General features: G+C 41.7%; 1 protein-coding gene and 1 long non-coding RNA gene across 4 annotated transcripts; both read left to right on the plus strand.

The window, feature by feature from the left end:
* The first annotated feature begins 16,229 nt into the window (after positions 1-16,229).
* On the plus strand, positions 16,230-55,671 carry LOC148035132 (uncharacterized). Of its 3 annotated transcripts, none has more exons than XM_087680100.1 (12): positions 16,230-16,708; positions 16,981-17,103; positions 49,427-49,532; positions 49,957-50,070; positions 50,269-50,331; positions 50,451-50,531; positions 50,705-50,881; positions 52,308-52,484; positions 52,630-52,794; positions 53,611-53,811; positions 54,032-54,196; positions 54,496-55,671. In XM_087680100.1, the coding sequence occupies exons 3-12, from the start codon at positions 49,428-49,430 to the stop codon at positions 54,625-54,627; spliced, it is 1,380 nt and encodes a 459-aa protein (XP_087536226.1). In that variant the 5' UTR covers positions 16,230-16,708; positions 16,981-17,103; position 49,427; the 3' UTR covers positions 54,628-55,671. The 3 variants fall into 3 exon arrangements, with proteins under 3 accessions (XP_087536226.1, XP_087536225.1, XP_087536227.1); XM_087680099.1 differs by having other exon boundaries at positions 16,956-17,103; positions 54,496-55,670; XM_087680101.1 differs by having other exon boundaries at positions 16,956-17,103; positions 53,611-53,757; positions 54,496-55,138.
* On the plus strand, positions 18,339-19,798 carry LOC148035133 (uncharacterized). The gene is made up of 3 exons (XR_015691226.1): positions 18,339-18,836; positions 19,114-19,292; positions 19,424-19,798. It is a non-coding gene; the product is annotated as an uncharacterized LOC148035133 (long non-coding RNA).
* Positions 55,672-60,948: the final 5,277 nt, after the last annotated feature.

The raw sequence follows: 60,948 nt of genomic DNA on the forward strand, positions 1-60,948 counted from the left end.
TACACTGGTTCTACTGGTTCCTCATCCTCATCATCCATCTCAATGATAGTGGCTACTCGTATGTGGACCGGAGGTGCGAGCATTGGGAGCTCATGCAATGGGTGTGTGTGGAAGGGAAGTACTTCTTTATGCGGCTACCATTGAAAAAGCCTATGCCCTCACCTTCCAAGGTTTCGAGTTCTACGTTGCCAGTTCAGTTGATGGTTCAAACCCTAAAGGGGCCTAGCCCTCGAAACTTCAGTTTCTGCTTATGTCCTTTGACTAAGTATAGCAGCACTAAGTCTCCCTGTTCAAAGTTGCATTGCTTGACATGCTTGTCAAACTAGCATTTGTGTCTTTCCTTTTCGTATATTAGCACATGGGTGGCTAGAAGCCGAGTTTCAATAAGCATTCGAGTTCAATCAAGCATTTTGTCCATGCTTTCTTCGCATCCCATCTCTCTTGAAAGGCTATCCTGAGGCTTGGTATGAAAAATTCCAAGGGAAGGATCGCCTCTATACCATATGACAATCTAAAGGGGGTCTAGTCTTGTAAGTTGTGCGGTAGGCCCACAAGGTTGCCATCAACTTGTTATCCCAATCACTGCATGAAGCAGAGATGACTTTGGTCAGGACTTTTATTAAGATATTATTCGTGGGTTCGGCTTAACTATTTGCTTGAGGGTAATAAGGTGAGGATTTTCGATGGATGATTAGAAAGGAGGACAGGAGGTGAGCTATCACTTCGTTGATGAACTGTGTGCCTTAGTCACTAACTAGTTCGATGGAGCAGCCGAACCGTGAGATCACTTGCTCCTAGAGGAACTTAGCGGTGGTCCTAGCGTCATTTTTTCTCGTAGCTTATGCTTCTGCCCATATCGTTAGATAATCGGTGGCCACAATGATGTGCGTTTGGCAATTCATCCACAATGCCTTGTCTAGCCGCTTCTCCCATGGGGATGCGAGACAGATGGTCAGCCATGTAATGCTACTTCCCTTTACGCACCACCATGGAGAAGTCAAACTCCAAATATAGAAGAAGCCATCTAGAGATGTGTCCTATAGCGCATGGTTTGTTAACAAGATACAATAAGGCTTGATGGTCAACAAATAAAGTAAAAGGCATAGCTAAAAGATAATGTCAAAATTTCTTTACTGCAAACACCATGGCCAAGCCCTCTCTCTCCATTGTCGAGTAATTCATTTTGGTCTCAGTGATTTGTTTGCTAGCAAAGATCACTGGGTAATCCAGGTTGTGTTCACCAGGTTGGCACAACACAGCTTCTACGGTGAATTTCAAAACATCGATGTGCACATGAAAGGTGAGTGTCTAATCTGGGGCTTGTAGAATTGGTGCTATTGTCAGAGCCTTTTTCAGTTCCTCATACACACGTTTGCATTCCTTTGTCCATTTGAATATGATCAATATTGTATAGAGGTCTAGCAATCAATGCATAATTCAACACGAATCGTTGATAATACCCTTTGTGTCCTAAGAAGTAGTGAACACCCTTAAAGTTAGTTGGGGGGGAAGATTGACAATGACCTTGATCTTTGAGAAATCTATGGCAATGCCATTCTTTGATACCACGTATCCTAGGATACATCCATACTTGACCCAAAATTGGCACTTCAAGGGGTTCAAGGAGAGATAGTATAGTCGACATCGTTCAAAGACCGCTCGGAGTCTATCTAAGTGTTCTCGTAGAGTGAACATACAAGTCGTCTACGAAGGACTCTAACTCCTTCCTCCAACATTTATTTGAATATTGTACACATTAGTCGTTGGAAGGTGGCTAGCAAAGATGCCCCATTCCGTGGCGAACGCGGTTTTATGCCTATCGTTTGGATGTACTTGCACCTAGTTGTATATCCAGAGAAGCCGTCCAGGAAATTGTTGGCCTCTTTGCCAACCACTCTCTCAAGCATGTGCTCGGTGTATGGCAGTGGGTAGTTATCTCTCTTTATAGCTGTGTTTACCTTCTTGTAATTGACACACACTCTAATCTTTCCATTCTTCTTTAACACGATGACTATGGGGGAAGCCCAGTCCGTGTGTTCAATTTTGTAAATGAATCCTGCTCTCATCAGCTTGTCGATTTCTTCCTTGACAGCATGGGCATGCTTTTGATTCATGGGGTATGGTCACTGCTTGATCGGTGTTGCGTCAGGTGTCATGGGTATGTTGTGAGTCACCACACTCGAGTCTACCCCTTTGAGCTTTTCTAGGGACCAAGACAGGTGTAGTCTTCCATGTGTCCATCTCCACTCTTACGGCCTCCATTCGATTGCCCAAGAAGATAAGACCATTGCCCTAGTCCTCTACGACTCTCGCATTACGCATCCAGGGTTGACCTAGCAAGATGTTGTAATCCACTCCCTTCATGACTATAAAGTCAATAGAGAATTGGATTCTCACGATCTTCACTGGCCAATTTTTCAACACTCCAAATGATTTCACCTTCATTCCATTAGCCATTGTGACGTTGAACCTAGCAGTCTCGACCGATGGATTACCCCAAGTTTGGAGTACTGCATGGCTTAGCACACTCACTCCTATCTCCATGTCCACAATCCCCTTTCTGGTGACGTCCCCCAGTGCCAAGACTGGCAAGACTGCACGCATTTTTGTGCCTTCCCAAAAGGCATTAACATGCAAGGATCTAGGTATGGAGTGCAACGTCGGACTTGGTATTTGAGTTTTTGCATTGTGCTCAGGCAAGTCTGTGGTAATTGGCTCATTTGGTTCTTCAACCCACCATTTCAGCTCTAGCCATAGTGTTGGATGCTACCTAAGCAGGTCACCTAAGCTTAGAGTTACAAGGGTGGTCACCAGTCTATTGAGGAGGTTGCTAGTGACTTGCCTTTCTCCTAAGTTTACGGTTCTTGACCAATGGCCTTGATTGGTTTGCTGGCCCGGAGCATTTAGACTTTGTCTAGGCGGCCCAGCTTGTGGTGCCATTGCCTCCCTTGATCTTGGTCGTGGGAGAGAGATTGGCATGCTTATGCTTGAGGGATCATCGATCTCTTCTTCTAGTATGGGCTCAGCATCCTTTAGGTGCTCCTAGGCCTCCTTCACCCACTCTTTCACCTTCTTGATGGCTTCAAGTTGGCACTTTGATTTGGGGTACTCCTCAACCTTAGCACTTTCCTTTTCAACCATCCATGTGGGGCCGACATTTCTTCCTCTGTGTTAATGACTTTCCTTCCAATTGACAGTGTTGTGGCACTTTTAGTTTTGAGAGTGACCTTGGTGTCTGGTCTTTTCTTCATTCGTCTCTTCGACTCTTCTTTCCAACTAAGGTTGCGTCAAGGTTGCTAGGCCCTAGCAATGATATGCTGGCATGCTTCGTCTACGCGCAGGTCATGACATGCAATGAGATAGGCGTGGCCTTCCCATCGAGTGTCTCAACACCAAACAACCTCAATGGAATCGATGCCTCGTTTTCCAAACTAGAGGATGGTCTCCGCTTAGGGCAATCGGCAAAGAGATGAGTGATTCCACACTCAGCGCATCTTAAGTCAGTCTTATCTCTATTTGCTTGCTCCCTCTCAGGGCAGCAAGAAGAAATGTGTCCTGGGTGACCGCAAGTCCAAGCTCTTGGGTTTGTACTCCTAGGCCTCTGCCTCTCCCCCTACATAATGCCATCATAGGTACTAGTATATAGTCCATAAGGACTGTGTTGCCTTCCTCATCATACAACACATATGGGTTTACATAAAGCTCATCGCCGCTAGGCTCGTCCACATAGTGGACTGGAGTATCACTCAGTGGGTGGGTCAGGTAGGGTCCAGGTGGTCTAGGGATACCTGTAGGATTTATTTTCATCCTAGGGATGGGTGGCTTAGCATCATTAGGTGTCGAGAGAGCCAATGGGGCTCCCCTTTCAAGAAAGTTTGATGGCATGTTCGCAAGGTAGGGTTGATCGTAAGGCTGCGAGTATGGGAGTCTCTGAGATAGTCTACAATGCATAGCATCATGACTGAACCTACCACAATTAGTGCAAGGTCGTGGCCTAGGGTCTTGGCCCTCCATTGGCAAGTTGTTTCCGCCACAATGCACACATTGGACATGTGGGCGCATTGGTCATCTCATCATCTCCTGCAGTTTGGTTATGTCCATCCTAATCTCTGCTAGCTCTTGTCTCGAATCAGTGCCCTTCCCTTTGTCCTGCCCACTTGGTCCTAATCTCTCACTCGACATTGAGGCCCTCTTGGAACTCCTGGTACTGGACTCTTCTTGATTCAAGCCTCTAGAGCTTCTTTCCTTGACCTGGTCATCCACTCTAATAGCTTCCTCAAAGACTCTTGCCAGTGCATCTCACTGCAAGCTCGAGTTGCCAACCAAGGCTTTGTAGAGCTCTTCACTTTGTATTCCGCTGATGAATATTGTGGATACCGCTCTTTTGGTTGGTCTCTCGCCCATTAGGATTCTCTTGAAGGGATCCTCACATGGGTCACATAATCTTGAATATCCTCTTTATCTCTCTGCTTGGCATTCATGAGTCGCATTAGTAGGTTATCAGAGTACCCAGGTTTGGAAAATCTCTTCATGAAGAGATTTTTCAAGCTATTGAAATTGGCATGCTTTGCAACATCCAAACTAATGTACCAAGTTCACGGACCTTGTCACCTAAGCATAGTCTGAAAGCTTGGGAGCATTGAGTAGGATGGGTAAGGCCGTTGGCCTCACAGACCTGCTCAAATTGTTCCACAAATTTTTACAGGTCGTCATTTGCTTGGTATTTGTCCAGCTGCTTCGCCACCACATGAATTTTCAATTGGCTCTTAGAGCCTTGGTTAACCCCTAACCTTGCTAGCAGTTATGTTGCTAATGCTGCAGCGCTTTGCTCTACTGCCATATTATCTAGTAGTCACTTCATCAAAACTCAGTGTGAGGTCTCCCTCTAGCGCTCTCTCACTCTCCGTTCGATTTTTGCCTACTAGGGCTAGCACTCTCTAGATTTCTCGCATTTCCATGCTCTGACACAAGCTCCTAATTTCTTGATCCTGGTTGTACGTAGCTAGGCCTTGGCGAGTCTTGCATGCCAGCTTCCTCTCCTCCTCAAGATCTACTGCGATGTCCTCTACAGGTCTATCTCGGTGTTCTAGCCGAGTTTGAGTATCGTATTTGTTCACTAACTATTGGATGGCCTCAAGAAAATCGCCTGGGTCCAATTCTTATTGCTTCTATGGCCTGAGCTACCCTCTTCCATGCCCCAAGCCTCTTGTTCTACCAACTTGTCAATCAAGTTGATAAGGCCGGGTAGATCCACTTTCACAATAGCGTCCTCATTGCGTCTGGCTTTTTAGCTGTGTTCTTCGCTTGGCCCTACCTTTGGGGATTCGATCACCCTTCTATGTCCTTGGGTCTTCGATCACCCTTCTATGTCCTTGGGTCTTCTCTTACTTGTGGGTTCTTTCAAATTCTTAAGTCGGGGTGAATTTCTTGTTAATTACAACCAGTCCCCTCAACTTACCCTCACTCTATGCATGTATAGATGTGTGTGTTCTTTTCTATGCACTGTGTGAAATCAAGCTTTTAGCTCTTCCCGAGTGTGTTTCGAGGGTTGGAAATCAGAGTAAGTGAGAAAACAAGTGTCTAGACGACTCTAGCACTCTCGTTGTAGGTTTAGCTTGATAAGCTTATACACTCAGTTTTCGGCCTCATCCTCGCTAGTTTATAGGATTATTTGCTATTCCCTCCACACAACCGTGATTCATTAGCACTCTATGACTCCGCTTAATGTTGCTACCAGGCTAGATCGCTAGATGGTCGACTAGTGTCGCCTCTATGCCTGTGTCTCGTTGATTCCTTTGTTCCTTGTGCCACAGAAAGGTGTCTCAAGTGTCTGTATGGTCCTCGAATGTTCGTATGGCCAGTGTCTAGGTAGTCTAGTCTAAGTTTCAAACATTCTGAGGAAAATCACACTCGGCTCAATAAGTCCGAATTGCAGGGACCGAGTAACTGATTTGGATGGACCGAGCAGCTGAAGGCCGTGTTTCTAACGTCCAAATGTGTCTGGGCCAAATTCGGATGGTCCGCGAGCGCAAGTTGGTCCAAGTGGATAATTCAGACGGGCCAAGTCCGAGTCAAGTGGGCCGAGGGCTGAATTTCCACAGGTCCGAGTCAAGTAGCCGAATGGCCAAATACAAGAAGGCCGAGGGCCGATTCTGGGACTCACAGAGTTGGCATAACTCGGACAGGTTGAACGCAGTGCATTTTTCTCGAAGCGGTGAATAATTTTTTGCGCCGAGTGATTGTGTGCTTCCCACTAGCTAAGCACCTCCAGATCCTACCTATGCATGAAGGAGAATGTGTGGGTATACCTGGAGTGGGCAACAAACTCATCAGCAATGCGATTGAAGCATATCCACGCAATGGAGCTCACACACACACACACACACACTCTCTCTCTCTCTCTCTCTCTCTCTCTCTCTCTCTCTCTCTCAACTAGGGTTTCAAATGATCTCCCCCTTGGTCTCCCGGATATTAAACCCCTCCTTTGCAAGGTTCTTGCTACTCCTGCCCCCTTGCTTGTTGACCTCAACCCCCTTCGACACTCCTTCTTCCCATTTTTCCCATATCTGAGCCCTGCTTGGGCTGTTTTACAATAGCAAACCGTGTGCTTTTCCAATCGATCTCTTAACATTAACCTACTCTAAATGCAACAAGAATCGAAAGCAAAGCACTAAACTAATTTCTCCTACCCAACCAACCATCAAAAACCAAAAATACTTACTTGTAGCATGGATTAAAGACCCAAAACCTCCTATCTATCTCAAGCTCCGATTCGGGGATAAAGTACTTCGATGCTCGATTTGAAGCGCACAAGCGCTCAAGATTGAATCCGTTGGTCCCGACAACATAACCAAAATGTAGAGGTGAGCTCACACTCAACGCCAAGACCCACTGACTGCTTATTATTCAAGCGTTTCAAGCGAGCACTAATGGCTACCTCTCACATAGCCAACGCGCTATCCCCCTCTACGAGTATATTGAGCTTACCTTAATGCCCAATTGAGTTGCTTCCTCTCTCAAGCACTCCAATAGCTCTACGATTCGTGATGCACGCTCAAGCATCCTCAAGCCTCTTCCTTCAAGCTCCATCCTCCATAGCCACGTACAAGACGAGAGAAGAGAAGAGAAGAAGAGATGGTGGAGGGCTTCACCTCCAATATCTCTCACCCTCACACACACTCTCACTCCCTCCCTCAAGCACTCACAAGCAAGCAAGAGAAGAGAAGAGAAGAAGAGAAGAAGAAGAGTCCACTTTGCCACACACTAAAGAATGCGCTCTCGTTCACTTTTTGAACTTTATATACAAAACCCACTTTTCTACTCTCTTGTAGGGCATCTTTTCCTTTTTTTCACCTTGTGCTTTTCCTCTTAATGCCTTGTTTTCCACTTTCTTCACTTTGCAGTAAATAGTTGGCATTCCTCAGTCCATTTGAATATGATTAATAGCTTGTATAGAGGTCTAGTAATCAATGCATAGTCCATTATGAACCTCGATAATACCCTATATGGCCTAAGAAGCATTGAATGCCCTTATAATCAGTTGGGGGTATATCCCCAGCATTTGTGTCAATAGCATCCATAACTGCACTAAAGGCAATTCATTATTCCTCATTCAATATTTTCTCCATGGATTCAAAAACCCTACGTTGTTCTGATATGTTGTATGCATATTCATCTTGCAAAAGGGGGTTAGCATACAGTTGAGAGTTTGGTTGATGAGGTTCAGGCAACCCATCAAAATCAGACAGTCTTTTCTCTATATGGTGTTAAAGGTCTTGCGAATATAACAAAGCCATGTTAGATGCCTCGTGTTATAGAACACTGAGAGAGATGTGCATGTGCTATAGTTGCAATCTATACATTATATCCTCCACCATCCATTGGTACCAAAAATTGTTCCTATGGATAGCCAAGCCGAGTTGGTTCACAAAAAACCAAAATTGCAACAAACAAAGTATGAAGTTGAGCATGGGTTTGCACAGAGGCAGCTTCTTCCAAGCACACAACATACTCATCATCACTCTCCAATACACCCCTTGCAATGCAAGCATCCCTAAAAGTATCATAAATCACATTATCAACAGTAGACATATCTTCAAAAGAAGTATATCCCCGACGCTCTGTTAAAATCATTCACAAATAGTAGAGCTCACTGTAGGTAGGTGCCACAAAATACATATGACCACATGTATTCCCAAGCTTCCTCTTAGTCCACATCTTATATTGTACATTTCACACCCAATACATTGAAAAGTCTTGATAACGAATAGTCCTGACCTATGGATGAATGAGATTGCACACAAACCATTCACTAAGAGTAGTTTTCTAGAGGTCTTCATTCTACACAACATCTAGCATATTATCTATATCTCAAAATACCACATAATTCTCATCATGTGAGTGCACATGCAAACGTTGTATATCAGGCTTCTCATCATGCAATGGGTAATAATAGATCCACCAATATACCTCGGAGGTAGAAATATATCATGCATCCAAATAACTTTGAATCTCATCCATTTTATGAACATTGCCACCATTCCGTGCTGAATCAACCCCAGCAAAAAATTTGATGGTTGCATGGTCATGCCCCTTATACACATAGTTATACAAATACTTAATAGACTACTATCGAGTACACCTCCACATTTATGTGTACATTGTATTTCTTAGTCAAGTAAGGTTTATATGGAACAACCCATTGATTATCAATAACATTATCATTTATGATCTCAGAGTTCTCATCATCTCGTCTTCAATAGATAGGATAGCCAGAACTATCAATTGTTGTCATGCCCACTAATTTTTGTAGGTAGTCTTTACTACATCTACCCTTTTCCATACAAGGACTATTGGGGTTCAATCCTCCACAAGGGCCATGAATGTTGCATTTTGAAATTGTCTCAAATAAGACTGAAAACTTAACTTTATTCAGCAACTCAACACAAACCAATCTATCGTAGTGGCATACTTCAGAGGGTTTAAAAGACCACTCTAAAATTAGCAAAGTATGAGAATGTGGTAGCCCCCTCTTTTGGAATTCGATCACAATAACATAGCCCACAACCTTTCCAAAGAGGTCATTCCGTAACAACATGTATAGTAAATCAGCATGTTTTTTATAAAATACGTAAGTAGTCCTGACGGTCATAAGCACTCTGTCCATGTAACAAAGCATTAGTTATATCCACCCACTTTGGATTGCGCAAGTTAACTTGGTTTCACCCATAGAGAATCAACAATAAATTATTGCAGTAGTCGACCCATCGCGCAATATGCACACCTCAGTATCTTCGTGCACTTGAAGACAGAATGCATAAAATTGCATTTGGGTAACACAAATTTTATTGGACAATTTATATATGTTAACAGGAACATTGACATTACTGTAGGGAACCTTTACATGCCAACTATCATCTCCTATAAGAAAAAGGAGAACATATAGCATTGGCATATATGCTCTATGCAAGTTTGAAATAGTAACGCATTGACCACCTCAAGTGTAAACATGAATATCCCAATGATCAAGAGTATTCTCATCACAGTACCCTAGTATGATAGTTGCAACCTCGGTTGCTGTAGGAGCAGAGTATTATTTGCTAGTTCTTTAAACACAAAAAATACTCATTCTTAATTCTTACATGAGATTATTTTTCATACCCATAGACCTAAAAGCCTATGCATATATGTTGTGTCGATGCATTGTATACCGAAGCTCCCCAAGCAAATTTGGTAATAAATCATGCATAACCCCCGACCGATTAAACAACTCATGCTTAGTATCATAAACATAGAGTTGTGCAAATCTTGGCCTTTCTTAAAGTTGCACTTTCCTGCTTTACCTTCGCATGTTTTGCTCGAGGATGAAAATTTTGCTAATGATTTCTAAAAAAGAGGAAGCTTTGTTTCTATTAGGCATCTTGGAGACATTGTCTTTTTTTGTTGGCATCAGCCCTTTACCTGTGGTACTTGGAAACACTCGAGTGTCTTACACTTGGCCTTTGTGGCTTGCCAATGGAAAGTAGGATATCTTATACCTTCCCATCATGGCATGATCGGTGGAAAGAAACCAAATATATTGGTGTCTCGCTCTACTTTACATGTGAATGTCTGGCTTGGACATAAGAACGATTTTTCAAAAAAGGAGAGAGCTTTGTTGTGACTAAGTCTCTTAGAGAAAGTCTTTTTGTGGTGCTTGGTCTTTGTTTCAATTATGATCCATTTCAGTATAACATTGTTGTTTCTAAATATTGTGAGAAGCAAGCACGTGATTCCTTACATTTGTGTAAAGAGGAAAGTCTGTAATGATGCATAGAAGGTATTGTTTCTACGTCTTGCATTTTGTATTACAAATTTTATAAACTACTTTTAGTTTTAAGTTGAGAGAGAGAGAGAGAGAGAGAGAGAGAGAGAGAGAGAGAGAGAGAGAGAGAGAGAGAGAGAGAGAGAGAGAGAGAGAGAGAGAGAGAGAGAGAGAGAGAGAGAGAAGGAAGGATGTAAAAAACCATTCTAAATATTTCACGATGAAGCAAGCACAGATCTTCTTACGATCGTGTATAGGTGAGATTGTATGTATATTTAGGATTCTCTATTTGAGAGAGAGAGAGAGAGAGAGAGAGAGAGAGAGAGAGAGAGAGAGAGAGAGAGAGAGAGAGAGAGAGAGAACAAAACAAAACAAAAGGCAAAGATGGAAAGAGAGAGAAAGAAGATTTATAGAGAGAATTGGGGGGAAAGAGAGAAAAAAAGAGTGAGAGAAATAATACATCTTAGAAATGGAGAGGGGAAAAAAGAGAAATGAATTATTGTGTGAAAGTGCCGTGCTATAATTTTACTTGTATATATATATATGTGTGTGTGTGTGTGTGACATTTGAACGTTTCGCTAGACACTAATCTTTGGCATTTTTTTATAATGCGCTTTCCATTTCTCTAAGGTAATAGGTATTTGCAGCACCATTTCAAAAAGGAGGGTGCAGCTGGCTACAGCCAAGAAACAAAGAGCTCAAGCCATAGTTCCTAATTTCTTACAGCACAATTTGAACACCCAATGAGTGGATTTCAAAGTTCCGAGCACCAGAGAAACCTTTGCCTTTAGCTGATCTTCAGTCAGGAGCCGATGGGCCTTTTGAAAAACAGTGTTGTTCCTTTCTTGCCAAATGATTTTCAAGATCACAGTAGACAAAAGTATAACCAATCGCCAGGTAACGGCATCCAATGATCCATGGTCTCCAAAAAAAACAGTAGCAAAGCCGAAGTCAAATCTGAGATTGAATCCTTTCAGCCATTTCCTCATTCTATGCCACAGTGGTTGAATTGCAGGGCATTCCCAAAAAAGATGCTTCTCATCTTCTTCGTGTCTCTTGCAGAGGGGACATAGAGGGGAAATAGAGAATCTTTTGGACAGCCTTGATCTAAGCGGGAATTTCCTGAGTAATAATCTCCATCTGAAGCAGTTTAGACGATACGATGGTGTGATATGCCAAACCTTGCGGATCCTCCTTTGCCAGGTGCAAAGTGATACATGTGGACAATGTTTCCGCCATTTCTCACTCAGAGTTAGAGCAATTGCTGGGGATGGTGGAGCATGATCCTTTCTGTCACGGCATTTTATCAATTGTTTGTCAGCGGAGCTTGTTAATGCTAGCAGTGGGGGGCAAGAGCAGACAAATAAAGATGTGGGCCAATCCTGTCTCAGACAGGTAAATATTCTGCTCAGCCATAAAACCTCATTCTCCAAGAGCCCAAATTTGATCTTGATGTCCTCCAATGTAAGCCATCTGTTCTGATCAGGCAGCCATAGTTGAGTCCAGAATTTGAGCCCTTTAATTGACATTGACTTGGCGAGCGTGCGATTGGCTAAAATGGGGGCAGCTGGGGGGTCAAATGCGAAGGGGTTATACCAGATTGATGAGGCTAGGGAATAGTCGCCTTTCCGACTAAATTTAGTAGACCAAGAAGCTTGCGACACTATTAATTGCCAACTCTTGACAAGTGCTTGGGCTGTAGGGGACTGAGGAAGCTTGATAGGGTCCTGATAGCAGCACACAATATCTTGCTAGGCTGCCCCCGCCCATCTCTGTCCTGAGCCTTCTATCCATGTGGCAAGGATGGTAGACCACGGTTGCCCTTGATTCATCCTGAGAATCAGTTTGAAGGTGAGTCTATTGGCTTTATCCATCAAAGGCTCAATCCCTGCACCACCTTCATCTCTCCTGGCGGTAACATAATCCCAACCAATCTGGGATATGCTGGTACCATTAGGCTTTCTCCACGGAAACTGTCTTAACAGCTTCTCGATTAGGCCCCAAGATGCTTTGCTGAAAGAAAACAAGGATGCCATGCAAACTGTCAGAGAAGAAAGAACATTCTTGATGACCGTGAGCTTCCCAGCCAATGTGAGGGGGGCACTAAACCACTTAGAGACCTTCTCCTGAATTTTACCCCCATACCATTGAAATCTTTGCCGTGTTGTCAAACCAACACCAATCGGTGCTCCTAAATATCTTACCACTTCGCCAGGACTGATCACCTTGAAGCCATAACCAAGCATCCACTCCTGGGGTCCCTCCAAGTTAAGGGGGAGAAGCTCAGTCTTACTCCTGTTTATGATGGATGATGACAGTAGAGCAAACTCATTGAAGGTGTCCATAAGGGCATCAACTGACTCTTTCTCCGCGGCCACAAGGGATGAGCTATCATCTGCAAAAAACTGTGAAGGTGAGCAAGTGCCACCTGGCAATGGCATGCCTTTAATAACCCCTTCTTGGACTTTCTTATCAATTGCACGGAGCAATGGATCTGTGATTAATGCAAATAGAAGTGGAGCGACCGGACAGCCTTGCCTAATAGATCTCTTAAGAGGAAAGGGCGTGGTTAAGTTACCATTGATGCTGATGGCTGCTGTAGCATTCGTGAAGAGTGATGTAATCAACCTGATAAAGGTTGGCCCGAATTTGAAGGCCTCAAGGACCTTCCTGATGAACACCCAATTGACTCTGTCATAGGCTTTGTCTAAGTCGATGTTGACTAAGACAAAATCTGAACTATGAGCAAGGGCCATGTCAATTGAAAGTACTAAATTTAATACAGCATCTTGTATTTTTCTGCCACTAACAAATCCATATTGTCTGACATGGACAATTCTTCCCAATAGGCTCTTGATCCTAAGAGCCACCCATCACCTTATAGGTGAAATTCAGCATAGATAATGGTCGCCAGTTGGAGGGTTTAGTGCGAGAAGGAGACTTGGGAACCAGTTTGATTAACCCCTGGTTGGCCTCTCTGAGCATACAGCCAGTCTTCCTGATGTAATTCATCATATTCACCATATCTTGCCCACAGATTTCCCAGATTTTATGAAAAATTTCAGTTGGGAGACCATCAGGTCCCGGAGCCTTCCCAGTTTTCATGCAAGACACTGCAAAGTGAACTTCCTCCTGCGTAAAGGGACGGTCCGGCAGTAATGCTTCTTCAGTAGAGATAGGAGAAATTAATCCTTCTAGAAAGCTACTTACCTTTGCATTATAGTCACTCGGCAAATCAGGCTCTGTGCCGACAATGGAGGCGAGATGCTTTTCAAGGATTCTTGCTATTGTGTGCTCATCTGTATGCATGTTCCCTTCTTCATCTTCCATAGCAGCGATCACCTCCTTCCTTTGCTTGGCTTTGAGAGACCTGAGGAAAAAGGAGTTGGGGGCGTCTCCGTATACCTCCCATTGACCCCTCAGGAGTACCTTCGCAGTCTGCACTGCATACTGTTCTTAAGCCTTCAAGTATATCTCTACTTCTTTCAGCAGAGTTTGAGCAAAGGAGTCATTAGGGCAATTGGTTATTACACTGAGAAGCTGTTCCCGTACCTTAACAGCCCTTTCACCTTCTCGCCTCCTCCTAGATGCCAGTCTCCTCCCGTGATCCTTTGCCACCTTAGTCACAGCTGACAGACATCTTTGCCATCTGAAATCTGGAGGGAGATCCGGATCTCTTGCCCTGTTCCAAGCCTGCTCCACTTTCTGTAGGAAATATTTATCCTCCAAGAAGGATACATTGAGGCGAAATGGGGGAGGGCCCCCTTGCATCCTCCCTGTGATGACAACACGACATGCAATTAGAATAGGCAAATGATCTGATGAAGTAATTTCCATAATTGTGCAGTAGGTAATTCTCCCACACAACCACCAGGCGCCCTGAGAAGCATAGAACCGGTCAAGCCGACTCGCTCGCCAGGTTTCTCCCATGTGTCGGTTATGCCATGTATACGGGATGCAGGTAGTGCCTAGAGCCAGGCAGGCAACATCCTTTAATTCACAGCTGAGCTCGAGCATTTGCCATGCATCAATCTCTTCTTGAAGCATGCACCTTGAACCATGTGAGCGGTCTGTAGGAAGACAGGTCATGTTCCAGTCTCTTGCAACCAATGCAGGGTGTTTATTCAGAAGATCTTTGAGCATACACTAGAGTTTGGCCCTTTGCACCGAGATATTGGCTGCGTATACAGAAATAAGCAGGATATCTTCACCCCAACAATCCACCTGGGCCGCTACAGCTGAACCATCTCCTATCTTCCATGCAAAGCGTGGTTTAAGCATGTCATGAACCAGGAGGATCGTGCCCCCTTTGCCTCTTCCCCTGAGATCCCAAAATACTGAGTACCCTTCAATAACAAAGCCTGTTATTGCCTCTTCATCCATTTTAACCTCTTGCAGGGCTAAAGCATGTGGCTTATATCTCTTGACTATTCCAAAGCATATCTGTTTACGGAGATTAGACCCAAGGCCCCTGACATTCCAGGACATCATTTTAATCCTGGGGGACCATCTCGAGTGCTCAGGCCACGACATCAGGGGCGTCCATGAGCTCATGATCCCCAATTGGAGCATAGTAATTTCTGTCAACCATTGGCTGTCGAGCAAGACGTTTGATTGACACCTTACCATGGTTCTTGACTGCATTGCTCTTTTTCCCCTGAGTTTTGGGAGGTATGTTCTCCTTGTCGCTTGACGGGCAGCCCTAGTTGCTCTTCTGGGCTTGTGCACTAGGTGCATTTGTCTTCTCCTTCGAGCTCCCTTTGTTCGTCTGCAGGGTCTGTGCAGATTCAGATTCCTTCTGTTTGCCTTTTTCTTCAGCCACCCTATTGTTTCCTTCAGCAGAACCTGATGCGGGTTGTTGCGAGCTTTCAGCAGGATTATTGTGAGTTTCTTTTTTCCCCTCAGCACCTTTCCCACCTTCCATTCGCTGCGGACATGCCTTTGCAAAGTGTCCACTGGCATGACACAAATAGCAAGAGTCAGGAAATGGGGAGAATTTGAGGCGGAGAGCAATCTCCATACCTGAAGTATCCTGTAGCTGCAAGTATTCTGGGGGGTCAACACGGCGATCCCATAACACGCAAAAACGATGATCCTTGCGTAGCAACCCCATGTATTGGTGACGGTTGGGGTATAGAGCACTTTGCCAAGGGTCAATGCGATCGTTGCAAGTTCACCATCCAGCGGCGGTAAATCCAGCACAGATACCCAAACTGGGCACTCGTGGAGCAAGACTCCTTCAGGAGAGAAAGTTGAGGACCAAGGAATAGTATAAACCAAGTTACCGCGATAGCCCACTGAGGAGGCCAGGAGCCAATCGCGTTCAATCTTTGAGGCAAGAATAACAAGATAAAAACCTTTTCCAACAAAACGGAACTGCAGCAATGTTGCTTTATTCTGATATGTACCTTCAAACCAGCGTGCAAATTCTTCTTCCACTGGTGGGCGACCCAGAAAATACAGGTAGGCAGCTGTAGTAAGCAGGTCAGCGTACCTCTGCCGTACCTTGTCAAGCGGGAGGGTGATGGCCGCTTTGTGAACTCTAGCGCCTTCCTGCATCTGGGCTTTGCATTCAGCACTGCGCCATGATTGATCCAGGCGGAGAGTCCTCTCCACTTCAGCCATGTCCAAGGCATTCGATTTCAGAGCCTGTCGATAGTCAGGCTTCAGTTGTGTGTGCTCAACCTGCATGTCTTCTGTTCTCTTCCTCTTGGCTGTATTCTCTAGCATGCATGTCGAGGGCGCACGTGTCTCATCAATGGGCCATGATGAGACCGCCGTCTCGTCAGGAGTATTATAACGCAAGGCCAGTTCTAGAGCGTTCTCTGGTCCGTCTCTCCGAGTCCCTACACCCTTACCTAGTTATCCTTCTTGAGTCCGTAAGAAGAGACAAAGCCCAATGCATCACATCATGACACCTCTAATCTTTGGCATTGCTCGCCACTAAAAGGTGGTGTTCAGGTACTGAGAATCGGAGATGCGAACGAGATGCTTTACTTGTCCCTCATTCAAGAAAGCGATTCATAACGTTGAAGAGCAATCAACATTAAGGCTATCCATAACGTTAAGGAGCAATCGACATTAAAAATAAAGGCCTTATCATCAAGCAACTGTACGACACACGAATGTGGCAGGCCGGGACGTAACGTAGGCGGCCTGTCACCGTGCCTGTGGATTCTTGTGGCGGCGAAGATAGCGGTCATGCCAACCTGGGCACGCCACGCCAGGTAACGATCGTGCAGGAGGGAAGAAGAATCCGGCGCAGCAGAAGAAGAAAAGGAGATGGAGAAGAGGGAGTGGACGAGAGCATAGGAGAGGCTCAGGCTGGCCTCAGTTTTGTTCCGAACAGAGATGAGTTGGTTGGCGCAACTCCCGGTGACAAATTGGCAATAGACGGTGAAGCGGGTAAACTTTTCATCGTCTCTCTCTCTCTCTCTCACACACTCTCTCTGTGAGTCCGTCTGTGGAGTTCTGCATGTAATCACTACATATAATCATATAGATGCCGCCGTTTCGACCATTGATGCGCCTTTGCATGGACAAGTTTTCTTCTTCTTCATCGTCTCTCTCTCCCTCTCTCTCAGTCTGTCTGTGGAGACATGAATGGAGATTCACATCTAATCTTTATATACGATCATCTTGATACTGCCAGTTCGGTCATTGATGCGGCTTTTCAGCGACAGAGGCAACTAGCAGGGCAGCAGGGACCAAGTTCCCGTTTTCTCGTTCCGCACGAAAATCTGGTAAAGGACAAGTTCGTGTACGGGACGTCTGTTGAGGAGATCACTTATTTCGTTCAGGTACAGGCCTCTATCCATAAAGCCCATATTGCTTAATTTATAAATGAACAGTTGTTTTCTGTGTTGTTGCCACATGAAAGCGCTAAAATCTGTTTTCAAAAGTATCTTAGTGTCTCTCCATAGGACCTTTGGAATTTTATGTGCGCTTTTGTTGGATAATCTCTATCTGTCATTGAGAATGGACTGTATTGAGAATGTTTGATACTTTATTTAATCCTCTTATTACCAATGACCACTAGCATTGATCTCAATCTTTCGCAATTACGAATGGACTGTGTTTTGAATGCTAATAGCACTGAAACTTTGTTTCCAAAGGTACTCTTACTGTCTCTAACTAGGAATTTCGGAATTATATGTGCACTTTGTTGTGTGATCCCTCTCTACAAAAGGGAATCGACTATATTTTGAATGTTTCATGCTTTATTTAGTAGTACCAATGGCAAGGTAGAAAAGCAAGTGAAAAAGATGCTATGAGGGTGGCCACAAGATGTTTCAAACTGCTGTGAAACTGCCATCGAACAATTTAATACACAGTTCTGCCGTCAAATGAGCCTCTGGATTTGTTGTTTAGACTGCTGCTTTTGATAGACAATATGATAGCAACTTTGAAGGTATATCTTGAGGATATGTCACCCCTCTCTGTAGCAGGAAAATCATTGTCATTGATATTGCAGCAGGGAGGAGCCACTTAGGAGAGATGGAGAGAAGACAAAGTAAGGGGAATGAGAGAATTAGGCACTTTGGATGAACAGCCCAGTACCAGGGGTTCAAGTAAAATCAAGATAGTTCAGACAAGAGAGAGAGAAACAGGTGGCTGATCAGCAAAAATGCGGGTTGAAACAATGAAAATGCAGGTACAACAGCAAAACATGGTGCAATATTGCAGAAACAGGCCACCTGATGCTGGGAACTGCCATCCAAGCTGAGGAAACTGTCACCTAGGCCTGCCTGGATCAGGACAGCAGCAAACTGGAGCAGTTTACATGTGACCTGACTTGGAAACAGCAGTCAAACACAGCAATCAGCACCAAAATCAAGAGACTTGGGATCTGATACTGTGTCAGAAAAGTGTGGAGCAATGGAAGCAAAGAGACATTGCTGATAGATCTGTTGTAAACACAAACAACACAAAAGGACAGCAAGAGCATAATGAACTTAGAGAGAATAGGATCGGGAAATGGAATCCATATTCCAAGGCTCAAGAGTGTGTAGCTATGGCAGTGACTGTGGGCAACCAGAAGAATACTGCAGTCTTTCTCTCTCCAATGGAAGCAGTGTGCTGAGTATATTGATGACCATGGAGGAGAGACTGTCTATAAATAAGCAAAAGAATACAAAAAGAAAAAAGGTTGCATTTAAATGTGGCCCAAAATTTCATTGACCAACATTAAATTCACCTAGCATGTAAAAAATGCATTGAACTTGTCTTTACCTATTCCAGCTGCTGCCTGCCTGTGCAGGTGCTATTGACTGCCTGTCCAGACCTGTAGCTGCTGTGTTTACTGCTGCCAGCTGCTGTTCAGCCATCAGATGACTACCAAGCGCTGTCTCCATCACTGCCCGTTGTGCATTTTGCAAGTAGACCTAGCCTGATTTGGATAGGTCTCAACACTTATTTGCGTTTTTAACTGTCGATCACTGTTAAGTGTGCATTTTCAACTGCTGGGGATATTAGTGACTGTGGAGGAGAGACTGCGTATAAATAGGCAAAAGAATACAACAAAAATAACCAGGTTGGTGTTGCGCTAAAACATGCTTCACAGTTGATTAGCATCTTTAAATAGCCCCAAAACAAGCTTAATTAATGAAAAACACAAATTTGATGGTGGGCGGTTCAAGAGAGTTTCGATGGACCCCCAAAACCTTAATTTTGGGGCATCCTCCAACCTCTATAAATAGACAGGCTGCCTACCATTCAACCTCATATTTTTGTGCAGGTTTCTCACTCTATTGTGCAAATTTCAGCTATTAGCCACCTAGCATCTGATGTTTGGCCATCATCGGTTGCAGCCCAGTACTATCCAAGAGCCTGTTTTCAGCCATCATTGTGCTATTTGGAGATCTCCATTTGCTGCATCATCAAAGCATTGGATCAGCTTGTGTTTTCAGCATCTGTTGCCAGGAGATAGGCTGCTACCATCCTCCCACGTGGCTACTATTGCAATACTTGCGTTTTTGCTATCTTGCAGGTAAAACCTAGCATATCTTCACATGGTATCAAAGCCAGTGCTCTTCTAAAGACTATTCTATAGTGTGATTGTGGAGGCCAGCCTTGATGCGAGACTCACACGTGACTCGATTGTGACTTGTAATATCTCAGGTACCTTGTTCTTTGGATTCTATGATGCCCTATTAGACTTCTCCATCATTGGAGGCTTTGAGCAGGCATTATGGTCTTAAGGAGGAGCAGACACACCTTCACCTTTACCATCTTCTTCTTCACACTTTGATCATCTTATAGATGAGGAGTTTGAGGAGTATCTGTGCATCGCGTATAGTCAGGCTTACACCGCTCCAATGAGTGCTACTATTCCATTTGGATCGATTGGTGAGACTGGCAATCTCTCGGATCTTGGAGGGACCATGACATTCGGTGTGTTCAGTGATCAATCTCCTTCATCACAGCCAGGCCTTGTGTTAGGTTTGTAAAATCCTTTTGGAGTTCTATGAATCAAAGTCCTCTTCTGTTTCTCCTTTGGTGTGCAGGATCTGGATGGTTTTCAGTATGTTAACTTTAATAGCGGAGGCTTTCGAAGTAGATACCCTTCATTAGGTATATATATGCTATTTGTTTGATTTGGGCAAGTAAATCACACTTCTTAAATCCCTCCTATCCCATCGCTGTTTTCTTCACATTTTGATCTACTCACATCTTCATTTTAAAATCTTGGATTATACTCCATTCTGCTCAAACTACACTAGGGGTTGGATCTTCCATCTCCGCTCCTAGCACTTTCTCTTTCTCCATCCCCCAATCTATCAACCCTCCTTTCACTACACTTCTTGGTGCATCGTTAGGGGGAATGCCACCCTTTAATATTGTACCTTCCACATACTCTCACTTTCCCACATCTTGGCTGTGATGGGCATCTCCCTCACTATCTCCAAACACTCATAGCCCCTCCACACGATCTTTCAGATGTAGGGATATCTATCCTTTGCTTATGGGTTGTCGTCACACATCCCTTCGGTCTCTTCTATGTAGGGATTTCCATCCTTTGCTCCACGTGTTCCTATCCCTCCACCATGGGCTCCTCATACAGCTACCATGTCCATACTTGAGGACACTCATGTCTACATTTGGATCTGTTATATACACTTATTGTATACATGGTGGGTACTCTGGGATTACCTCCCAAGTATATATTACTCCTCCATCCTATCCCTTCTATCCATCCTACCCCCATTACACACCTCTCTTTTCTAGTACTACTACTCCAGTTACAATGGCCAAGAATGCTTTCACGGATAAGACTTGTTTGAACAGGTTGAATTTCACCACTTGGTTGAACTTCATGTAACAAGTGCTTGAATCTTAGGGTCTTTGGGACCTTGTTGTTGGTACCAACCTTGTCCTTTTGTGCAAGTTTCTCACTCTACCGCGTAGATTTTTAGCCTTTAACCACCTACCATTTGCTGTCCAACCATCACTTAGACTACAACTCATCACTATTTAGCCCTAGGCAGCCTATTTTCAGCCATCACCTTGTTGTTTGGAGGTCTTTATCTGTTGCGTCATCATAGCATCTGATCAGCTTGTGTTTTTAGCATCTAGTGCTAGGTGACAGGATGTTGCCATCTCTCCCATCAAGCAACCGTTGCTGCAGTACCTACGTTTTTGTTGTCTAGTAGGCCCCCTACATGAGCACACACCTCTCCTGTTGTTGCTTGACAATTCTCTACCTTGGGTGACCAGTTTTCAGCCTTCTCTGGTGGTACACTATTGTGTTTACCAGATTTCAGTCTTTGATTGCTCTGTCTTGGTAACCAGCCAGCTGTCCATTATTCAACACTCTTTCATCTCTGACTAGTGGGTACAATACTTGGGATCTGTGTCCGGTGGATGTCACTCTCCAACACTCCATTGCTCTGCCCTTGGGCATTTTGTACTCTCTTACATTCATTCACTTTCGAGTTTTTTCTTTCTGTGTTTGAGTTTTGAGTTTTGTGTTATGCATTTAGGGTTTGAGTTTTGCTTGTCTCTATCCGAGTCTTTGTGTTTTAGTCTTGGTCGTACATGGTGTGTTTCCTCAACACAAACCCTAACATATCTTCATAATCGGCTATATTAAATGTGGTCCAAATTATGTCGACCAACATGAAATTCATCTAGCATTTAAGTAAAGTGCACTGTGAACTTGTCTTTACCTATTCCAGCTATCGCTTGCCTGCCTAGGTGCTGTCGATTGCCCGTCTAGACATATATTGCTGTGTTTATTGCTGCCATGTACTATTTAGCCATCAAATGACCACCAGGAGCTGTCTCAATCAGTGCCTATCTTGCATTTTGCAACGTGACCTAGCATGTTTTGGATAGTTCTCAATAGTGATCTACATTTTCAATTGATGATCACCATGAGAGACTGCTTCTTGCATCACGGGATCTATGTGAGATGCGATGTTCTCTCAGGTGTCTATGGCTCCTCTTCTAGCTCACCTTATTCCCAATCCACCTAAGACAGTGATTTGTGGCCCATTGTATCATACTTGCATAGTTTGATTCATTAATTCATTCACTCTTCATTTTGAGTTCTCTTTTGCTTGAGTTCTAGTATATTCATTTTATTCTTGTAGTACACCTTGAGTTCTCATTCTTTGTTCAATCATTTCTTTCTAGCTTGGAAAACCATCATATACAATGACTATAGAATATCATAGAGAATAAAGACAGAGAACGATGATTGAATAAGTAAATGATTGCTTCATTGACAATTAGTAATCATCATGTAGATGAATAGAAACCTATCCATTTGAGAGTATGTTGATGATGCTCCCATATTCTCCCATATTTGCAACATAAAACATGTATAGTAATGTAGCACACAAGCTTGATCTCAAACAAGATATCGCATAGCCAAAGAACTATGCAAGATAATCCAAGAGAACGTGCAAAAGAAAACAATTTAGTATTGTATCTACTTTTGCATCGTAATCTTGGACAATTTCAATTTGTAGCTTGTTTCAGTCCTCCTTGATGCTATTGATATTTAGGTTGCTATATTCTGGGTGGTTGTTTCTATACTTGAATTCCCACTAGTGTATCTTTTGACACATTGCAAATGTGAATTGTTGTGCTATCTTGCAAATGTGAAATTTCCAGCAATGTGAAAATTTTGAAGTGAGAAACTAACATACTTGTTGCAACCCAGATTACATAGATATCCATTTTCAATACTCGCATGATTCCATTTGCTCTAACTTCATTCAGAAGCTGATTAGGTTCCTCTAGAACTTAAAAAAATAGCATTCTTAGCAACAACAAAATTGCAAAGCTGAATTCCTAGTGGTGGTTCATGTACTTGAATTCCTGCTACCATATCTTTTGACACATTGCAAAGCTGAAATGTCATACTATCTTGCAAACACAAAATTAATAGCAACATAAAATTTTTGAAGCAAGAAACCGAGTATAATCACATATACTTGTTGTGACCTGGATTACATAGATATCCACTAGCAATACTTGCATGATTGCATTTGTTCCAACTTCATTTAGAAATTGATTAAGTTCCTCTAAAACTTAAAAAAAGAGCATTCTTAGCAACAAAAACATTGCAAAGCTGAATCTTGTAATAAAGAGCTACTCAATTTATAACGCATTTTTTAGCATTGAGTACGAATGGTTGCAGCACCATGCACTCCTTGTGTCGCCCATTGTTTGCTCTCCTTGTGTCGCCCATTGTTCTTCTTGGAACCATGGTTGATTGACATTCAATTGCTTCAGGGTTGATTGCCAAAGGAAGCTTGATATGAGAAGTTTACAATCAATTGTCATTTTGTAGGAATTCATAGACGTCTTGCAATAAATTAGGGGTTTCACACTGCTAAAAGGTATATTGGTGACAACCCTAGCTAAAAGTGTGTAATATTATGGATATCCAAGGCTAGGATCTAGGTCCTTAAACCCCCCCCATATGCATTTGAGGTCACCTTTTTCTTATGCCCAAGGCACAACCAAAATTGTTGCTCCTTGAAAACTGAATACCAACAATAATCCCCCATATTTGTGGAGATTGAGACATGGTTGCTAAGCGTGGAGTGAGTCGTAAAATTATCGAGTTAGCATTGCAAAGCACATATTCACTGTCACGGAGATGTGAAATTTTATTTCTTTGCTTAGCATTTGATAAAAAAGTTAATTAAATATACTAATGTGTGGAAATGTGACTTGCACATGTGTGGTGCACGCCAATTATTTCACCATGTGGGATCCAAGACCTTGAGATATTAATTGGTGCTAAAAGCAAAAGTTGTAATAAGTTATGCTTGATAGGTACTAGGTGATACTGGGTGTCAGAATTTGGCTTAGGACATTTAATTAGCCATTAGTGTCAGTGGTGACACCAGGGAATTGACATTAATTTATTAATTAATGCTAGTTAAAGGCTAATGAGTACTCAAAGGTTACTTGGGTGACAAATTAGCCTAGCCAATTTAATTGTTGATTGGTTAGATTGTTAAATTAATTTTCAAAATTTATATTTAAAAATTAATTTAATGGGATGGATAATGTTGGAAATTTAGTTTAGAAGGCTGCCACTTGGCTAAACTTGCTTATGCAAGTTTGGGAAAGCCGAATTGGGGTTGAAGGGAAAATGAATCTTGTTTATGCAGTTTGGAGCTATTGGAAAGAGAGGTTGGGGGTTGCTATTGCTTGCTTTTGGGGCCATTTCTCAGCCATTGGAGGCCATTTTGGTGAAGACAGTTAGTTGCATATTCTTAACTAGGGGAAGTTGGTGATTATGGTTGATACACTTTCTTGAAGATTACAGCCTCTGATACTCCCTCTGTTGTTGGTGAATCCATTTGGGGCTGGAAAATTGGTCAATAACTCAATTTTACCAAATTCACATCTGATAAATCTCTAAATTTTCTTTCTCGAGCAATTTCCTAGCTTTGCTCTAAGTTTTACAACAATCTAGCCATTGGAGGTGGAGATTTTGGTGAATCTTTGTTGTAAACCCTAATTTACAATAGAAATTAGAGTTTGACAGCTACCTTGAGAAGTGTGCCTAGATTTAAAGGCTTTAGACTTGAATTTTCAAAGCCGAAATCAATGTATTCCAGGAGGATTCAAGAGGCCAGCTAGCTAGCATTGAATTTGGGGCTAATTTATCTCCCAAGGAGCACAAGTGAAGGTCAATCCCCTAGCAAATCAAGGGGCAATTTGATTTGAAGACTTGTTGGTCATTTATGATAGCAAGAGGTATTTGGTTTAGTGGAGAAGGTTAAAGAATTGCAATACAAATTAAAGAAATACTGCAAGGGGCGCCAAATTTTGGGGCCAACAGGCTGTCCAATGCCCAAGATTAAGTGGTAACGTTTGCATTTTTAGTGTAGGTGAATTTTATACTTTTTGTAATTAGTGTTAAATGAGGTTAATTCTGGTTTCATTCACCAATGGGTTTTTGTAGAAAAGATCACCATTACTTGGACTAATGCATAACATAGACTTGGTTTTTGACCAATGGTTGCTTAGTGTGGAGCGTCTTTTAGTTGTTAAGAGAACATTGCAAAGCACTTGTACACAACTTTTATAGCAAAGATTGCTATTTCTTCAATATTTTGAACGAGGGAGGTGGATGTTGAGGCTCACATTGTCATGATGACATGTATTTTTGAAACCTCACTTAACATGTGGATTAATTTTTAATCACATGATTAAGTAAATGTTGCACATGTGAGGTGCAACTGGGGTTAGGGTAAATTTACGAGCCCAGGATCCGAGAAAATCACGAGATGTCAAAGGTAAAAGTTGCTATAAGTTATGTTGCACAAGTACTTGGTGGTATCTGGTGTCAATTGTTGGCCTTGGTTATTCATTTGGCCATAAGTGTCAGTTGGTGACACTAGAGATGTTGTGTTTAATGGTACCTAACGCAGATCTAATGGTCAAAGATGACACAGAGACACTCAGGAGTGGAAGATGCCTAGCCAATTTAATTATTTGATTATTGGATAGACAGATTATTTTTTTGGGCACTAAAATAATTATTAGATTAATTTTCAATAATTAATGGCTGGAAATTAATATTTAAGGATGGATAATGTTGGAAAAACCATTTGGGAAGGTTGCCACTTGGCAAACTTGCCCATTTGCCCATTCAGGCTAGTAAAAGGCTAAAGAAGAGGAAAAACGAGATCATTCTTGCTGTGGCAAATGTGGGAGAGCTGTGAGCAGCCATGGCCAGCCTATTTTCAGCCATTGCAACCAGCCACGAGTGAGTTTTGAGGAGGCGATTGCAGATTCAAACCGTCCATAGCTGGGCGATCGTATCTTGGTATAAGGTGACAACTAATTTAGATGTCTCAATTGTAGGCGACAGCATTTAATGCTGTTGTGGCAGGGCAACAGCTGCATTTGATTGATTTTTAGTCATTTACTCATGACAAAACTCTGAATTTTCTCTCTACAGCTTTCTCTCTCATCTCCTAGCCATTTCATAGCCTTGCTCGGAAGATCTCAGCATTTGGATCCTTGGAGGTCGAGAAATTGCAAATTTCTTTGTTGTAAACCCTAATTTACTATAGAAATTAGGGTTTAGCAGCAGCCTTGGGAAGTGTGCCAGAAATTGGGAGCTGTAAGACTTGGATTTTTTTGGGCTGAAGGTGAATTTGGGCTGAAGGTGAATTTCAACTAAATTCAGGTGGAGGATTAGCTAGCCATTGAATTTGGGGTATTTCCATCATCTATGAAGTGGGTGAAGGCCAAATAAGTGCCTAAATCAAGGGGCAAATCAGATTGAAGACTTGCTGGTCACTTTGGACAGCAAGGGGAGTTTGGATTGCGAAGGGGATTGGGAGAATCCCATTGTAAATTAACTTCTTCTTTAATAAAGCTAAAGAAATATCGAAAGGGGTGCCAATTTTGGGGCCAATCGGGTGTGCATTGTCCAAGATTAGTAGGTAAATTTGTATTTTCATATTTGCATTTATTGTTTGCTGATGTAATTAAGTTGTAATGAGGGATTTACCACCCATCCACGGAAGGAAGGCTGGTTTCATACTTCATAATACTCGATGTTTTTAATGGTATGAGGTTAGGGTGGGTTTGCATGATTCATATGACATGTTTAGTATGTGAATATGTACGGTTTGGAAGCTATATAAATTTTTTAAGAATGAAATATGTTGTTTTGTACATTTATTTAAAATTACACGTAAAATTATATATAAAATCAGTTTACACACATATAAAATAGGAAGAGGGGGTGTGGATGAAAGTGGGAGGGAGAGAAAAAGAGGGAGAGGAAGAGGGGGTGTGGATGAAAGTGAGAGAGGGAAAGGAGAGGAAGAGAAGGTGTGAATTAATAGGTTATGTTGAGAAACCCATTCATAAAGTTCATTTCTTTTCCATAATTTCTTTTGGTTTCACACTTACAGCCCCAAAAAGGGTCGGTGCCCACATTTTGGGGTGTCACTTAAGACATCTCGGTGCCTATAAATAGGGCACATACTCTCTACACTTTGTGCATTCTCCTAGACACATCCATTAGATCACTCTCTTCTTTCAATCTCCTCTTCATTCCTCAACGTCTCCACTATTGTCCATACTCCGACTCAAAGGACATCTCAGTTTGTGGAGAATCTTGTGTAGCTATCTGTTGCCTGGTGCCCTGTTGCATCCCCACCACACTGGATTCTTAGTGCAAATGCTGCTTCCTAGCTGCTTTTTTGCTTCTCATCATCAGGCTGACTGACGATATTAGGATCATTGCAGGTGACCTTTTTCTAGCAGCTGGCTGTTAGAGAGTCATTTCTTGGACAGCGGAGTTGCAGCAGGCAGTACGAACAGTGCAGTCACAGCCACGTCAGCAGTCGGACAGTTGCCATGTCAGCAGTTGGACAGGTACAGCAGCAGCCTGATAGTTTTAATGCAATCGACCTGATTTGGCTATTTTTTCGTGGTATTTTTGCTGCTATATATAGCAGTCTTCCTAAAACCAGCCTTCCTCCTCGGATAGGGTGGTAAATCCCTAATTACAACTTAATTACAGCAGCAAACAATAAATGCAAATCTGAAAATATAAATTTACCTATTGATCTTGGACAATGCACACCCGATTGGCCCCAAAATTGGTGCCCCTTTCGGTATTTCTTTAGCTTTATTGAAGAAGACGTTGATTTACAATGGGATTCTCCCAATCCCTTTCGGTATTCCAACTCCCCCTTGCTGTGATGAATCACCAGCAAGTCTTCAATCTGATTTGCCCCTTGATTTGGGCACTTAATTGGCCTTCACCCACTTCATAGACGATGGAAATACCCCAAATTCAATTATTTGCTGGTCCCTCCACTTGAATAGGCTAAACATAGCTTCAGCCCTGTTGAATCTAAGTCTTGGACCTTTCAATTTTTGGCACGTTTCCCGAGGCTGTTGCTAAACCCTAGTTTCTGTTGTAGATTAGGGTTTATAGCAGAGAAATCTGAAATTTCTCAGCCTCCAAGAGTCCAAATGCCGAGATCTTCAGAGCAAGGCTGTGAAATGGCTGGGAGATAAGAGGGGAAGCTGTAGAGAGAAAATTTTGAGTTTTGTCGTGGAGAATGACTAAAAATCAGTCAAATGCAGCTGTTGCCCTACCACAACAGCTTATAGATGCAAAGAACTAAAGAAAATCATTCATTTACTGTTGCTGCCCTGTCTCAACAGCTTGTAGATGCTGTCTTCTATTGTTGATTGATCTTCTCTTGCCCTTGGTAGCCTCAGAAGGTCCTCCAATGGCTGCAAATCAGACCAACAACCTCCCCTCTCTCTCTCTCTTGCAGGCTGAATTCATAAAAATGTTTCTCTCTAACCTCTAAAGACGTTTTTCAGTCTTGCATGGGTATTTTTGACAAGTGGCAGCCTTCCCAAATGGTTTTTCCAGCATTTTCCATAGTTACATATCAATTTTCAGCCTTTAAATACTGAAAATTAATCTAATAATTATTTCGGTGCCCTGAAAAATAATATGATTGGCCAATAATTAAATTGGCTAAGCAACTTCCATTCTCGAGTGTCTCTACGCCATCTTTGACTATTAGATTGGCATTAGGTACTATTAAACACCACTTCTCTAGTGTCACCAATTGATACTTATGGCCAAATGGATGACCTAGACCAACAACTGGTACCAGATACCACTAAGTACATGTGCGGCATAACTTATAGCAACTTTTGCCTTTGACATTCCGTGATTTCTTCGGGTCTTGGACTCGTAAATTTACTTTAACCCCAGTTGCACCTCACATGTGTAACATTTACTTAATCATGTGATTAAGAATTAATCCATATGTTAAGTGAGGTTTCAAGACAGCCCTCCCCCTTGAAATCCTTGCAATTGTCCTCGATTGCACTGCCAAATGCATCAAAAGCAAAGTACTACATTGGAATTTTCATAGGGCATCATAGTCAACACAAGAATGCGCATTGCTGTTCAACCATTCCTATGCCAAATATATGCTGAAAATTACCAGCCAACATAACATAGCATAAGACTCGCAAAGAATCTCAAAAACATTGCCAGATTATCATGTGACATGTCAATTTCTCATGAGCTCAACTCATCTGGCAAAACCAACCCATAACATACCATAACCAAGCACAAACCATGGGTAAAACATCAATGGCATCATAACATATGTTGTTGTGCATGGAACCAGATGTAAATCATTGAAAACTGAGCATAATCTGATCATAAACTGATCACGTGCTGATCTAAGAACTGATCACAGATTATTGCAAATGTGACTCCAAACTGATCACAAACTCATTGCAAAAACTGACCAGCAATCAATACAAAAACTGATGCATAAGTGATTCAAAAAGTGACCATAAATGATTCTCAAGCTGATCAAAAAGTAAGCTGAAATTGATCAAAATTTTTATCTCAAAATTAAGGCAAAATTCATGCTAAATTGATCATAAGCTGATGCAAAAGTATAGTTCCAGTGCCTGGGTGAAACCCATACTCATCTGCATACATCTCACAGTGACTAGTACACTAAGTAGTGATCTTATGGCAAACATACTGTCAGCATAGTACCTTGGATGCATGCTGAATACATCTGAGATCCACTATATACGAGAGCTGTCCATAACTGGGGGAGGGAAAGTGCTACCTCCCTCTTGAGCATCAGGCAATATTCCGGACCCTTGCTCTACTGAACCTGACGGAGCCTGAACTAAAGTCGGCTCTAATTGAAAGGCATCTAGGTAAGTTGTAATAAGTGAGGATGGTCTGCCAAGTCATCCTCTTCCATCCATTTGGCATCCATTGGTGAATAAAACTGAAATTTCACTATTTCTTGGAAACTTTACCTTCGATCTTTCTTTCCTTATGTGCCAAAATCTGCTCAGGTACCAAAATTTCATCTAGCTTCTCAACCTTAGACCGAGTTTCAGCAGACATATCCTTTGGCACATCATTATGAAAAGGCCTCAACAAACTGAAATGAAAGGCGTTGTATATCCGCCAATGTGGAGGTAATTTTAGTCGATATGCCATATCGCTGATCTTCTTCTACACCTGGAAGGGCCCATAGTATCTCATACTCAAATTTGGATACAATCTTTCTTTTCCTTTCATCTTTTTCAGCCTCGCCTTTTCAAAACGTAGCAATATATAATCATCCTCTGCAATCTGCAAAGCACGTCTGTGGCAATCAGCTGCCCTCTTTTGCTTTTCTTGCGATCTCTGAAGTGCATATTTTATCTTTGCATAGGCTACATCCAAGTTTTCCACATAACGATCAGTCTCAAAGATCTTATCCTTAGTTTGCAGAATAGGTGGTACCTTATTGCCACCCTCAATCACCTCAAATGGAGCTTTGCTCGTAGAACTATGCACTGTGTTGTTGTAAGCAAACTCAACCAAGGGCAAATACTACTCCCACCGTGTCTTGTGGTCTGAAACTTAGCACCTCAAATGGAGCTTTGCTCGTAGAACTATGTAGTGTGTTGTTGTAAGCAAACTCAACCAAGGGCAAATACTGCTCCCACTGTGTCTTGTGTTCTGAAACATAGCACCTCAAAAGATCTAACACTGTGGAATTTGCTTCCTCAGAATGACCGTCTGTCTGCGAATGGAAGGATGATGAGAATTTCAGCGTAGTACCGAAATTCTCAAACAACCCCTTACAAAATAAACTGGTCATCTGGGGGTCTCGATTATTAATGATCGACTCTGGTATACCATGATACTCAAAGATGTGTTGCAAAAACATTCGTGCCATATGATCAGCCTTTATTTTCTTCCTCACCGGAATGAAATGGGCTTGTTTGCTAAACCTGCAAATAATAGTCCATATCCCATCATTCCTTATAGGTGTCTTAGGAAGCTAAAAAATAAAGTCCTTTGCAATGCTCTGCCAAGGCCTATTTGGAATAGGCAAGAGCTGCAATAAACCTGGCATTTTTTGCCTATCATGCTTTACCTTCTGGCATGCGGTGCTTGTCTTAACAAACTGTTCTATATCATGCCTCAAAGCTGGCCAATAAAAGAAATGCTCCACTGCCTTGATCGTGGCATCAATACCTTTGTGTCCTGCATACGAAGGAACATGACTTTCAGAGATAACTCTAGGCCTTAACTGCTTTGTGACACATAGCCCTCCATGCATCATTAGAAATCCATCTCTTAGCACAAAGTGTTCATGACTTTGGCCATTGCAACACTGATCATAAACATTAGCAAAGTCCGAATCGGCAACATATTACTCTTTCATAGCATCCAACTCATTGTGATAAACCATGTTGACGGCTGAAATTTGTGGCTTATGTGACAATGCATCAGCCACAACATTTCTTTTTACTATCGATATGTACAATTTGAAAATGAAACATAGAGAGAAAATTTACCCATCTCATATGCTTCTTTGACAACTTTGTCTGCGTCAGAAAGTACCTCAAATTTTGATGGTCTGTTTGCACTAAAAAATCAGCCCCCAACAAATAATGTTTCCACGCAAATAGTGCATGAATTACAGCCAAGAGCTCTTTCTCATAGACTTGCGGTTTCTTTTATGCATCGTGGAGAATTCGGCTCTCATAAGCTACAACTTGGCCGTCCTGCGTAAGAACAGCCCAATGCTGTTACCACATGCATCACATTGAACTATGAATGACTTTCTTAGATGGGGCAATGTCACAAGACTGTGACAACTATTACCTTTTTGTTGATTTCTTTATTACATATTTTATTTGGTTTTTCTTTTTGGAAGGATCCCTCTTGAAATCTAAACGCCTGAGTTGCATGGCTAGTTTGTGAAACGGACAGGAATGTCTAGTGAGTCAAGACTGGACAGTTAAGATCCAGTATAAGTCTGGAAGAGACTGATGGCACTGTAGATTGACAAGCCTGGAAGAGACTTGTGAAAGTGTATATGGACAAGTGTGTTGAAGAACTAGCCTGGAAGAGACTAGTTCAAAGTGAAGATGGACAAATCTTCAAGAGATTAGTCCATGTGGGGTCATCAGCGGAAATTCACTTTCAGTTGAGCTACATTACAAATTTGGATGTAGCCATAGTCTGCAAAGATGGTCAGAAGACTAGTGGGGATGCAATGGAAGGGAGTTACTATTTTTGGACCCCAGAATCTGTTCGCGTCATTATCTTCGTTTTTGTACAAGGATTAATCTTTTGGTCTGTGCCGAGGTCAAATTTTGAACCGAGGATGGAGAATTTTAGATCGAAAGGTTTAAACAGGAAAATTGTTACATGTATGCCATGTGTCACAATTTGGGCATAAATTCCCAAAAGAGAGAGAGAGGGCAGCACAAAAACGAGTTTCAATGCATGAGGGGTTCATTTTTGTGAAAGGGAGATGGATTGCTGCAGATGGAGAGTTCTTGAGAGCTGGTCTACCTTGTCTATGATGCACAAAGGCTTGGGCTTGCTTCCTACTCTCTCTCTTTCTCTCCCTGACAGTATGGTTATGCTGCAGAATCAAGGGCCTTTCTTCTGATTCAGGTACAGGTGTGTGGAATATGCTGTTTTTGCACGAGGCAAGAGCCACTTTTCTCCAGGAACAGGAGCAGTTGTTTGCTGCCCACAAGCAGGAATAGGTGAGGGTGGTAACCTCACCAAGCAAGTGTCTGAAACAACATTAAATTAGTTCTGATTCTGGACTGTTCAGAGGTTATTTCAGAGCCCAATTGATGTCAGAATCAAGGGGCACTTGGCCCAGACGATGCAGGACAGTGCAGGGAACAATATGAGCTGAGAACAGGTGTCAGAACAGGTCTGAACCAGTAATTACAGTGGGTTGAACAGTACAGGGAACAGTATGAGTTGTAAACAGGTTTCAGAACAGGTCTAAACTAGTAAATACAGCAGGTTGAAATGGTCAATTCTGCACTCCAACCAGAAGATTCAGACTTGGGCAGAGTTTTCCCTCCTGGTCAACTTGATTTGGGTCAGTAATTGTACTGTTATGCGGTCAAATTTCACCCAGAATAGGTGAAAGACAGCCCATTGTACTTTCTCTTTTTTTTAAAAATAAAGAAATACCGCAAGAGGCGTCAACTTAGGGGCCAACAGGGTGTATGTGTTGCAACAGGAGCATTTTAACTTCTTGTATGTCTTCTTGATTCTGTGTCTTTAAGTTCAGGTAAAGTGGGCGACTGTTAAATTGGGTGAAAGCATTTATTTATTTTGGTGGTACACTACCGCCCTTCCCAGTGAACAGGCCGGTTACAGGCAACACAAGCACAGGATCTGAAGTCATCTTTTCCTTTAACTTTTCAAATGCTGAAATTTCCATTGCTGTCCATCTAAATGGCATATCCTTCTTCTGTAGGGCATGCAATGGAGATGCAATTTCAGCAAACCCGCGTACATACTTCCTGTAGTAAGAACATAAACCCAAGAAGTTGCGGATCTCATGCACATTCCTCAAAGGTGGCCATGATCGTATTGCCTCGACCTTTGCAAGGTCCATGTGAATACCATCAGCTGATACAATATGCCCCAAAAAGTGGATCTCATGCAAGAAGAATTCACTTTTCTTGTCATTGATAACCAGCCTATGCTCACGCAGTTCATTGAACACAATGTCCAAGTGTTTTCTATGCTCTGCCTTGTTCTTTGAATAGACAATCATGTCATCAAAGACAATGCCCACAAATCCTCTATGTGACTTGAAGATACGATTCATCATCTGATTAAAAGTGACAAGAGCATTTGTAAGTCCAAAAGGCATAACAAGAAACTCATATAATCCAAAAGATGACTTGAAAGGTATCTTAGGCATATCTTTCGGTCTAATGCGTATCTGATGATACCCACTTTTCAAATCTATACGGCTAAATATGACTGTCCCTTGCAATCTACCCATAACATCATCGATCCGCGGAATCGGAAAGCGATTCTTTATTGTGATATTGTTCAAAGCACGATAATCAATGCGCATACGCCATGAACCATCCTTTTTCTTCACCAAAAGCACCGGAGAACAAAAAGGAGATGAGCTGGGCTGAATCAACCCTTTTTCTAACAGCTCATTTACTTGACTCATAATCTCCTCTTGTTGGGCTGCACTGACTTTGTAGGGTGGCTTATTAGGTGGGCTACTTCCAGGGATAAGATCTATGCCATGATCGTCTGGCTTTTCAGGCGGTAGCTGCCCTGGAAGTGACTAAGAGAAGCAATCAGCATAGATTTTCAGGAATGACATGCGATCCTTCTGTAACTTAGACATGTTCCCAACATTCTCACTATCATCTTTATCCTTAGTAAAAACCAAGTACGCTGAAAGATGATTTTTCATTACTTTAGAAATGGTAGCTGTAGATACAACAGGGACAGATTCATCTTTCAACTTTACATCAAGTGTGAGCACCTTTCCCTTATACTGAATAGTGATCTTTTTTGCACGAGAATCAATCACTGCATGCATATGGTGACACCATGGCATACCAAGCAATACATCACAACCCTCAAGTGGAGCAACTCTTCACTGTCCACATATCCTTGTATGTGCAACCGAAGCTTTCCAATGAGTGGTGTGACAGGCTTTGCATGGCCTTTACATGCCATTTCAACTTCCCCCATGGGTCCCATCTCATCCTCTTTGATGCCTGCCATGTCAACAGAGAGGAAGTTGGATCGTGCACCATTATCAAAGAAAATCAATGCATGCTGATCCCTAATTTTGCCCCATGCTCTGCACAACTCAGTAGCATCATCATTGGGCTGACCATAACAACATCGGACACCAATCCCACTGATGTTTTGGGCTTCTTTCCTTTAGAATCTCCCTGATTTTCTGATTTTTCAACTTGCTGCCTATTGGGACAGTCCCTTGCATCATCATTGGGCTGATCATAACAACATCGGACACCAATCCCACTGATGTTTTGGGCTTCTTTCCTTTAGAATCTCCCTGATTTTCTGATTTTTCAACTTGCTATTGCAATGTGACCCTCCTGTTCGTAAATAGAACATTTATTTGCAGCCATCAATTCCCTACGTTGTGCCAATGTTTTCGAGCCCTTTCTTTGTTGTTTTGGCCTCTTTTCAGGCTGATTTTCAGATCTGCCCCTTTTCTCAGTCTTAAATACCTTTTTATTTGGCTTCTTCCCACTCTCTAGGAAGCTTGAATCCTTTCCATGCAGCAAAGCATTGGTTGTAGCAACAGTCTCTATAAGCTAAGACATGCTAGACACCGTGGATTTAATGCAAAAATCCCTGATTCCTTTGGGCAGCCCACAAACATATTTTTCCACTTGCTCATGAAGGGGTACGGGGCGATAAGAAGTAATAGGCAGCAATGCATCCCAAAACTTATTATTATATTGCTCCAAATTCTTACATTCCTTAGCATCTAGCTTATTCCAAGTTGTCATGATGTCCGCCTCAAAGGTACTTGTTAACCAATTCGATGCAAACATTTGCTTGAATTGTACCCATGTTGACGGTGCTCTACCTTGCATCAAAAGAGTGGACCACCATTGTAATGCATTCCCTTTCAAGAAAGTGGCTGCCTTTCGAATCTTTGAGGACTCCATGAAGTTTCCCCCTGAATAGGCTGCATCAAACTGCTGAATGAAAGTCAAAGCTTTCAGCTTATCTTGTACACCGCTGAAAGATTCAAACTTCACTCCTTTTCCACCCATGTTGACGGTGCTCTACCTTGCATCAAAAGAGTGGACCACCACTGTAATGCATTTCCTTTCAAGAAAGTGATTGCCTTTCGAATCTTTGAGGACTCCATGAAGTTCCCCCCTGAATAGGCTGCATCAAACTGCTGAATGAAAGTCAAAGCTTTCAGCCTATCTTGTACACCGCTGAAGGACTCAAACTTCACTCCTTTTTCACCCTCATCATAGTCTTTTGCTATCCCTATGGGTGTCAAGTTGTCATACACTGGCTGCTGCAAAAAGAGTGCATTTACTGAATTTACATCAAAACCAATGCCAAACGGAGCATTTGCATGACTAACATTCATTCCTTGAGTCCCATAAGCATTCGAGAGTGCAGATGCAGTACCAAACATGCTACTTTGTGCCCCAAGCATCAAGCCAATGCTGCCATACATAGGGTTTCACATATTTCCAGCCATACCCGAATACATTGGGCCTCGCACTCCATGCATTGGTTGCTGCATACCATAGGGATTTGTGCCATACATTCCTGTATGCGGTCCTTGTCCAACCATAGCATGAAAAATCGTGCTTCCACCAATATATCCTGGCTGCCCTATCATAGCATGCACGTCTAGCTGTCCAAAATCCATTGGATTGGCACTTTCGTGATGACCTTGCATTTGCATTCCTTGCCCCATAGGTACCAACTGTTTTATTTCATTAGCATCTTTGGGAGCTTCAAATGAAGGGTTTGGCATTATCTTCGGTGCATCTAGCTATCCCAAGGGTGTAGAAGACGTCTTTTTCTTCTTGCCTTTGCTGTCTTTCTTTGGAGCATTCAAAAATCGGGTAAATTGAGGATCCTTTGCCAATTCAGCAAAGAGATTTGCTGCTGTCCTCATCCGATTCTTGAACTGGTCAACAAATTCCTCTTCACTTTGCTGGTCATCAGTCCCCTTATGCGCAGAAGATCATGCATCTTGCCCAACAACAACATTTTCAACTTGTTGTTCATGGTCTGAGCCTTGTCCAAGGTCAGGCATTGCATTTCCTTCATTCCCATGTGAATGTTCATATTGAGAGGCATCATCACTGCTTGAGTCCATCTCACTACATGAAGACATATTGCTGTAATTTCTCAGCCGAGAGTAAAAATCAGCACTAGCACAAAGCTTTGGCTTGCAATCAGGTACCTCGGGCCCACCAAATCAAGGGATTGAGTGGTATCCCAGCAATGGAAACATGAAACTAGCTTTCCTCCTTGGATAGGGTGGTAAATCCTTGATTACCACTTAATTACAGCAACAAACAATAAATGCAAATCTGAAAATACAAATTTACCTACTGATCTTGGACAATGCACACCCGATTGGCCCCAAATTTGGCGCCCCTTTTGGTATTTCTTTAGCTTTATTGAAGAAGAAGTTGATTTACAATGGGATTCTCCCAATTCTTTCGGTATTCCAACTCCCCTTGCTGTGATGAATCACCAACAAGTCTTTAATCTGATTTGCCCCTTGATTGGGCAATCAATTGGCCTTCACCCTCTTTGATGGTGATGGAAAATGCTCCAAATTTAATTATTTGCTGGTCCCTCCACTTGAATAGGCTAAAAACAGCTTCAGCCCTGTTGAATCCAAGTCTTGGAGCTTCCAATTTGTGGCACGCTTTCCGAGACTGTTGCTAAATCCTAGTTTCTGCTGCAGATTAGGGTTTATAGCGGAGAAATTTGAAATTTCTCAGTCCCCAGGGATCCAAATGCTAAGATCTTCGGAGCAAGGCTATGAAATGGCTGGGAGATGAGAGGGAAAGCTGTAGAGAGAGAAAATTCAGAGTTTTGTTGCGAAGAATGATTGAAAATTAGTCAAATGTAGCTGTTGCCGTGCCACAACAGCTTGTAGATACAAAGAACTAAAGAAAATCAGTCATTTACTGCTGCTGCCCTGTCTCAGCAACCTGTAGATGCCGTCTCTTGCTGTTGATTAGTCTTCTCCTGCCCTTGGTAGCCTTAGAAGGTCCTCCAATGGCTGCAAATCAGATCAGCAGCCTCTCCTCTCTCCCTCTTGCAGGCTGAATTTATATAAATGCCTCCCTCCAACCTCTAAAGACGTTTTTCAGTCTTGCATGGGCATTTTTGACAAATGGCAGCCTTCCCAAATGGTTTTTCCAGCATTTTTCATAATTACATATTAATTTTCAGTCTTTAAATACTGAAAATTAATGTAACAATTATTTCGATATCCTAAAAAATAATATGATTGGCCAATAATTAAATTAGCTAAGCAACTTTCATTCTTGAGTGTCTCTACGCCATTTTTGACCATCAGATTGGCGTTAGATACCATTAAACGCCACTTCTCTAGTGTCACCAACTGACACTTATGGCCAAATGGATGACCTAGGCCAATAACTGGCACTAGATACCACCAAGTACCTATGCGGCATAACCTACAACAACTTTTGCCTTTGACATCCCGTGATTTCTTCGGGTCTTGGGCTCGTAAATTTACTTTAACCCCAGTTGTACCTCATATGTGCAACATTTACTTAATCATGTGATTAAGAATTAATCCACATGTTAAGTGAGGTTTCAGAAATACATGTCCTCATGACACTTCTAGCACACTCTGGTCACTTGTATCTGACAGAGATAACCTGTTAGTGACAGACAACACGTGGGATGACGGAGATCGAGGTTCTCAAGACGGAGACATACGTAGATATTCTCTCTGCACTTGTGTATATTTCTGCATTCCTATACAACATTGTTCACTGCAGATTTTTTGCGTTTTATTGTCTCCTTCTCTCTCTCTCTCTCTTCTCTCCGTGTTCACTCTCTCTCAGTCTTAGTTCCATGCTTCTGCATCGTTGCACTTTGATATGGTATCAGAGCAGTGAAGACAGATTGATTGATTGAAGAACCTACCTGAAGAGGAGATTTCAGTGCGACACAAGGTTGCGTTTTCAGCATTCGAGGGCGAGCGGGAGGACTGCGCATCGGAATAAGGCTGAAGCGAGCGTGGGCATGCGAGAAAGGAGTCCAGTTGGTGAATTTGCTGCAGGTTGTTGATGTAGCCTGTCGGAGCTAAGAGTGAACACGACGGATAACACACACAGAGAGTAGAGAGTAAGAGAGTGAGCACGACACTTGATGTTCAGTACAATAGACCAGTGTACCTCTTTAGGTTTTAGATAGATATATATGAAAGTTCAAATGTGCTAAGGGTATGTTCACACCCGTACACATTTAAAAGGTATGTTCACACCTGTACACATTTAAAAGGCACGATGGTCCTTTATTCCCGACAACCTCCCACCTAAAGGCAATGTGCCTTAAGAGGAGAAAATAATCAGCTAAGTCTAGGTATGTACAAAGCTGAAATACATATACCTATCCAACTCCCATCATCTGTCGGCAATGAGTAAACCGCTCTGTTGGAAGACCCTTCGTGAGAAGATCTGTAGGATTATCATCTGTATGCACTTTGTTAATGTCACAACTCTATAGAAACAGAATTTGTATCCTTTTTCATTAATTTGTCTATATAATGATTTATATCTGTAGGATTATCATCTGTATGCACTTTGTTAATGTCACAACTCTATAGAAACAGAATTTGTATCCTTTTTCATTAATTTGTCTATATAATGATTTATTAAATTTGTTTCCTTTGCACTAATTAGATATAAAGAAAAGTGCATTGGAGCTGGCCACTGATGAGTGGTCACAGGTTATGGTGGACCCACACGGTGGGTTAGAGAAAAGATAGTTCATACTTCCACCTATATGGCCGATTGGGCGCCTGTGACCAGAACTCACGCATATCATGGTTAGACTCGCACACAGAAAGGATTGATGCCTTGAAGTGTGGGCTAGATCCGCCAGAACAGATAGTTACAATCAACAAGATGGCATGATCATGAAATGCTTGTACAATCCGAACAACGTAGTATGCTTAACAATTATGATATTCGCTTGTTTTCGAGATTTAATATAAAAGAGAATGAACACTTAAAGCTGAAAATGAAAATTACTCACAAAATCACAGCCATGAAAATGTAAAAGTAATGGAGACAAGATCGAGGGTTGAAGATGGCCCCCCCCCCCCGGCGAAGGAATGTATTTCTGCTCAACCCAAGTCCCTCAGGGAAGAGCTCAGTTACAATCAACCTGAGAGTGAGGAGAAGTAATTCTCACTCTCACAAGATCATGCAAAGATGTACAAACACATATGCATTATCTATTATGCAATGATAAGAACTGATTTCTTTACAGTATGAGAGAAGAAAGAGGGGAAATCAGCCTTTCTCCATCGTTGATCAGCAGTACATGGATAGGGCTTGCTTCTTGTTGCTAAAATGGAAGAAAGAGCTCGAGAAGGAGGTGCTGTAATGAATTTACAGGCTTGCTGTCCTGTAAAACAGCAGTGATTGAAGAGGGAATATGGAGGAATTTGATAATGGAGAAGTGGGGGATGATGATGGGGATGGATGGGGCCAGTTTCTGGCTATCTGTGGGTGTTGTACATGAGTTTACAGCAAAGAAAAATGATGCTGAATGAAGAAAAACGACCTCTTATTTACAGGAGAGGGAAGAGCTAGTACAAAAGGGGAAAGTGGAGTAGTACAAGACAAGTGTCCAGCCACATGTCAGTTAAGCTTAATGCTCTTGCTGTCAAGTACATCTCTAATAAAGTGATACTTCACTTGTATGTGTTTCGTCTTTGCATGAAAGACGGGATTCCGTGCTAGCATGATAGCACTTTGACTATCACAATGGAGAACAGGCAACTCTGTAATGCCAAGCTCTCCCACTAGACGTGAAAGCCATAAAGCCTCCTTGCATGCCTCGGTGGCAGCCACATACTCTGTCTCTGTCGTAGACAATGCAACACACTTTTGTAGCCTAGAGATCCAAGAGACTGCTCCTTCTGTGAAGGTAAACACATACCCAGAAGTGGACTTTCTGCAGTCTGCATGACCAACATAGTTTATATCCGTAAAGCCAACGACAGATGCCTTCTACTTTCCAAAGCAGATGAACAAGTCCTTTGTACCTTTGAGGTATCTCATAATACCTTTCACTGCTTCCCAATGCTTTTTACCAGGGTTTGCCATGTATTTGCTAACCATTCCCACTGTAAAGGCAATGTTAAAACGTATAGCAACCATAGCATACATCAAATTGCCAATAGCTGAAGCATATGGTATCTTGGCCATTTCAGCCTTCTCATCATCAGATGTAGGGTTGTTCTCTGTACTGAGTTTCACATATGGAGGCAATGGAACCCCAATTGTTTCCCCCCCCCTCCATATTGAAACGCTGCAAAACCTTGGAGATATACTCCTGCTGAGATAGACAGAGTAATCCTTTTGACCTATCTTTGATATCTGAGTATTCGCATGCCAAGAATGTGATTTGCATCACCAAGATCCTTCATGTCAAAGCTGCCATGAAGACTTTGCTTCAGTGAGTCCAAGGGATGAGTATCCATGCCAGTTATTAGAATGTCATCAACATATAGAACCAAGATAATGAGGCTGCCATCTCCTGCCTTCTTGGTGTACAAGCAGTGATCCACTTGACTTCTATGAAAACCTTGAGACTGCATAAATGTATCAAACTTATGATACCATTCTCTTGGTGCTTGTTTCAGCCTATACAAACTCCTTTTTGAGTTTACATACCATATTCTCTTTCCCTTTTGCCACAAACCCTTCAGGCTGTTGTATATATTTGTCTTTATGCAGATCACCATGTAAGAATGCAGTCTTTACATCCATCTGTATGAGCTCCATATCTTCAGTTGCAACCAAGCCCAAAATGGTTCTCAATGTAGTCATCTTGACTACAGGAGAGGAGATCTTATCAAAGTCAACTCCATGTTCTTGCTTGTATCCCTTTGCAACCAATCTTGCTTTGTACTTCGGCGAGGAACGAGAAGTGACCTTCATCTTGTAAACCCATTGGCATGGAAGGGTTTTTTGCCCTTTAGGCAGCTGCACCAAGTCCCAAGTGCCATTTTTCTCAAGAGATTCCATCTCTGACAATATGGCTTTATACCATTTCTTGTTGTCCTGTTTGTCCATTGCTTTGTTGAAGCAAGACGGTTCACCACATTCTGTCAACATGACATAATCAGCCACATTGTTTGCCTCAGGAACTAATCTATCAGGTTGTCTAGTAGCCCTAGAAGATCTTCTAACCCAATGATCATTGTTTGCTGGCTGTTGAGCCTGCAAATTTTCATTTTCAACTTGCTGTCCTGGCATTTCAGTCTGCAAATCAGCGTTAACAGCTTGCTGTCCCTGCACATCCAGTGGCTCATCATTATAGGCAATGGTTGGCTGATCATTTCCAGCATTATTTTCTGCATTTGCAGATTCATTTACAGCAGGTATTTGCTATTGTACAGCGGACACATTTTGCTTGCTGCGTGCTACTTTTCTTTTCTTAGGATCCCATAATCTATACCCCATTTCACCTTCATCACCATATCCTAGGAAAATACATTTATAGGACTTTGGCTCAAGTTTGCTGCATTCTTCCTTATGTATGTGCACAAATGCTTCGCAGCCAAACACTTTCAAGTGTGCATACGAAAGTGGCTTGCCCGACCATGCTTCTTGGAGAACTCCCTGTCTCCCCCTCCCTCCCTCTTTCCCCCTCTCCCCCCCCCCCCCCCCCCCCCCCCTCCCTCCCCCAAAAAAAAAGACCTGTTTGGTGACCAATCAAGTGTACGACTATCATAACAACCTCTACCCAAAAACCATGAGGTAAAGCAGTATGTGGCAGCATTGTACGGACCTTATCCAATATGGTCCAATTCATACGCTCTGCAACTCCATTTTGGGGTGGATTATGAGGGACAGTGAGCTCCCTCTTTATCTCTCTGCTGTCACAAAATGCCTGAAAGGCCTTGGACACATATTTCCCACCATTGTCAGAGCAAAGACACTTAAGTGTCTTATTAGTCTGATTTTCAACCAATGCCAAGAATTTTTGAAACTTGTCAAACACTTTGTCCTTGCTATGAATGGGGTAAACCCATACCTTCCGTGTAGCATCATCAACAAAGTTGACAAAGTATCTTTCCCCCTAAAGATAACCTTGGCACCTGACATACATCGGAATGTACTAACTCTAGAGGAGAAGATTTCAACGAAAGAAACTTCTTATGAGACGTCTGTGCATGTTTTACCATAAAGACAATGATCACAGTGCTCAAAATCAGCATAATGAAGACAAGGTAAGTAACCCAAATGAGAAAGCACTTTCATTCCAATTTGACTCATGTATCCCAACCGGCCATGCCACAAAGAAACACTTGGTTGCTCGGTCATGGCAACAACATGGTCACGCACACTAGATACATGTAGAGGATACAAGGTATCACTTTTACAACCTCTGGCAATCACTCTAGATCCCTTACAGATCTTCCATTTTCCATCACCAAAGGTGGTATGAAATCCATCGTCATCTAGCTACCTTGTGCTAATCAAGATTTTCTTGAGCTGAGGTACATGCAGTACATGCTGAAGTGTGAAGACAGAACCGTGCTGAAACTGCAACCTCACACTGCCAATACTTGCAATGTCACATGCATAGTTGTCCCCAAGATGGACAACACCATTTTGATCCCCTGTATAGTCAGAAAACCACTCACGATGAGAGGTGACATGAAAGGAAGCACTTGAATCTAGAATCCAAGTATGGATGTCATCATCTGTATCTGCAAGTAAAGCATTTGTACTAAAGTGTGAAGAGACAAAGAGTACGTCATTCCCATTGTCACTGTCATAAGTGACTATATTTACTTCTTCAATTTTGACACTGCTCTTCTTAGGCTGACTCTCTTTCTTCTCTTCCTTACTATCATTTGTCTTCTTGCCCTTTCCTTTCTCTTTCTTCCATTTCTCTTTCTTCCATTTGTAGCAGTCACGTTTAAAGTGACCCTTCTTGCCACAATGATGGCATTCAACATCCTTACCACGTGATTTACTGCGTCCCTTGCTATCAGATTTGCCTTTCTGCTGTGATCTGCCCCTAGTATGCAAAGCACTGGAAGACTTGCTGGATGCATTGTTCTGTTGGTTCATTTCTTCCATGAGTAGAGCACTCTCTACATCAGCATACAGAAGGATCGCATTAGAATTGCTCATAGCAGTCCTGAATGTATCCCAACTCTTTGACAGAGTGCAAAGCAAGAACGTAGCCACTGAATGGAGTTAAAATCACTCAAGTGAGTAGACATTGCTGTACCCTCTTTCATACGCAAATCCATAAGCTTTTTCAGCCAGTAAACTTTGCTTGCGGCACTCTTTTGGGCATACAGCTCTTCCAGTTGAGTCCAAATAGCATAGGTAGAATCCAAACCTTCAATGTTAAACAGCAAGGCATGAGAAATCGATAGCTCGATGGTTGAGCGTGCAAGCTCATTTAACTCATCCCAATCTTCCTGTTCCATATTTGCAGGCTTTGCCCCTTTGGTCTTAATCGGCCTTGCCTGCTTCTTCTGCAAAAGGATATTATAACATTGTTTTTGCCAGACTGCAACTGCAAAGTTATGTGCTCCTTCAAGCTTCTTAATGTGCATGACATAACTGTTGTCATTGCTGCCAGCCATGATTTTGAGCCCAAATGCGACCAAAAAATTCAGCAAATGCAGGCCCAAACTGTCACACAAGTGACCAAGGTACAAACAAGTACCAACCAGCAATAAATAACCACGTAAAAGCAAAAATTTCAGATCTGCAAATAAATTTTCAGAAGCACCAAACCTTGTGCTACAGCACTCAACTGATTACAGCTGTTCCAAGGACAAATACATCACATTACATGAGAAGTCCCAAATTTTAGCTGCAATTTTTGTTGTACATGCACCCTTGGGCATAAAATTTGACACGCACGGTCAAAAGCCCCAAAATTTTTGTGCTCAAAGCATCAACCATACATCTGCACTATCTGTGGCATGCATAGAATAGGCCAATTTTGCCAAAATAGAGCAATTTCAGTAAAATCCCTAAATTTTTCAAAGTGCCACATGTGGGGACTGATTTTGCATTTGTGCAGGCATTGCAGGTGAACATGTCTACAGAGAGTGACTTGGAGTTCCAGGCGATAATGGACTAGAAGATGCTTGTCCTATTGGCTATTCCATCAAATCAGAAGCTTGATGGTGACAATTACCGCATTTGGCACGTGATGATGTTGGCCATTCTAGAGTCTTATGATTTGGCGAAGCTTGTGATGGAGGAGATTAACCGGTCCTCGGTGAGAGATGAGTCCAAACTCTCTTCCAATGCTCGTGCGGAGTTGACCAAGGCCTAGTCTCATTGGGACAAACTGAATGTCAGGATTCGTTGTTTTCTTTTTTTGTCTTGTACTACAGCCGTGATAGCTCACATCGAGCACTTGACGGTGGCACGAGAGATATTGGAGCTCGATCAGATGTATAACCAGATGACCCTGATGAAGAGGGTTTCTTTAGAAGTGTAGATGTAGACCTTGTCTGTGAATAAGTCTTCTTCGCTTCGAGAACACATCAACAAGCTTCGGTAGCTTTAGATGTAGGTTCAAAATGCGGGGAAGCCTATTTCCTCTGAAGACATGGTGATCACTTTATTATCCCAGTTGCCACCACGATTCGATACCTTTTATTCCGCTCTTAGTGCATCAGGGCGGGAGTCGGCTCTTCGGTGAGAAGAGCTGGTTCCTATGGTCTTGGACCAAGAGGAATAGTTGAAGGACAGAATGCTTCCAAATAGGAGGGTTTGGTTGGTCAAGCCTCTCAGAAGAAGGGGAAGGACCAAAGGAAGGAGGAGGATAGTAAATCCAATAAGGACAAGGAGAAGGAATCGACTTGCCATGTTTGTGGCAAGACCGGTCATTGGAAGAAGGATTGCCCTGACAAAGGCAAGAAGGACACCAAGAAGAAGGACTCGAAGGATTCTGGAGCGGTGGCTACACCCTCATTAGCTGCTTTTCTACATTTAGCGGTCATTGAGAACCCTACACCGAAGACTTCTGATGCTGCGATGACAGCTCCCCAGGCTCGAGACTGGATTGTGGACATTGGTGTCTCACGGCACATGACTCCTTCTCCTGTTGGTATTGTCCATTTGCGACCTTCGCGTGGGCAGATTCTCATTGGAGATAGCTCTTCTGTGTCTATTGCTGCGTGGGGTGAGATGCATCTAATTCTAGATGGCCGTGGTGGTACCCACACTTCCGAGGTGTTGCATGTGCCAGGTTTAGGGTATCATTTGCTTTCAGTCCAAAAGATTTGTTCTCTTGGCCTCTTGGTGGAGTTTGACAGTGATGCTATTTGAGTTCTTGATCGTGTATCAATGAAGGTTCTCTCTTCAAGGTATGAGGAGAACGACATCTACAAATTGAAGTCTTCTACAGATCTTACTTCTCTTCTTCTTACCTCTCAGACACAGTCTGAGCTATGGCATGCTAGGTTTAGCCACCTGAACTATGAGTACCTTTGGAAGGCGTTGCGAGGATCGTTTGTCCAAGGTTTACCGGACATAGTGGTGAGCCAACAACCAGGTGTCTCCTCCATTTGTGGGAAACTGCATCGGGATGCAATTCCCAACAAAGCTTCACGGCGGTTTACTTCACCTATGGAGCCTTGTATCAACAGATCTTTGTGGTCTGATGAGGACCGAGTCCCTGAAGGGGAGCTTGTACTTCATGTTGATTGTAGATGACTACAACAGGATGACATGGGCCTATTTCTTGACGTTGAAGTCCGAGGCTTTCTCCCACTTTAAGGTTTGGCTTCTCTTTGAGGAGAACTGGTCTGGCCGGCGACTGAAGACCTTGTGCTCAGACAAGGGCGGTGAATTTGTGTCTTATGAGTTTGCTCGTCTTTGTGCAGATAGGGACATTCACCAGGAGTTTGCTAATACCAACACTCCTCATGAGAATGGCATTTTGGAGCGGAAGAACCAAAGTGTGATTGAGATGGCGCGCACCATGATGGTGCACCGACAGACACCTCAGTTTCTGTTGGCCGAGGCAGTGGCTACCGCAGTCCACATTCTCAGCCGATCTCCCACTTCGGCCGTTGACAGGATGACACCTTTTGAGGCCTACTTTGGGACTAAGCTTGATGTCTCTTATTTCAGGATCTTTGGGTGTGACGTCTATGTGCACATCCCGAAGATGGAGCGTGACAAGTTTGAGGTGGCTTCTTGACGACAGATTTTTGTTGGCTATAGCTTCCAATCCCAAGGTTATCGTCTGTTTGATCCCGTCAAGCGGGATATCTACACAAGCCAAGATGTGCGGTTCGTGGAAGTTCCGGCCACAGAAGGGGGTGAAGAGCACCCCGTCCTTGGAGATCTAGGGGAGAGTTGGGCTCCCGAGACAGTTCCTTTGGAGTCAACGCCTTTTGATGGAGATTCTTCTTTTGATTCAGAGTCTTTTCTTCCACCGGCCACCCCAGTGGAGCTTTCGCCGGTGGATGTACCTGAGTCTTCCACAGATGGAGAGCGACAGGGAGAGATCCGGCCTCCTCCTCGTTGGGCCCGTGACACTCCGAGATTCAGGGATCGAGGGGGGTCCTTGAGGAGTGGGAACCGTAGGATTGACCGTGACAGTCACGGAGGAATCAAGCACATTCTACGGAGCTTGTTTGCTCTAACTATTGTTTGATGACCCGTGTTATGCAGGATTGAGAGCCCACTACAGTGAAGGAGGCTTTGCAGTCTGACCATTGGCGGAAAGCTATGGAAGTCGAGTTGGAGGCTATTGAGAGGAATGGCACTTGGTACCTTGTGCCTCGTCCCTCTCACAAGAAGGTGATTGGCGTTGAGTGGGTCTTCAAGGCCAAGTACCTTAGCGATGGTTCTTTGGACAAGCACAAGGCTTGCCTTGTTGCTAAAGGTTTTGCTCAAAGCCCAGGCATTGACGTATGGCGACTATTCGAGCTATTCTTGCCTTGGCTGGCCATAGGAGATGGCTTGTCTATTAGTTGGATGTGAAGTCGGCCTTTCTCAATGGTGACTTGCAAGAGGAGATCTATGTAGAGTAGCCTCTTGGCTTTGGATCCTCGGACGGGAAAGTTTATAGGTTGAAAAAGGCCTTGTATGGCCTCAAGCAAGCTCCGCATGCATGGAATGAGAAGATTAACTCGTTTCTTCAGTCAAAGTTGGGATATTGGCGCTCCAAGGCCGATCCGCAGCTTCATGTGCACACTTTTGAGGCTGGTCGTGTGTTGTTTGTGTTGTATGTCGATGATGATTTAATTCTTACAAGTGACCATGCACAAAAGATCCAAGAAACTAAGACAACTTTACATCAGACGTTCGAGATGACGGATTTGGGGCTTCTTTATTTCTTCTTGGGTCACGAGATTTATTAGTCTTAGAGGGAGATTTTCATCTCTTAGTACTTCACCCTTAGCTTCTCCCTTGACGGATGCTTCCCGCTACCGTCAATTGATTGGCTCCTTGATTTGGCTACTCAACGCTCGTGTTGATCTTTGTTTTGCTGTGGGTCTTTTGGCAGGGTTCGTGAGCGAACCCAAATAGGTGCCATTGGCAGGCTGCCCTGCGGATTCTTCGGTATTTGAGGGGGACCTCTGACTTAGGGATTTCTTATCCAGCAAGCACAGATGCTTCAGATCTTGTTCTTGTAGGTTGGAGCGACTCGGATTGGGCTGGCGATGTGGACATTGCTGTTTATACAATAACTTGGAGGAAATCTTAGTTTGTGGAGGATCTGTTCTTAGTGTAGATGCTGATGTCCAGCTGTTTCTCATCGTTGCAGGCCACCATTTTCTAGTTAGCGGCATTTGCATTTTGCTGACCAGGTCCTTCCCGGCATCACATGTGACTTTGGCAAGCAGGCTTCACTCTCTTCTATGCTGCATTTTGCAGCTGTACGGTTTGCTGCTACTGTGTTTCAGCTTGAGGCAGGCTGCCCTACTGTTCTTCACCCCCCGGAGCATGGTAGTTACTGATTTTCTTCTTCCTCCACTCTGATGGAACGTGAGCACTGCATTTTGCTCCCTCTACAGTCATCTTTTACTGTTCAGCATTTCTTCTATACCCTATTGCTTGGAGGACTACGTTTTGCTCCCTTCACTGTGCAGATCCCCTTTAGGTGCTACTGTCTTGTCCGCTAGGACAGTGCAGTCATCTTAGAGCTTTGCCCATTGTGTTAGCGTGATTCATTCAGCATGATTCAGTGTTCATCATTCTTCACTCTTCTTCTGAGTTTTCTTCTCTCAGTGGTTGCTGCACATTGTGTTTTTCCCCACAAACCCTACTGTCTCTCTGATATGGTACGAGTCCATACTGTTCTGTTACTTTTCTTGACATGTTAAAGTGGGAGAAGAGAGTCAGTTAAAACGTAGATGAAGCGTGAATGGAACATGGATGAGGCTTGAGCTCAAGAGAGGGGGATTGAAGAAGATGAAGGCTGATGTGTGATGAGGAGATGAGAGGAAGGGCTGTCCTTTTATAAGGGCTGAGGTGAGGGAAAAGACTAGAACTGTGAATGAGAAGTGCTTGAAAGGCAAAAGTTTGGCAGAGGAGGAGTTTGTAGGAGGAAGAGAAACAATGGCTGAATAAACAGTCAAATCACTTCAGCAATGGCTACTCTTTAAAATAGGGAGCAATGGTTAGTTTAAATGGTTGATTGCACAAAAGCTTAAGTACTGTACGCAGCTGTACGAAACAAACGTATGGAATGGTACCATGGAATGCAACCCTGCACAAGATGTACTTTTAGTAGTTTGTGGCACTAGCTATCAACAGTTTTTATATATTTTTCGACACTAAAAGGATGTTAAGTTTAAACATTGTAATTCTCATGCTGTTTCGATATCTATTGTGGCTTGAAATTCTCATGTTTTTCATAGTTCATCATCTCTCTTTTCTCGTCCTGTAGTAATTTGATCTGGAGTTTCATATAAAGTTATTTAATTGAGCTGCGTGAGACAAATTTCAATGTGGTTGAGTTTTTGGAATCAGCTTCTTAATATTGTTAAAATTTTTTATGTGCACACTCTTTGTTAGGATGGTGGAAATGAAGGATCGTAATGTTATTGAGATCACTAAGGCTGACTTGCAACGCATGCGTGGGACCTCTCCAAATGATCACCATGCCAGATTTCTGAAAGAGGTAAGGAATCAAAGCACATGGACGCTGCTTAAACATGGACTCCAGTTCTGTTTCTGATGCTGTAGAATGTGAGCTATAGTTTGTTAAAGTAAAAAGGCATATGTTTTGTGTATTTGATAAATAAATATATTGCTTCCAATGCATTGATGATTTGAAATTATCTCACTGAAATTTTGATGCTGGCTTGTGATTGTGTTTACTATTGTATTCATGTTTATGCCATGGAAAGGTGTGCTGCCCTTTGAAAGTTTACATTAGGTTTGATCTGTATGCTGAAACTCTTTGTTGAAGATGCAAATATATGGTAGAACTTTAAGCAGCTCATTGCACTTGGGGCATTCACAGGCTGTGAATAGGCTGCAAGAATGCTTGTTTTCATTTGCTTTTTGCACCCTGAAGTGTGAAGTCCTGTTTGCTGATGCAGAAATTAAGTCTGAAGGCGCTATCTGATGAAAGGGCACAGAGATGGCCTAACACTATAAAGGCACTACGGGAAAAGCGCTTGCAAGCGAAGAGGGATGAACTAGAAAAACTTGAGGTCTCTCAAAAACTTCTTGAAGAACTGTTGTAGGAGGAAGAGGGGAGGAGAATAGGCTAAGCTTTTTAACTTTTATGCCTTCTAATAGCAGTAAACATATTCTTGCATTTTGTTCTAGAGATATGCAACATGCAACACATGGATTGATTTTTCTACCTTTTCTCTTCATAACTAACAACCTATGGCTTCCAATATTAGCACGAAAGACTTGAACTAGATTCAAGTGAGGCAAAACTGAAAGCTCAAAAAAGGAGAGAAATGGTAAGCATTAGCAATGTAGGAATTAAAGCTTAAGACATTTGTATACATTGAAAATGTAGGAATCAGTGTTGAAGGTTACATTCTTGTATGCATAAAAAACTAAAATTATTTTGTTTTAGATTGAAAGAGCAAACAATCTGCTTCTTCTACCTCATATGGCTACTATCTTGTCCAAGCGACAAATAGACAACACCTTGAAAGTATGGCGAAATGTGATGTGAATCTATTCTTTTTCCCATTTTGGTTCATTTACATTCTTGTCTAATTTGCATAGTTTTAAATATAGAAATGGTACATTGACTAATGAGAAGACTGCCAATACAACATAGAAACCAACCATCATATTATCAAACTTTGTGCTTGGTAATATAAGGAGAGGGAGGCTCAAATGAACTTCAAGAAGAAAATGCAAGAAAATTGGGAAAAGCAAGAAAAAAAATGGGATAAAATGCAGAAGGAGCAACTTGAGAAGTGGGATAAAGAGGAGAAATTAAAACTTGAAAAACAGAAGCAATCAGTGAAAGATTTGGCAAATGCCCGTCTTGATCAGGTATACGATACTCTAATGTCATTTGTATTTGGTTTTTGTAAGATTTTGCAATTCAAAAGCCCGAAGTGGTTGAAGTCATTTACTCAGTTTTGGGTCAAGTCATATGATTGTATATAACGCTTGCCTTAACCAAAATGTATGAAAAGAAATCATGATAAGATAGTCTTGGACGGTCACATTGAAGCTTTTGTAAGTGCTTTTGGAAAGGTGTTAGCTGAAAGAAAAGAGTCTTAAATGAAGTTCTACCATAGGTTGGATGGGAGGTCGTGGAGCGAGAGGTTAGGATAAAGGGCTAGGTAATCATTATAAAGTATAACATGGAAAATGAGCTGGTGCTTTCAAGAAACTCTTAACAACAAAACGATAGCTAGCAAAGGGTCCATTTAGCTCAAAGTAATTCAAACCTAAGGGGGAATGGGCAGTGCATTCCAAATTAGCTTGGAGCTCAAAAAAAGTGTCTTTAGGTATTTCTCCAATTGATATAGTTTTGAGTAGCCCGCTTTATCATTCTTGAGTTGCTTACAGCTTAATTAAAAGCCAGTGGCCATATGAGAGAAAAGAGCAGAGTCCATGTCTGGTGCAAAAGGTCTCTTGCTCCTTTAAAAAGTTTCCTGAATGTATTACTTTGCTATTTTCTCATACAATAGACTTGGCCTTTTTGTTTGTATTGGTCTAATTTTAGACAGAAAAATTTCAAAGTTTTTTTTTCTAAGCTATACATTTACTTATCCTAGGATCTTAGTGATCTTTATTATTGTGGCAGCTTTTGATTTGCTCTGCTTACAATTGTCAATTCTACTTAGTTGTCTCTCTGTCAAGCATGTTCTTGGCGGTTTGATTTTGTCTTGCATGTAGATTTCTTATGGGGTTAATAATTTCGGGGTTGTGGATTTGCTTCCAAACATGGAGAAAGTATTTCTTTTAGCTCTTGGTTGCATAAGATCACAAAGAAGTTGCATATACGGCAAAAGTAGGTGGTTAGTTGAAAGCCATATGTGCTCAATGTTTCCCTTTATCCTTGGGAGTGTGAAGCTTGGTTTTAATCTTTGAAAATAATAACGAGTGAACCTTTGCAGTAGTCTGTAGGTGAGTCCGAATTCAAGCAAAACTGATGAGTCCCACCCTATAACACGTTCATTTGATCATATTAGAGTTTCAAACGTTGCTTTCTTTGAAGATGGAAAAGCCAGCACAAATTTCATTCGTGAAGATTTTTGAGAGCATATTGCTGGTTCATTGATGCCTTATTCTATGGAGAAAGAATTGTCTACTTGTAAATTATTCATAGATTCTCATTATTAGTTGCTTTACTTGTAAGGTTTGAGTTAGTTTTATGCTACTTATTTACATGCTGCTCATCATTATAGTCCAGCATTTTGAACTCCATGTAATAACGCTTACACTTTGTGATTGGTCATGCCATAAGTTGAAAGAGTGTGAACGTATCTTGATGGAAAAGAAAAGAAAGAAAGAGTTAGAGAAAGCTTATCTAAATCAACTTGAAGAGCAAGATAGGCTTTTTGCAGAAGAAAAACAAAACATGAAGCAAAAGAGGAAAAAAGAGATAAATGAAGAAATGGCAGCTGCAAATCAAGAGCAACAGGTTGATGCATCGAGGCCTAACACATGCTTCCTCCCTCCATCCCTCCCCCCCTCTCTCACACACACACACACACACACACACACACACACACACACACACAAGTGAGTCACTCTTTATCGAGCTTTTTGTGTTATCCATTTTGTAGAAAAGAAAAGAAGAAGAAATGAAAAGGCTCAAGGAGCTGGATAAGAACATTTTAGAAGCCCTAGAAAAGAAAGAAAAAATGCTGGATGAAAGGAGGCGGCAGGAGGCATTAAGAATTGCTAAGAAAACTCAACAACGTGAGGCCATGACTGAGAAGTTATTTAAGGCAAGTGGTATTTCTGAAATTTCTGAGGGGGAGAAATGATTACTTGATAGTCTAATGAAAATGTATACAGTTTGGCCTGCCCATCCTCATTACATTTCAAATGAATAGTCTTTGGTCTGGATTTGAATGCTTAGTTTTGAATATTATGCCTGAAAACGAGGAAAGAGCATGAAAGAAGCACTGAAAGCGGACTGGTCAAGAGGATGCAAGGAAAAGGGGACATTGACAGCAACAGAGTTGGAGAAACTTCGGGGGTGGTGCTCTCAGCAGAGACACTCAGCCAGGCCTATAAGAATCTGTGGAAACTGAAGCTTCCATCGAGTGAGAGACTCTTTGCCTGGAGAGTGATGATGGGGGTATTTTGGTCGGCAAGTAGACTCCAAGATAGGGGTCTTACAGATGGGCACAGCATATCTTCTGGGGCGGTTGCATTGCTCCTGATGTATGGAAGCAAATTTTCACACACTTAGGTATGGAAGAGAATTGGAAACAGTGATCTTCTGGCTTGTATCTTCGGATTGGGAATTGCCAAAGATTTCTTGAGGAGCTGGGCAATGAATCTGATCAGGATTTTAGTTCTCAATGAATTGTGGGAAACTAGAGGGCCTCCTATGCTTTCGAGTGGTTTCTTGGAGTAAACTCAAGGGTTGCAAAGTGATAGGTTACTGGGGAGCTGCCGGTATGACAGGTGCTTTGAGCAAAGAGGGGGGCTTAGTAAGACTAGAGTTGCTCGTGCACTAGTTATCATGTTGCATCCAATGTAGATTCGTTTTTTATTAATCAAGATATCCATTTGCTGGTGAAACTGTGTTTCAGGAATTTCTTGCTAAACAAGAGGATACCGAAAAGAGGTTGATGCTTGAGCAAAAAGAGAAAGAAGATGAATACGAGAGAGGAGAGAAGATGAGGAAGGAGAGACAAAAGGAAGGCTGGAAAGAATGTGATAGATCTCGAAAGATGCAGGTAACATCAGGAACTACAGGACAAGCTTCATCGGATCATTCTACTTGTTGTCAGGTTATAGTATCCAAACATCAAGAATTATTACTGAATGTATACAGTATCGAAGCATTGGAGCTTGGGATACTACGTACGTAAAAGGGATCTAAATGGTAGTAGTAACAATCATTGATGCTTTGATGCTATATACATGCTTGGGATACCACCGATCACACCCTTGATATTTGACCATATAGATGATCTTCCCTGAGGACTGATTCTCTCACGCATTGTGTAGATGGCATTGAAGCATGGCCAAGAGATGGAAGATGCTGAGACGGAAAGATACGAAGCCGAGAGATCATGGGAGCGGGCTTGGCAGTGCAAGGTAGAAATGGAAGCTTACGAGCGAGAGAAATTTGCCAGAAACAAAGAATTCGCAGAACATCACAAAGCGACGACGGTAAAGTCCATTCTTAAGAAGAAGAAACATGACAGATTTTTAAAAATTAAGAAGGCAGGCTCCTGATGTCTCGTTGAAGTTACCCATTTTCTTTTCTTTTCTCAATGGCACGGTTAAATTTGGAACCTTCAGCCCTGATACACCCAATTTGGCAAGATGTTATCATATACTTCTACTTGTATGGGTTCCCCTCTAGAATTTATGAGCTTTAGCATTTATACTTGATTTGGCAAGATATATTCATACCTTGATTTGTATGCGTTTCCCCTCTTAAGATTTTGAGCTTACATTTTTTGTAGGAGTACAACAATTCAAGAAGAAGAGAGGAGGCCGAATGCGAATTCGAGGAAGAAAGAGAGGCACTTCGGAGGATAGAAGATGAGGACTTGAGTGCAATTTCTCTCGAAGACTTGAAGCTTTCAATCTCATGATTCCCAATCTCACGTATACAATGCTAGATTTAGATATTTACCAGAATTATTACTAGTAAGGAAAAGAACATTTAGTAATAAGTATTGATGTTTGCATACTATCGACATGCTATTATCATTGAAAAATTGATTTTTTTAACAAGGCGTCACATATAGAAGTAGAATAATCCAATTCAAGATTTCCTAGGCTATTGAGTCAAAACACACATACATGTGCACACATGCGCGTGGGCGCACCCCTACCGACTCATCCACCCACCCATTGACAAGTATAGTATTGAGGTATGGACTCTTCTACAACAACATGAGAAACCCTCAATGTCATAACCTCCCTATGAAAGTTAGAAGCAATTGATCTAATTGCCAACCTAAAATAACAAGAGAAATTATCATGCCCTTTATATACCTTGCTTGCATGCTTGGAGGTGGAACTCCTATGGAAGAACTGATGTCCATAGAGCATTCACTTGTATGGTATATCTTAAACGATTTTACTAGAAATGATGCTTTGAAGCTTCAAAGCTTTACACAAGTACTCGATTCCTTGTTTGAAAAGGAGGCTACAAACATTTTTTCTAACCCAAAGTGAAAGACTTAGTCCTTGTCTCCTCGTGAAAAAAGTTAAACATCATAAGCTCTAGATTGATCAATTCCCTCATGGCTCCATTGACATGATGAACATCATATCCATAATTTATCAATCTTATTGATTCTTTTCTAGTAGTGTACTTATCTTTTAGGCTTCTTGCACCCTACCAAAATTTCAAAATTGTAGACGAGAAAAATTTTACATGCTAGATGAAAAGCCTATGGAAGCAAATGTTTGATGCTAGGTGGCTAAGACCTTTATCAAGGTGTCCTTATCCTCCTAAATGGTGCAAGAGGGATACATCTTGGGTGGGTCACTCCTTGTGGTACTATAGTCTCATCTTTGGAACAAAAAAAGAGGTTGGGCATCACTTGTAGTTTTGACTTTCCCCTTAACAAAAGGCATCTCCAATGCAAATTGTGCCTTATAATGTGAACGGAAAGTAACAAGATCTTTTTGAACAATAGCAACAATACACACGAGGGTGGTGAAGAAGTAATAGTTGTATTGGATGAATTAAGGTGCACTATTCACTCTTTCTTATTGAGAAGAACCATTAAGGTGCACTATCATTACATCACTCTTTCTTATTGAGAAAAAACAAACTTATTAACTCCTAATACTAACAAGTAGAATGGGGATACCATAATAGAAACATGGGAGAAGATCATAATAAAAATGGGATTTGAATGGGTAGCTTTTGCACAATATTGATGGTGATAGTGACATTCATTTTTGGCCAATTAAGTATCGAGGGATGTTTTGATGACATTTGCTCAAAGGTTGATATCAAAATACCAAGTAGGAGATCTTAATAACAATGTACATTAAGGACTATCACATGTATGTGTGTACAAGGAAAATGGAGTATCATTTAACTTGGGATTGGTTGCCACATCTTCTCTTTTGTTCTTGTCAAGTAGTGTGTCATGTTGACCTTGTATGCCAAAAGATAGAGAAGCTATCAAAAAGAGCTATTGTAAGAGGCATTCTTCCTCGTTCTTGCACTATATAAGTGCATACTTTATTTCATTTCTTCCAAGGAATAGGTAATCTTAGGTACTTTTTAACATCAACTTTTTAATGATGTCTATTCACCCTTGTTTAAGAGATCTCTCTCAATATACAAGCTTGTTTCTAGCACTATCAAAATACTTTATACCAATAATTGGGTGTCTTTCACCTATTCCCATGTAATCTATGATCAATAATTAAGTGTGTTCAATTGGTGTGTAATAGAGTCCTAGTGCTTTTCTACACAACAATTTTGTTTTGATTGTTTTCCTTATCCAATTTGTATTGTCTAGATTTTCTTCACCTCATCCTTTCCCACCCTCATGTGAATTTAAGAAGAGTTAATTAAAGGTTTATGTGACATTATAGAGAACCAAATTGTTATGTATTTACACAAAAGAGTTGATTAAGGGTCTATGTGACATTACAGAGAACCAAATTGTTATGCATCTCCACAAAAGAATATGAAACTTACAACATGCATCCACAAAAGAATATCAAACATTCATGATGAGTTGACTTAATGATCTATGTGACATTACAAAGAACCAAATTAGCATGCATCTACACTTGAGAATATCAAACAAGAGAATAGAATAGAAGGTTGTCTCTCTACTTGCACTTACCTCTAATATACATACAACTAAACCCCCATGTTATAGTTAGTCATAAGATACTTGAGTATAGTAGTTGCACACCTCTCGATAATGTAATCTATTAGAGTCTTTTTTAACCACATTATACTACAAGTAGTTCACATACTTGATTTGCCAATAGTAATATCATAACGACGAAAAATAAATGTTTGAAATGTGTGTAACTGGGTAAATACCATGCAACTAATTGGTCTCACAATCATCATGAAGGTGCATCAATCCCATGCTAACTTGTTGGTTGTGTGTTTCATAGTTACTATTGGTGTGACATCTATGATGTTAGACAATGTTCCTCAAATGGAAGAAGTAAACAAAGAATCATTAAAAGCTGTAGAAATCCTACTTGTTGAAGGCTAATCCAAGTAATCCAGAAGAAAGGAACAAGTCCATCATATATTTCTTTATTTCACCCAGATCAACATCCAAAAAATGAGTGCCTCTTTGATCATGTACATTAGCAAGTATCCACCTAGATCATAGATCAAAATACTAAATTGTATGAATGACATTTTAGGAAAAAACACTTCATTGAGGAATTTAGGAATTTCAAAAAAAGACAAGATGATTGTGATGAAGGTAAAGCACTTTATTGAGGTATTCACAAATTTTGAGAAAATGACAAGGAGATTACAAGGGGGTGTGGAGTTGACAAATAACATTGTTATCCATCATCTTGAATGATCTATGGGCCTCTTTCTCTTTTGCCTCAATGAATTTATCCAAAAAGTACAAAATTTTTCTTTATGTCGATATTTTTGAAAAGGGGATACAATATATCTAAGAATAAAATATGCCATTTTATAGTTATGCTAGCTCTTCCTTATTGATTGAGAGGTTTTCTCTCTCTAGACTAAAAGGTTCAATTGAGCCCAAGTTTTCTCTAATGTACTCAAAGGTAGAGGCGAGTCATTGATCTAGATCTATGTCCATGTTATGTTCAAAAGAGAGCTCAATCACAAGTTTGCGATCCTAGGCTAGTCAAGAAGGACTAAGATATGGACGTAGTTGCAGTTATTAAGACGAGGTCAAGCTAGAAAAATATAATGGCCCATTGAGACATAAAATTAGAAATAACGATTCATATGTGTGGAAAAAGGTGCAATAAGAAGGAGCAAAATGGTTTCTTATATCAACACTATAGTAACCTATCCAAGAGAGTTTGTTCTTCTCAAAGAGTTTTTGGTGCCACTTCAATTGTAGTCCACAAACCTACATTGGAGTGGAGTGAGTAAAATTGTTGTCATGTTAGAAGGTTTTGTATTTGATAGAATCAATTTGATTGATATATCTTTCTACAAGATTGATGCTACAAAGGTGACGATCTATTGGTTCCTTTAGTGGGAGGACTTGTTCTACGATTCATATGTGTGGAGAAAGGTGCAATAAGAAGGAGCAAAATGGTTTCTTATATCAACACTATAGTAACCTATCCAAGAGAGTTGGTTCTTCTCAAAGAGTTTTTGGTGCCACTTCAATTGTAGTCCACAAACCTACATTGGAGTGGAGTGAGTAAAATTGTTGTCATGTTAGAAGGTTTTGTATTTGATAGAATCAATTTGATTGATATATCTTTCTACAAGATTGATGCTACAAAGGTGACAATCTATTGGTTCCTTTAGTGGGAGGACTTGTTATGACACTAGGAAGTCAATGGGGATGATATGTGTCAAAACGTACTTGAACCTTACAATTCCACAATTCTTCTTTGAGCACATTAGGCTTATGATTTGGGAGGGTAGGGGGTAGATCAATTGAGGGATGATATGTGTCAAAACGTACTTGAACCTTACAATTCCACAATTCTTCTTTGAGCACATTAGGCTTATGATTTGGGAGGGTAGGGGGTAGATCAATTGAGGGATGTATTGGGTAGTGTAAGTGAAAATTTAGCACAAAAGGAGGTGAGGGCAAGATGGGATGAAAGAGGTGGATTAGACTTAGTGAGATCATATGGGTTATTGACTAAGTCCTGAGTCAAGAGGGGGTGGTGAGGTGGCACATAGTGGCTTTGTTTTGGAATTCCTCATTGGAGGAGGAGTCTTAGAGGTAGTTGGAGGCATTTACTTGCTCCTTTGTATAGTTTTGCACTATGAAATTGCTAACACTACCATTAACTTTTTTTTTGAACTCTAAAAGGGGTGATGATCGTAGCAATATTGTTGGCTAGTGCCATTTGGGCAAGTTGTAGTTTTGCCTTCAGGTTAGCAACATTGTCCTCCTTAACTATTGTAGTGGGTTTCTCCATAGCTTGAAAAAGCCTTTTGTGTCCTAGGAGGACAATGCACTCTTTATAGAGGCCATGCTTAGAATGAGCCCCTACTAAATCATTGGCTAGGCATTTTGAACACTCTTGTGATTGCTTGGGGTTGTGTTTGAGGATTTAAGGATGTTTTGAAGACTTCCAAGTAGATCTTCATCATTTGGTTGTTACGAGTTTCTAGCTCGGCCACTTTTTTGGTCAAGGATATTCATGTTCTTTCTTTTTGCATAGCCATCTATGATCATCTTGATCAAATCATGAGTGAATGTAGTGGAATGAGTTTTACATGTGGATAGTAGTAGGGAGAAGTTTTTCATGTGGATGGTAGTTTGAAGAAGTTTTGCAATCATAATACAATAATTTTGATCTTAGTAACCAGTCTAGGTGGATTGCTAACATAATCTCCATTGATATTTGGAAACGAGTCAATGGTTGAGTCAAGTAGACTTGAGTGTTGATGTACTACTAAAGAGAACATTGTTTAGAGGCCAAGGAAAATGGAACGAGAAGACCTTGAAGATATGGATCATAGTTAGGGAACTAGCCCTAAAAGCCATTTGGCTAGTAGGAATAGGGTCATAATGACCAAAGCTAATAGGATGTAGACCAATAAGGTACCTTGCCCAAGTAGTGAGGGAAGTCTTAACTCTTTTAGGAAAGTTGAAAAAACAAGCCCATGTATTCAAAGTGAGCTTGAAAATGCTTAAGAAAGCATAAGTAATGTGGGGGGGAGGGGGGGGGGGGAACAAATGTTAAAAAAAAACCCCAAAGTATCCTAGAGATGCAGATGTAAAATATTACCTTTTGATAGAAATATCAATAACTTTCACATCCAAAGAAAAGAAGAGGACAGAACATGGAGACAAATTCATTGACACTTACGAGAGAAAACTCCAAGGTTTAAAGCTTGAAGGACCAAGGACATAATCAATGAAGTGCTTATACAACATGCATATACACAATTGACGTTGTGCTTACAAAACTAGTCCATTAATATGCTAGACTATAGACTTGATTGTATGATTTTTTTGTTTTTTTAAAAATATCCTCTATGGCCCTTTTGTACTTGTTCTCTTTGTTGGAAAAGCCTTGTTTGAGGTCTTGTCATTGCTCTCTAGCGATGTTTAGTTTCCTTGTATATGTAGGTTTAATTTCTTTTTCTACAACTTTTTTAGTTTCCTTTAGTTCTTTTTTAAAGCATTTGATCTCACTTGCTATTGAATCCTTAGCCATGATGGACTCTAATAGATCACTTGATAGCTTCATGGTGGTGTGTATGAGCCTTTTAAAGTTTTTCTAATAGAGTGGATGTAAAAGAGGTTGCTTCTAATGGTCTTTTCATGGAAGGGGTGGGCATTGCTTGGGGTTTAAAGTTGAACTGGATATGGCTTGGAGGAATTTCATGACTTGATGCACTATGTTAAGACTGAATTTTGGGTGATAGGATGTATTCCTATAAGGCTCCTCCCTTATTGTTTCCTTGAATTCACTCTGTTAGGACAACAAGTATTGGAGGCACTCCAAGCTATTTTTTTTCTCTTTGAATCTAATCCTCAATACAAGCCCTCCTAGCCCATTCCATCATCTCTTGTTCAAGCTTCTCCAAAGTTTTTCCTTTCCTTTGTCATTCCTTTTTTACTCTTTCTTCCCTCTTTAAAATGGTCTATGGAGGGGCTAAGAGACATGTCCTTTTATTGTTCTCTTGAGGGGTCCTTTTAGATTGATCTTACTCAATACTTTCTTACTGAGTAGAATCCTTCCATTTTTGGCTCTTTTTCTTCTCGATTTCCTTTTAGGGATCT

The sequence above is a fragment of the Lygodium microphyllum genome, chromosome 6, assembly GCF_053477565.2.
Source record: "Lygodium microphyllum isolate KBCC chromosome 6, Lygodium_microphyllum_v1.1.10, whole genome shotgun sequence".
NCBI lineage: Eukaryota > Viridiplantae > Streptophyta > Polypodiopsida > Schizaeales > Lygodiaceae > Lygodium > Lygodium microphyllum.

Coding starts and splice junctions, on each gene's coding strand:
- LOC148035132 (XM_087680100.1), top strand. CDS start 49,428: ATGGTGGAAATGAAGGATCGTAATGTTATTGAGATCACTAAGGCTGAC. Junction 50,071..50,268: donor ATGAACTAGAAAAACTTGAG/GTCTCTCAAAAA, acceptor TTCCAATATTAG/CACGAAAGACTTGAACTAGA. Junction 50,332..50,450: donor CTCAAAAAAGGAGAGAAATG/GTAAGCATTAGC, acceptor ATTTTGTTTTAG/ATTGAAAGAGCAAACAATCT.